Source organism: Prionailurus bengalensis, chromosome B2 (assembly GCF_016509475.1).
Source record: "Prionailurus bengalensis isolate Pbe53 chromosome B2, Fcat_Pben_1.1_paternal_pri, whole genome shotgun sequence".
Taxonomy (NCBI): domain Eukaryota; kingdom Metazoa; phylum Chordata; class Mammalia; order Carnivora; family Felidae; genus Prionailurus; species Prionailurus bengalensis.
In genome coordinates, this window is record NC_057349.1 from 86716396 (window position 1) to 86788484 (window position 72089).

At 37.0% G+C, this 72089-nt stretch overlaps 1 protein-coding gene across 4 annotated transcripts; it reads left to right on the top strand.

Annotated features, from left to right (window-relative positions):
* Positions 1 to 3003: 3003 nt before the first annotated feature.
* FHL5 (four and a half LIM domains 5) lies at positions 3004 to 44661 on the top strand. Of its 4 annotated transcripts, none has more exons than XM_043591967.1 (7): positions 3004 to 3179; positions 3585 to 3815; positions 32696 to 32866; positions 33922 to 34096; positions 35049 to 35218; positions 39194 to 39380; positions 44428 to 44661. In XM_043591967.1, the coding sequence occupies exons 3-7, from the start codon at positions 32708 to 32710 to the stop codon at positions 44589 to 44591; spliced, it is 855 nt and encodes a 284-aa protein (XP_043447902.1). In that variant the 5' UTR covers positions 3004 to 3179; positions 3585 to 3815; positions 32696 to 32707; the 3' UTR covers positions 44592 to 44661. The 4 variants fall into 4 exon arrangements, with proteins under 4 accessions (XP_043447902.1, XP_043447903.1, XP_043447904.1 ...); XM_043591968.1 differs by having other exon boundaries at positions 3661 to 3815; XM_043591969.1 differs by having other exon boundaries at positions 3795 to 3815.
* Positions 44662 to 72089: the final 27428 nt, after the last annotated feature.

The window sequence follows — 72089 nt, forward strand, 5'->3', positions numbered from 1 at the left end:
AAGTCTTTTTCCCCAGCTTCTAGTCGAAGAGGAGCATGGACAGCCTGCCTTGCCCAGAAAGGAGGCAGTCTCCTTGGCTCTGAAGTACTCTTTTTTATTCAGATGCTAGTCTGCCCCCCAAAAAACCTATATCTGACTAGTCAAGCTAAGACAAAGGTCCTATGGGGTTTCTCATATGTTTCTTGCCATTCAATGTGAAGAAGAAAAAGCACTTGATCAAACTGCTTTCCTACTGATCTTGTCTACTCACCTAAAATATACCTTTCACCTAACTCTACTATGCAGACTTACAGATTGGGTTAATTGCTTGAAGACATGCCACATGGTAAGTATAGAAAATACAGTTGTTTAAATAGTATCTAATAAATGTAAATGAACTTAAAGCGAGTGTTTTATATTTTTCTCCTTCCCCCCTTTCTCACCAAAATCTAAGTCCTTGTGACTCATAACATGATAAACGCTCAGGGTAAGTTTTGGTGTTGAAGAAAACAAATCAGAAAGCAAGAGAGACAGAGAGAAGAGAGACCACTAGTCCATAATATATTTCGTGTGTTTCATTATATTGCAGCCTTTATTCACAACCACCTTAAAGATACTCGATTTGGAAAATTGTTCATGACATATTAGGTTAAAAAAAAGGATGCAGAACTCTATATAATGTGGTCTTGGTTTTCTAATTAAATATACCATATAAACATTTGTATAAATGTCCTTGTATAGTTTCCTGCATGTACATACCTAATATTCTAAAGAGATTTGGGCTAAGATTTGACTTGTGGCTGTCTCTTCGATTGCAAGTCATTTTAAATTTTCTTTATTTTTTCAATTCTTATTCCAGGTTTTCTGCAAGAAGCATTTCTTGCAATTTCTTGTATTTTCTTTTTTTTTATTTTGACATTTATTTTTAAAAATTTTTTTTAACGTTTTATTTTTGAGACAGAGAGAGACAGAGCATGAACGGGGGAGGGGCAGAGAGAGAGGGAGACACAGAATCGGAAGCAGGCTTCAGGCTCTGAGCCATCAGCCCAGAGCCCGATGCGGCCTCGAACTCACGGACCGCGAGATCGTGACCTGAGCTGAAGTCGGACGCTTAACCAACTGAGCCACCCAGGCTCCCCGAACATTTATTTATTTTTTGAGAGACACAGCACAAGCAGGGAAGGGGCAGAGAGACAGAGACAGAGACACAGAATCTGAAGCAGGCTCCAGGCTCTGAGCTGTCAGCACAGAGCCCAACATGGGGCTTGAACCCACGAACTGTGAGATCATTACCTGAGCCGAAGTTGGGGGGTCAACCGACTAAGCCACCCAGGTGCTCCAGAAGCAGGTATTTTCTAATTTGATAAACTGGTATTTTAAAATACTGTTTTATAGTGATGTAGAGAAATGATAGAAGGAGACTGGACTGAGGCAGCTACTGGTCGTTCTACGACTGATCCAGTAATCCAAGTGAGAAAGGTGAGAATCAGAGTGCAGGGAGGATGACAAATTTGAGGGAGAGCCAACAAAGTAGAACCAGCAGAAGTTGGTGATGGGGATGACTGATGGGGATGGTGGAGAATAAGTGAGGACAGTCTAAGGTGACGGCTTGGATGATTGTGCCCATGCCCTTAGAGAGGATTTGAAGTGAGGAGAAGATGAGGAGCTTTATTAGGGACGGTTGAGTTTGAGATGCCTGGGGACCTGTAGAAAAAGATGGCCAACAGACAACAGGGTACAGATCTGGAGGCTCAGAGAGTGATAACAATTGAAAACACAGGTTTGGTAGTCGTATAATTGCTAATGGTTTCCATAGCTCTAGGGAAGGCTGAGATGAATAAAGGGAGAGGAGGCTGATGGTGCTAAAGAAGGAGGAAATCGAGAGAATGTAACTTAGTGAAACCAAATTTAATGAAAGCAAATTTCAAAAAGAAACAGACATGGCAAGAGATGAGAAATCTCAAGTAAGGTTAAAGACGGTGCCCTTTGGAGGGCTAATTAAGACCTTTTATGAGTTTACTGAAGCTTTTTTGGTGGAGTGGTTCAAGTGGAAGACAGATTGCAACTGTGGGAGGATAAAGCAGGAGGGTCAGAAGCTGTATCAGAGAATGTAGACTATCCTCTCAGGAAGCATGGGTGTAAACAAAGACGGTGATGGCCCCATAATTAGAGGGGAACATATACAATTTATATCTCCGAGACTCTACTTCCTCAGCTATAAAAGGATAAAAATAATGCCTGGCTAGCAGTAGGGTCATGCAGATTACAATCTATTACTAGTTGGATGTACTTGTGTCCTTTCACTGAATCGATTTGTTGCTGCTGCTGCTCACCATGTTTTCATTTTCATATCTATTTTTTAAGTTTATTTATTTTGAGACAGATAGAGAGAGCATGAGCAGGGAAGGGGGCAGAGAGAGAGGGAGAGAAAAGTTCAAGCAGGCTCTGCTCTGTCAGTGCAGAACCTGACCCAGGCTCAGTCTCATGAACCTTGAGATCATGACGTGAGCCGAAATCAAGAGTCGGACACTAAACCAACTGAACCACCCAGGTGCCCCTCATTCTCATATCTTAAATCATCAAAGTCAGGTGAATAGCAATGCACACATTTCCCCAACTCAACTTTTTTTGGGTTTTTTTGTTTGGTGTGTGTGTGTGTGTGTGTACCTGAGTTCAATCTCAGAAAATATTAACATATAATTTCTTTAGCACTTAGAACAAGAACAGTTTTTGTCTGGGAACAAATGAAGTTCAGAGAGAACATTTCTTCTCTCGCCCCACTTTATAAAGTGAAGAAATGGCCTCAAGTAGAAATTCTAGGAGCAAATGTCCCTTAGTCCATCTGGTCCATGGAGAATTCCTGTTCTGGATTACGATATTCAAATATAGTTTTAGATACAACTCTCAAAATCTCTATCCACTTTTCATTTTTGAATTGAAGATTTCAAAAGCCCAGATGAGTCTATGTTTAAGTGAAGTCATATAGCCAGGACTGTGACATAACAATTGTTGCCAGCTCATAGGGCAATACGCAGAAAGAAGCAGGGAGTGGTAAGTCTTCAGTGCACGTGCAGGAAGCAGGTAGCTACCTGGAGTTATTCTAGTCAAATCCAAGGCTCAAATTTCCCAAGTTTCCCAAGAAGGCAGTGATAGAAGCCACAACCCAGGATTTATCTCTCAAGCTACCAAAAATTCTTCAGGTAAGAACATGGGGCTTCATCTCTTTCCAGATAGTTCGACAGAAAAGCTCTGTAGTACAGCCATCTCTAACCTAAGAGACAGGTTCAGATAGTCACCAGAAAGCAAGAAAATGAAACAAAATCAAACAAACAAACAAACAAAACAGATTAATCAAGGAAAAGGAAACTACATCATCCTTTTAGAGATTTTTAAAAATTTAAATATGCCCTTAATTTAGCCTAGGCAGTGGAAATTTCTTGAGTGTGTATGTGAGTTGTCTGTGTATACACATTGTACTTTAAAATTCTGGAGCTTATCCAGATATTTCAAATACTAATTTTGGCAGAATTTCCCTTTAAGGATATCCTGCAGAGAATTTGTTACTCCCAATTTTAAGTAAAAATTGACAAGGAGTGCTTTTTCAGCCCAGTAGGAGTCAGCTACATACACATCACAAGACTTGGAGGAAACCCACTCACCCTCCTATTTTCTTCTACAAAGTTGAAAAAGCTGCAATTGGGGGAACCCTCAGATAGCTCTGGTGGTTCATTCTGTTCCTCTTGGAGTTGACATTTGGATGTGTTGGAGGAAAAAAAATCATCATATATTCTTCTTTCCTACTCTTTAAATCACAGGAAGAAGCAACTTAAGAAAAAGTAAGTTCTGTTTCCTTTTCCATGTTTCCTTTGTGGTTTTTATGTGGTATTTCGGCGTTCATTTTTTTTTAAGTATAAGCAAGCGATTCTTATAAAATTTCTAGTAACCTCTTATGAGAACACTTTTACTTGGCAAGTAAGTGTATATCTTGAAGTTTCTTAGAAACTTTAAAAAGCTATTTGAGCCAACAGTTATCAAATGTTATAAGCTGAGCTTTTCAGATTTCTCACTTCAATAATATGTGTGCGGGGGCCACATAGTGGACAGATAACTCTTCAGAGTTGCCTCCTGAGTTGTGAAAATGGCTTTTATACACGTTATAGCTTCATTGCCATAAAACAGAACAACAACAACAAAAAAGGTGGCAGGATTCTGGGGATTTATTTGGCTTCGTTTATTTGAATAACTAACTTTATCACTGCGGTTATTTTATGGCTGGGTTTATGTATCCGGAGCACAATTTGAAGTCATTTACAGATTTGAAGTGAGTTAGTGAGATTCCTGCTATTTTCAAGAAAAATCTGCCTGCTTGTTCCAGAAGCAGGCTTAGAGACCATTCCTTTAATTTTTAAAAAATGTTTTAACATTTATTCATTTTTGAGAGACAGAGTGCAAGCGGGAGAGGGGCAGAGAGAGAGGGAGTCAGAGAATCTGAAGCAGGTTCCAGGCTCTGAGCTGCCAGCACAGGGCCCGATGTGGGGCTCGAACCCATGAACCACAAGATCATGACCTGAGCCGAAGTCAGATGCTTAACTGACTGAGCCACCCAGTCGCCCCAAGATCATTCCTAGTGTTAGGTTTTCTGAGATTGAATTGAAATGTCTGTATGTCTGGCCCACACAAATATATAATCTATTACAGGAATCTTAAGCATTGCTTCTTGAAACAAACAGCGTTTCTTAAGCAAAAGCATACATTCCATATGTGTTTACACTTTCTCCCTCACTAGTTTAGTCAGACCCTCTGTGGTATCTGTCAGCCATTTGAAAACTAAGCTGTTAGTTTGGGTTTCAAACATGTGGAAACTGAAAAGAATCATGAATAAAACGTGTAATCCTTATAAATAAAATGTAAGAAAATCCTCACGTCATTTTAGCTGTCATTTCACATTCACAATATCATCATGTATAAATTCTAGCATTTTCATCAGCAAAGCCTATAGATTAATATTTAATGCAAATATTGCAAGCATGTATCATACAAGATATTTCTTAACATATTTGTTATGATACATGCCTGAAGCCATAATCCAAATTGTTTGATGGGGAAGGTAAACTCTAATGTCTGTTTTCTACACTTCCTTGATTTCCACATGTTACCATTAGTTGCCAATTCTAAGCAAGAGCAGCAGATTTGTGTTTTAATGTCATATCACCTCACTGACAAGTTTACCTCTGATTTTTATTATTCTTGCCAACAACATTTTGAATAAAGGTAGATTCATTTGGGTTCCTTAGGCAAGCCTAGTAACTTTCAACTATAATATTGAAAATAAATGTTCATCTAGAACATGTTGGAAAGGCTTTGATTTGTTTTTTATGTTTTCAATCTAGGAAACATGATTTCTTTAGAATTGAAAACCAAATACTTGGGTTCACATGGGAAATTCTGAGTCAGATGACAGTTAAACCAACTTGTATTTCCATGTTCTTGTAATTGTATTTTTTCCTCTCTGATTGTCATCATTAGTATTGGTTACTTTTTGGTACCCTGGAAATAATCAGCTTGAGCATTTATCTATCTCCACAGACTACAGATGCCCTTAAGACTCTGATAGAATCAATGGACCCTCTTCTCACAAAAAAAAAAAAAAAAAAAAAAAAGCCCATTGCAAATAGATTTTTCAATTACATATCTGGGGTTGATAGATACCTGAAATCTGCTCTTGAGTATTCTCTGGGGTCCTGATTATGAGCCACTGGTTTCTGTGAAACCAGAGACCTCAGCTTCAGACATATTTTGGTACCAGTGGGTTCACCAAATCTTTAAAGGGTTTTGGACAGAAGTATGCCTAAACTGTCTCTTTAAACTGTCCTCACCTGAAGACAGGTAAGGCTAAGGCAAGGATTTTAGTTTAAGGGTTAATTTTTTTTTTTTTTTTTTTTTTTTTTTTTTTTTTTTTTTTAGCGAGAGAGCAAGAGCACACACAGGTTGGGGAGGAACAGAGGGGGAAAGAGTGAAAGAGAGAGGGAGGGAGAATCCCAAGCAGGCTCCACACTCAGCACAGAGCCTGATACAGGTCTTGATTGCACGACCCTGGGATCATAACCTGAGCAGAAATCAAGAATCAGATGCTCAACTTGACTGAGCCACCCAGGGGCCCCAAGTTTAAAGTTTAAATTTTAAAGCAGGTGCTTAGTTAATTCATGGCCATACTTGTCCTGAGAAGTGTGTAATGGAAATAAAAGTGGAGTTTTCAAGGAGCAGAACAGTTCCTTTTGTGGAGAGCAAGACTTAGGATGGAATGCTAAGGACCCCAGAATGTGGAACAGATGACTCTTCCACTCCAGCAGAGGAGTCTTCTCATCTCTCTGACCATCCTCCCATATCTCCATACCTACCTACTGGTACACTAGAACATAAAAGGAAGAGCTATACAAGTGTCCATTACCCTTTCAAGCATCACAGTCTTTAATCTTCCATTCTTTATGGGCTCCTTTTATCAGCACTCAAACATGCTCAAATTTCCCATCTTAAAACATTTCTCCTTCATTACTGAGCTCCTCCAATTCCCCTCTTCCTCAGCTTCATAGATCAATCTCTTGAAAAGTTGTCTACACTCTATTAATCTCCGCTTCCCGAGCCCCACTTCTCAGTCTATTGTAATCTGGCTTTAGTCCTCATCAGTTTTTCCCAGCTCTCATGGAGGTTGTCAATCACTCGTGTATTGCTAAATCCAGCAGACATTTCTCGTTATCTATTCAGTGTCTGGAATCAATTTTACCCTATTCTCCATTTCCCCCACTTTGGGACACGCTTTACCCAGGGCTTCCATGATATCAAACTCTTACTTCTCTCCCACGAAGACCACTTTTTGGTCTGCTTTGCAGATTTCTCTTCTTCTCCCCTGTATCCTGGACTCCTTTTCTCTTTCTGGGAAATCTCACTGCCTCAGTTACCATCTGTTCTATAGGCTTATGAATACAAAATCTGTATCTCTAGCTGAAGTATCTTTTCTGAGCCATAGACCTGTATGTTTAATTGTCTGCTGAATGCAAAACTGCTCGGAGTAGGCTTGGACCCCAATGAATTAAATGGTAGAGGAGGAAGGGATATCAGGGACAAACCAGGACTTGCACAAAGACCCCTTCCAACATACCCAAGTAATTTATATGGTTTCCCTGCCATTTATACGTGGTTTCTGGGGCTTTCTTTGGCCCTGGCTAAACAGCTATACTTGGCTGCCCCAAAGTCTTCCCAAATCTCACCATTTAATCTAAAAGCAAATTATCGTTTCCTACTCCCCACCCAATTTCCCTCAGGTATACTCTTACATAGTAAATGACACCATGGTGAAACCAGTTGCTCAAGCCATAAACTTGGGGGAACTAACTCCTCCCCTCCCTCAATTCAAATACCCAAAGAATCTCTAAGTTCTGGCAAGGCTGTCCTGTGCATTCGCCTACACCTCTCCTTTGTTACTGCCACCACCCAATTTCAGGCTGCCATCTTCTTGTACTTGGCGAACAGTAGCCCTTTCACTGGTCTCTCTGCCTCCAGGATTGCCCTCTGCTACTGAAGGCTCCATATTGAAGCCAGAGCGATTGACCTAAAACAATTGGTGTAAATACACATTGACTTTGCCAACCTTTACTTCAAACTTTTCCCTGACTCTCCACTGGCCTTAAGGTAATGTCCAGATTCCTTCTCAAAGTTAAAGAGAAACAATAATAGATTATAAGGGATTACAACAGATCTCTTCAAACTTTGAAGTGCTCAGATAGGACCTGGTCTTTGTTAAAATGCAGATTCTGGTTCTGTAGGTCTGGGTTGTTTTTACATTTCTAACAAGCTTCCAGGTGAAGCTGATAATACTAGTCCAAGGACCATGTTTCTCATGCTAGATTGGCTGGAACTCAAGTTCCAGTTGTGTTGCTCCCTAGGTCTGGAAACTTGAAGTTGTCACTCAACTTCTGTGTGTCTCCTTTTCCTTGTATATAAAATGGAGATCATGATGGTGTGCCTTTTTCTTGGGTTTTTTATGAGAAATAAACATGTGATATTAAAATTACTTGCAACAGTGCCTGGCCCAGAGTAAGTGTTAAATGGCATTATTATCACCAGTCAATACTTTGAATAACTTAGCCTCTACATTCCTCTCCAAACCAATTCCTACTATGGCACTGGTGGGCACACATGCACACACACACACACACACACACTACTGCTCAGACATGCCGAATGACCTTCAGCACATTAAGAACAGAGCAAATGCCTGCTTTCTGCCAAACTTTCAAAGGCGCTTCTTGGCAGAGCCTCTGCCTACAAAGTTAACCCAACTCAGTCACCCCCATATTTTGGATCTCAGCTCAGGTGTGCATCCTCTGGGAAGTATTTACAGAACACCCTCCACCCAAGTCCACATTTCATACCACTTTGAGTATTCTCATATTACCAATGTGCCTTCTGGTCTCACATAATAATCTCATTTATTTACCTGTCTCGCCTATAAGACTATCTGCCCCTTTAGAGTGAAGGACTGTGGCAATACTAAATTTCTAATACCTCAAACACTCTTTCGCAGGTTGCAGGTGATCAGTAAAGAGTGAATGCATTTTATAGACACATTTCCAAAGACCTGTAAAATGAGAAATGGAGACAGGGAACAGAAAGCTTTAAGTTCTGGTTTGAGTAAAAGGAAATATGAGATGTAGTCCTCCAAATGCTGCTTCTGAGTTGGACTATTAACACACTAGAAAGGGACAAAGATCTTCAAATTCATTAAATAAATAAACAAGGCTAAAAAGTCAATGCAATGGTGATAGTGTGACACAGAGAAGAGAATCAAGGCTTTGAAGTCTGGTCCATGTTGAGTCTTCTGCAACCTCAGGCAAATTAGTTTGCCTCCCTGTCTTAAAGATGGAATAAAAACACCCATTTTGTAGAATTTTGTATTAGCGTAATAGCAACATTTTTATTTTTATTTCTTTTGTTTCAAATTTTTATTTAAATTCTAGTTGGTTAACATACACTACACTATTGGTTTCAGGAGTAGAATTTAGTGACTCATCACTTACCTATAACACGCAGTGCTCATCATAGCAAGTGCCGTCCTTAATACCCATCACTCATCTAGCCTATCACCCACCCACCTCCCTCCATCAACCCTCAGTTTGTTCTCTATTGCTGAGTCTCTTATGGTTATTTTTATTTCTTCTCAAATTCTTCTGTTATAATACTGTTGCTACTAACATAGATTTGAGATATTCTTTTGTTTGTTCATTTGCCAGAGCAGTAAACACCAAATGGATTCTGAGTTTTATTTTTCAGTAGATCATTTTGATACATCAGATTCTCCCCTCACATTATTTAAGAATACACCTTTTTGTTTTATTCACAATTTAATCACAATTACAGAACTGAAGACGGTGGGGAATGGGCTTCTGGGCTCCTTGTATCCCAGCTTGATTTTATTCTCTTCAATGATTCCTCACAACTCTTCATAAGACAATTTAATTAATGTGGTCATGTTACCCCCAATATGTTTTAAAAGAGTATTAAGAGTTGTCCTGATCAAGATATCAAACTATGTATTTTTTTCAGAGCCAGAAAGTCATACAAGGTAATTTATTCATTTATATATTCATTCAAATATTCACCAAGTAGATCAAGCCAGTATAGTAGCTACAGAAAAAAATGGTCAAATTGTTTAATTTTCTTTACATCATGAATCTATGCATTATGTTGATGACCATTTCATGAGTCTCCTATGAACAAGGAATAATCTATCATAAATTTTGACCAAATGCCTCTCAGTATAGAACTAACAATGCTTCGGTTTTGTGGAAAATTGTTTCTTAACACAAAGATCAACATTTCTTTAGCAGATTCATGGGTATAAATTTGCATGCAGGAAAGAAAAGAAAAAGCATCTGATACCAAGCTGTCATGCTACCTAAATGAAGTAAAATTTAATTTTTCAAAATGATTTCTGGTCCTATAATTACATTCAGTCTATCAACTCATTCTCTTGAACATATTTATAGTTATACTACCACAGAAGATTCTAATCTTTGAGAGTTTAACTGTACTCTAATTTAGTTCAGTATTTTGTTTTTCCTTATTGTCAAAGAGATACATTGTATAATTTATGAAGTCCTGAATAGTAAACATGTTTTTAAAAATGCATAACTTCAATCAAGAGGTCTATCATTTGAGCATATTTTCTTCTAAACTTGATTTCTACTCTTTAATAGTATTTATGTAGTTGAGATCACACTGATTGTTCACGTCAGACTCCTTTTTTCCCTTAAAGCAATATCAGAACCATTTTGCCATGCCCTTACATTCCAAACACCACATTAATGATTTCTAGCATTATTTTACATGTCATTTAGTCAATAATTTTATATTCTTTTAAGCAGTGTGTAGAGGTCCCTTTCAAATCCTAAACTTAAGCATAATTAAACACTCAACATAATATAACTAAAAACCACAAAATATACTCTGAAACTTTAGATCAGGGATCAGTAAACATTTTTTGTAAAGGGCCAGATAGTAAATATTTTAGGCCTGGAAACTACTCAACTCTGCTATGATAGTTCAAAGGCAGCCACAAGGGCACCTAGCTGGCTCAGGCAGTGGAGCATGTGATTCTTGATCTCAGGGTTGTGAGTTTGAGTCTCATGTTGGATGTAGCGATTACTTAAAAATAAGTTGTTTTAAAAAAAAAAAGCAGGGGCGCCTGGGTGGCGCAGTCGGTTAGGCGTCCGACTTCAGCCAGGTCACGATCTCGCGGTCCGTGAGTTCGAGCCCCGCGTCGGGCTCTGGGCTGATGGCTCAGAGCCTGGAGCCTGTTTCCGATTCTGTGTCTCCCTCTCTCTCTCTGCCCCTCCCCCGTTCATGCTCTGTCTCTCTCTGTCCCAAAAATAAATAAACGTTGAAAAAAAAAATTAAAAAAAAAAAAAAAGCAGCCACAGACCATATGTAAATTAAAGAGTATGGCCATGTTCCAATAAAACTTTATTTAAGGACACTGAAATTTAAATTTTATATCATTTCACATGTTGAAATATTGTATTCTTCATTTGTGTGTGTGTGTGTGTGTGTTTTGATCATTTAAAAATGTAAAACCTATGTTTAGGTCTCAGGCCATTCAAACACAGGCTGTGGCTAGGTTTTGGCCCTTGGGCTAGAGTTGGCAACCTCTAATCTAAAGCCTGGTTCCAAGAATCCTGGTTTCCTCAGTTTTGAGAAGCATCTGTGAACACATGCATATGTATATATTCTTAAGTGATAGTTTTCATTAGATGCTAAATAAATTCTTAAACTAAAATGTTTAAAAATCACTGTTTCAGATAATATACATGAAAGTACTTTGTAAACCATAAATCATTATTAAAACACATATTGGTACTTTACTTTTGATGTTAGCTAAACCACAAATGATTTGAAAAAAATTAATAGAAATGAACGTATGCCATTATGAAAATTGCACCTGGGAAACTAATATTTGAAATCCAAAAACCTTACACGCTATAACCTAAAGAGAAAACAGTTAAGTCAAATTCCAAAATTCTTTAAGAATTAACAGCTATTGTAATCAAGATAATTAGAATATTTATTGTTTTGCTTGTTTTTCTAAGAGCTTGAAAATAATGCTATTCACTCCTTCATTTTGTTTTTAAGTGTTAAACTACAAAGCTAGCATAATCAGAGAATCCTAATTTAACATCCTGGTTAATAAAAGCTGGTATGTATATTACTCACTCACCTCCTCTTTCCCCACATATCCATACACATAATACAACAAACAATACTTAAGAATAAACCACCTTTATTGTAACATATGTATGGATTAGAAAGTTCCACTTAATCACGTATCTCTACTTTTAGAGTTCTAAGAATTGCAAAGTAGACGCAGGTGTCATATGTGAATCAACTTATTTTCAATTGATTATTACTGAAACGGAATTGGAAAACAAGGTTTTTCAAAAGACTGCCCCTTCCAGCCTGAATTGAGTTCACTCCCAGAAGAGAGAGAATGTGGGCCCTGCAGGTGACAGTGCTCTTTCCTGGGGCCAGGTGGCTGCAGCGAATTCCCTGGAGGGAGAGGAGCAGAGTTGCAGCCTGTGAGCACGCAATTTCCATCTGAGTGTTGAGGGAGAATGGGTTACACTAGAGAGGACCCTTTTGCCCAGTTATTTATCGGTTAAGTCATTCCACAAGTATAAGAGAATCAAAGATCCAAGAGAGGAACGTTTTATCCCCAATAATTTCAAAAGAGAAATGACAAGTATAGAAACTTGGGGAAATGAGAGCTTCTCTTATATGATTTTTAATTCAAGAAACCATTCCTGGTTTCTTATAAATTTAAGTCATCGATGTAAATTGCAGAAATGTCAATTAAGATTTTTAGTTAACAGCGTATGTCAGCGTATGTCACACGTATGACCTGCTTTTATAGTGTGGTCTTCCATTGACCAAGAAGCAAACAGTAGGCTAAATATATCTGCAGCAATGTATAGCTGGGTTTTTAAAGCTCTGACATGTAAAAATATTTAGTTTCATAAGTGACGTTTCTTTTGCTCAACTATGGATGAAATGCTGCCTTCCAGGTCTGGTCCTTCGAGCAGCTCTTACTGTGCTCACTGGGCTTGTCATCCACATCCCTTGGCATGGTATGTCACCACCTCCACAACCATGTGGACTCCCCACTGCTTAGGAACTTTCCCCTGCTTTTCCTACAGACTAGCTTTATTCAAACTTTAGGACACTGCTCTAGAAGAAGCTTCACTTGAAGCTTTCTAGAAATTTCCTGAAATCTCCAGAGGGCCCCACGCATTTATCCCAAGTATTTCCGCATGTCCTCTCTCCTTTCTGCCCTCATTTCTTCCATCCACAATGTTTACTGAGTACTCAGCATATGCGGGTGATACTGCTAGACATCAGAAGTCTGGTGGGAACGTAGCGTCTGTCCCACCTCAAGCTTACTGTTGAGCAGTAAACATGACTAACTAGAGCCAAGATGAACTGTGTGTGGGGAAGTGCCGAGAGCTGTGCATGAGAACTTAGAGCCAAGGTCCTCATCTGGTGGAAGAGTCATGGAGTAAAGAATTATTTGTGAGTCTCTCTCCCAGAGCATGGAAGCTTTTCAAAGGAGAAACCTGGTTTCACCTTCACTGCCAAGCACTGTGGATGGCCTGGACTTGGCACTCCAGAGCTCTTTGTGAAACCCATAGAACTAAAAGTACACTGTTGGATAATGTTGGGTTGAAAGAGCCAGATCATGAAAGGTCTGAAATGCTATACTAAAGAGCTTGGATTTTGAAGGTCGCAGAAAATGTGATTCAAACACAAGTCATCTAAAGACTCTGGGTTGGCTTCTATTTATAAAACGGGAGAAGAGTGGCTGTTTGGCTCTAAACCTTTAAAATTCTGTGGCCAAACATCTGACTTCTTTCTTCCTGCATTCATTTAACACATATTTGTGCCAAGTTCTGCTTTAGGTGCCAGGGACACAGCCCTGAGCAAGGCAAGGAGAGATCTCTGCTCCTGTGTGTGTGACACATCCGCATGACTTAAAAATTCACACACTGAGTGATGCTTCGGGTGAAAATGAAAACAACACTAACTCGTAACCAGTATTTGTCAGCTAATACTGTGAACATTTGGTTTCCAAGGGAATGAACACAGATTTTGCTGTTTACTCTCAAAATTAGCATGAACAACCTGAGATCAACACATTGTGTTTCCAAAGGTGTAAACCACAACTGATGAGTGAGGCTGTGAGCACTTTGACTACAAGCATTTTCCTTCAACAGATGCTGAGAACCAACCTTGTCTACAACTCAAGACCAAGAATAGATAAAAATTAAGTTAAAGCTGGTTTTCAATATCACCATGCAGCTGTTCAAATGGTCACCCCCTCCATCACCAACAAATTTTAAACTGTCAAGGGAATTATTGAATTTATTGATTAATGCTATCACCAAAGCACAGGATACAGTCCTGCCTGGTATCTTTGTAAATCACATTCGGGTAGGAAGATTATTTTGCTTCATGCAGAAATACTGGAAAAACTAGTTAACATCAACTTCCAGCACTCACCACACATCCCCAGCCCCAACACCCCCCACCCCCACTCCACACACACACACCACAGCACACATATTCACATACACACAAATATACAAACCACATATACACACATGCATCACTACCTCATATTTTTGGTGAGGATTCAGAAAATCAAGCCAAATGTGGTTTGGGTTTTTCTTCCCAACCAGTAACAACTATAATAAACGAAAACCAATAGAAATTGAATTGGCCTTGAATGTTGGAGGGGACATGTACTTGCTGTTGAAGATAATTGGTTTGTTTTGTATAGCTAGTGGTGGCTTGGCTTGAGCTCCAGAATGAACCTCTCTATGCATGTGAGGTTGTTACCTGGTCAGTAATTCAAACCTGGAGAGCCAGATACAAATACGTTTTTTTCTCTTTTGGAAAAAAATCACAGCAGTAACCAAAGCTGTCACTCCATACAAGCTTTTTGCCCATCTATATATGAAAACAATGACAAATGGCTTCCATGAGGAGTTGGAGATCCGGACTCTGGTGGAAACCTTTGCACTAACCACTTTTTCAGCTTTAAAAAACAAACAATTTGCCTTCCTGGCCTTCAGTTTTTCTCATTTGTTAGATGAGAGGCACAAACTAGAGAATTTCAAAAACCCCTCCCTGCTCCTAGATTTAGGGGTTCCGTAAAAATGGAATTGGATCAGAAGCATGCTTTTATAGGGAAGGAAAAACATCAAAATGACTGCAGCACTAAGAGGCTTTATCTCTAAATATCTTACTATACCCAGAGGGGTTCCTCTTCCTGAGTTTCCGAAATTTCTCTTCTGGGCTCCCTCTCCTCCCTCCTTCATCCTTCTCCTTATTTCTCTTCCTCCTCACCCTCCTAGATCTAATGGTAGACATTTTTTTAAAACTATTGCAGAAAACTATTGCAGAGAAGACTGGTTGTGCAGCTAATTTGTTGGAAAATGGAAGTTAATTCTTTCTTTCTCTTTGAGAAAACAAGGTCACACAGAGCAGAGCTGAGAAACAAATTGTGAAAAATTACCAAAATGGTGGTAAATGTAAGATTCTTTAAGTGGGTCACTAACTTGGCATCCAGTTTTGGACAATCTTAAAGAAAATTGTTCATGTTTATTTAACAACCTGGTCACTCATTACAAAGTAGTAATCTAGTCTAAAAAGGAGCTTGTTAAAATTCATGCAAATGACAGATGTGGTAATAAAGCAAAGTAATGAGTGATATTTTAAAATTTCATGTTTATTAGCAATTTGGGTGTTTTCTATTAAGTGCTTACACAGTTTTATTTGGAAGATATATTCCATTTTTCCTAATCTTTCTGGAAAGTAACTATGAATACTATCTTCAGAATTTAGTTTTCATATCTGTAAAATGAGTTGAAACTGATCTATCTCGTCTAGTTCTTACATTTTATGATCAGGAACAAGAGAGTCAAGTGAAATAAACTTAATCTTTTGATTTGTGTTAAGATTTTATTTAAGATAGTCCATGCATGCATTTGGAACAAAATTCAAAAAGTACAAAAGGCTACCCAGTGAAAAGTAAATCCCTCTACCTTCCCTGTCTATTCCATCATATTGTATCTTGTGGTTTCCTCAAGGGTTACTCTAAGTATTTTTAAGTGAAATGTCAGTTGATGAGATGCCAAGATTGGTTTTGATCAATATCAAGTATTACAACACTATTAGCATAACAACTTGTAAATGTTCTTAAAATTTTGTCATTTTCCATCTATAATTACTCTAATTCCTACATACTTTCCTTCTCAGCAATGTTTATATTTGCATAACTCATAATTTTTAAGGTATTTTGATACATATTATCTCATTTGCTCTAAAGCACCACTTATGGATACCATTTACAATTTTCTACCTTGCAAGGAAGAATATAAATGCCATTTTTTTAAACCACATAAATATTTAGGTGTTGACAAAATGCCAAATAGGATACTGATAACTGAGTGGTTTTATAAATAATGCTACTGTTACCTGTCCCAGAAAATCAACTGAAAGTTAAGAATTTGGTGATAGATTGTAAATGTCATGTATATGACAAGGGGTACATATGCCTTATGACCAGCCCTTAGTAGCAGGCTGCTGGCCTTCAATAAGTGCCTGGCATTGCATCCTCCCCATGTCTGTGAAGGGCCAGGAAGAGCTCCTCCCATCAAAGGTCCAGCCCTCCCCTCCCCAGCCTTCAACAGGCTTAATAAGAGCCTAAAGCTGCAGGAACCACTAATTTTGAAAACAGAATAGAAAGATCCAAAGAGACAGCAAATACCTACTCGATGCATAAAATCATCTGGAAAACTGCTGGTAGACTTGCAAAGATATAGGACACTTTGTTATCCTCTGATTAGGCCTATTAGTTCAGAGGAAGAGAAAGAGTATCTGGAGCCTCCAGAAATCAAGAAGAGAATGCTGCTTGAAGAGTGCTTCTAGTCACTAGGGAATCATATGATGCCCCAGCAGAAGATTCCAAGACTGGAGGAGCCACAGCTTATTTTCCTGGTCTTGAGCCATCATCACTTTTAATAAAATAGAAATCATTTTTAATTACCAACAGTTTTATCCAAGACATTTTTGAAGATCACCCACAAAATATGTGGCACTGCTCGTCTTCCAGTAGAGCACAGAAATGAGTAAAACAGGGTAGCTGCTCTCAGTGAGTCTACATGATGGTTATAAGAAATACAACAAAGCTCCAAATCATTTATAATACAGGGTAGAATATAAATAATATCTAAGAAAAACACAAAGGGCATTCATTAAACATATCACAATACGTAATACATAATATAATACAATTTATAAATGTACCTTCATATACCTTAAAATTCAGTAATGTCTGAAGCTTTAAGTCCAAGGTGAAACAGAACTTGTTGACAGGCTCTCTTAATTTCAGAAGGTCCAAAAATGGACTCTTCTTCCATCATTGTGTTTTATGAATTTGAAGATCATAAACCAACAGAAGCTGTAATACACATTAATGCCAGGATATATGAAAGCCAATATATTGTATGGTTAGACTTGGCATATTCTCAGGAAGGAATTATGTGATCAATGGTGAAATCTTATTTATTGCTCGTAGTTGAATGGCTGAAAGTTCTTCCTAACTAATTTGTTTGACTGGAGTTGTCATTTAGGTAAGTTGGGGATTTAAAAAATTACCTTGTAGGATCTATTAGTTAAAGAATACATCTATCATTTTATATTGGCCACCTTCCAAATGAAGAGCAATTCATTTTCTTGGACAGTTTCTAATACTATTTTATCAGAATAGAAATGGTTTATTTCTTATACTTAAAAACATACTTGTTTAAAAGAAAATCATAGAAAGTGTTTTTTGCTTGATTCTCCTATATTATAAAGGAGCATGTACTTTTAGTTTTTCAAGATTGTATAGGGTTCAGATGAACCGACTGTCTTGTGATTGGACCACTTGGCATCATAGTGCCTGGATCCACAGTTATTAACCTGACCTGCTCTCAAGCCATTGTTTAAATTGAATATGTTTGTCACCATTTAAAGGTGAGTTAATTGAGCAAGATTTGAGCTTTCTCATCACTAGTTATGGAAGGGAATTAGAATTTATTTAAAAACATTCAGGAAAATAAAATAGCCATCTTGGCTTTACAGTGATCAGTTCACAATCTCTTTATAACACATGATATTGAACTCAAACATGGAAAGATGAAAAAGGTACAAAAGATATTGTATTTCCTCTCTGGTGAAGTATATTCCCCAGATCATAGCAAATTTTTCATGTGATCTTGTGCAAATACCTGGCCCTGTGGGGGTGATGGAGCTGATTAGTGTGTGTTACAAACATGGTCATGGTTACAGATTCAGTCTTTCCTCAGTGGACTTAGGTAGACTTCCTTTTTACAACGACACATCATGCTTATTGCTAAGTAAGGTTGTAATTGTCATGAGATGCAAGGGGAAGCAGGTAGAAAGTGTTAAATAGATGAATCAATGGAGCTCCCTCCTCAGTGCTCAGAAAACAGCTACTAGTGTTTACATACTGTTAGTAATTAATGAGTGTAATGAAGGCGATCTTGAAATAAAAGGAAGACCAACAAAACAAAACAAAACAAACTGATACAATTACTACCCTTAAGGAATTCCATAGAAGATTTGTTGAGTTTTCCAAAAAGCATAGAGAGGAAGCAGGAAAAATACTCTCTAATATTTACATTAGATCTGCAGTATCCTCATAGATTCCATGTGTAGGAAATAAGGTTGATCCAGGGGAATTCATATGCAAGAAACACTCACTCTGCCCCTCTACCACGTGTTGACCCTATGCTAAATACTTTTAGATAAATCATCTCTTTTAATTCAGTATTTATGTTTATTAAACCCTTCACTTAATCAGAACTTCAAAACAAGGCTTGCAAGAGAGACCCTAAGTCAACCCAGGAACCAGATCTGCTCTTCCAGAAGACTTTTTACAGAAATAGCAGCAATTTTGCAGGAAGTAGAAGAGAAAACTCAACTTACACATAATTTGAAATGCTTGTGGTTCCTTTGTGATCAAAATTGTAGAGGCAAACTTAATGACAAATTTAAAAGCAGAAAACTGGGATCCGAATAGACAGAGATTTAGATAATACAGTTTCATCTCTAAAGGAGTATTCTTTTGGTCTTGAAAATTTCCCAGTGAGAGAAAACTCAAGGATGGTATTAAACCTACATATTTTATAAGAGTTCTACTTCTTTTATTTTTAAAGAATATAATGTTTGATAAAATATAGTTGTGTATTACCATGATATATTTTACCATTTCAATAATAGCTGCTATAATTACATGATTCTGAATGTAAATCTCCAAGAAAATCATCACTTTTTTTTTCCTTGTTAGTATCCACAGAACAAATTAACCAGATGGAAAGCTCTAGTCAGCTGTTTTGTTTCATGGGAGAGTAGTTCATCAGCCCTCAGGAGAATTACTATTTGACCTCTCTACACAAGACATTCAGCGTCCAACAAACTGGACTTGCAAATATGTCCCTAGAGACTAATATCAAACATTCCACCACCATTCTATGATGCTTGTTTTAGGTTATTTTTGATTGATGGCCTGAAGTTATGGCTTTAGTTATTTTTAAATTGTTTGTTGAGTTTTTAAAAAGTAGTGCATGAGGGGGGAAGAAAATAGCCTCCTTCTTCAAAATGGGAGCTACAGTTATAACTGCACATTTTCCACCAAGTCAAGTACACCTACAGATGACTTAGCCATGACTTTTCCACTCCTACATCCCACTCGATTCTTGAGTGGGATCATGGACAGCTATTACTGTTCTCATTTACAGTTAAGGAACATAAGGGCCAGAAAGGTTAAATGGTTTCCACAACAGTGGATAAGTTATATGCTAGTGCTAAAGCAACAGGTGCCACAATCTCCAGCTTCTGATTTCTAACCTAATTCTTCTCAATATGCCTTGTCTTGGGTGACAAGCAAAAACAGATAAGGAAGTACACACAGACCTGCTGAACTCAACCCTCAGAACCAAGAAAAGAAAAAAAACCAAAAGAACTTTTTTTTACTAGTTATCCTAACTCCTTCATATTTTTAAATATGTGCATTTTAATTTCTTCTGCTGTAGAACATATATTTATCCCATCTGGCCTAGTTTACCCAGACTTTGGAAGATTTATTTTTTCATATAGCTCATTTAACTCCCCTAAACTTCGTCAAATTCAGTCACTCGATCAAACAACATTTCAGCTAACATCATAGATCTCAGAAGACAAAGATCTTGTGATCTGGGTAAAGACATGGTTCATCTCAAAATGTTATGTGCACAAATCCAAAAAGTCTGGTGTAACGTCCAACAGAGAATTGAAGAATCTGAGCCAACACCTCCAAAACTGTTAATAGAAGCATATCAGTCCCCCTAGTTGAGAGAAAAAAAGGCTTTATTAATATCCACAGATAAGCCACCTACTTCTGCTGCTTCTCTGACACATTCCTCAGTTGGTAATGAAGGAACCCACCAGGTGTCTTCCTCAGCTGCCCTCACAGGGAAAGTGAAAGAACTCTCCTTGCCACAGACAGGTCTTTAGGGCTTTACCTTCTGTTCCCTAACCTTCATTTTCAGTCCTTGGACATATTTGCCACAGATGTAATAGATACAATTAATTCACTAGTCAAGTGGATATACAAATTCTTAACTCTTTACTAATTGAAACTTTATCCCTTATTCTGTTGATAGAATCCTCTTTGCATATATGTTTTCATCAATACTTGCCTTGGGCTCCACGCCCTTAGAGAACAGGAAGTTTCCCAGTCATTTCTTTAGTCATAAACCATGTTCTGAGGTCCTGCTATACTCAGACTTGATATACACAAATGAAGTAAGCAACATTCTTCCTCTCTGAGGAGCTCACAAGTGAGACACACATGGACAGAAAAAACTGTTACAAAATGTGGCAAAAGAAAAAATAGACATATGTATGAACTAATGAGAGCAGCTACTCTTTCCTGAGGGATATGAGAAAGCTACCGAGAAAAGGAGTTTTAACTGGACCTTGATGGATGAGGAGAATCATCAGGCAGACAAGGTCAGTGAGACGAGAAAGAGGGTATTAGATTTAGAAGAAAAGCCACAGGTGAAGACTCAATGCCATTAAAGGATGTAGCATGTGTGAAGAATAGGCAGTCACTGGAAGTGGCTAAAGCATACGTGGGAGATGTGTGTATGTTGGGCGGTGCGGAGTCTGGAAAGGGCTAGAGGAGGGGAAAGCAGACAGGATAGTAAAGGGTCTCTATGCTAATGCAGTTTAGACTTTCTTTCAGAGTCAAAAATAAGCTGTTGGAGACTTTTCCAGTGAAGGGAGATGATCAGATGAGTCTGAGAAAAGATTCTTCTTGAGCACATGGAGGATGTTGTGGAACTTCCTGGGGGAAATTGAGCTTATCATTAGAGAACAAAAGTCATGTAGTAGCAATGTGCTTGGTTCCACTCAATAGAGGAAGAAATCTTGAATAATATCCCCAGATAGATGTAAACCACTATGGCCCATCAGAGATAGGCAGAGGGCCCAAAATAAGATTTAAGGGATGCTTCTGAAATAGAATCAATGGGATATAGTACCCAATAAACATATGTAGGGAGTGCATGAAGGGAGGGAGGAGAGAATGATGGAAACAGTTGCCTCAAGAGACTAGGTGATTATACAACTATGCACTATAGATGGTTTCTATAACCATAGAGCACAGAGAAATATACTTTGTTCGGTGAGGTTTCCAAAAAATGCTCCTGCCTGGCCATCAGAGAAACAATTCAAAATAAAATCCTAAATGGAAAAAGGGCCACAGGTAAATTAAGTTAAATATAGTGTGAATTAGGATTCTTCATCCAGTTTCTGTTTCCATTCAAGTCTGGTATATCAATCACACACTTCAAAGACTTAAACATTTTGCACTAACACTTCCCAAGAGGATTTTAATATTCCTTACACCATTTAGATTTGAATTCTCCCCAAGTTCATCCCTTAAAAAAAGCAGAAACAAATCTACTTTACTGAATCAATGAAAGCCTGAACGGGCAGTCGAAATAGTCCTGCAGTACTCTCATAGGAACACAGATATATTTACACAGGCTGAGTGAAGGTGCTTTGAATAGCCAGATGGAAATTAGGCCAGGTATCCCAGCAAACTTTGAATTAAAGAACAGTGCACTTCGACTTATGTGCAAAAGTAGTGGGTATGGCATTATTTGCATCTATTTAGCAAAATTTACACATCATGTATTGGAGACAGAAGTAACCATATATACCATTTATTGTATGTCCTCTATTTTAGGAAACATAATGTGTTGATTTATATAGTATTACCTGTCTCTATGTGGAACAAAAAGCTGTAATCAAAACTATGTAAGTTATAATTGCTATTTAGAATAACATATTGACAGTAATTCAACTGCCTCAAGTAAGTAAAATTCCTCAAAAACACATCGGCAATAGAGACATTATTGGAAACCAGAAGGCTCAAATTGTATCCTTGTATATTTCAAGTCCACCATAAGAAGGAAAATCCCTCTCAGTTTTCAAAAGTGTAATCCATGACAGGAAAGTAATAAGACATAGACAGGTTGTCCTTGATTTGCACAATGTTCATGCACAAAGCTCATGCATATTGCAACCATGTTCCCACTTTGCACACTTCCATGGTACTGTGAGAGAGACAGAGAGAGAGAGAGATTTATTGCTTCCCTCTCCTCTCTTGCATCTAAAATGTTCCTGCTCAGTTCCCTTTGATTCAGCCCACATGCATCCCAGATCTTCCCAGTTTGGACAACTTCCATGACCACCATTAGCAGTCAAACCCTTCTTAGATATTGCTACCCCCATCTAGATTATGTCTAGATTATGAATCTAGATTATGTCTCTTTTGACAAACATAAGAAAAAATAATTTAATAATACCACTCTACTTATCATCTACTCATTTTTTGAAATCTTTAAAAAATAAAGCATTTCATATATAGGAAGGAATATTTCTAATATATCTGCAAGGTAAAGAAATAGCAATTTAGTCAAGATATCAAAACATTCCCTAAATACTTTTTTTGTAGTTTCAAGTTTTTATTTAAATTGCAGTTAGTTAATATACAATGTAATATTAATTTCATGAGTAGAATTCAGTGATTCATCACTTACACATAACACTCAGTGCTCATCACAAGTGCCCTCCTTAATACCCATCATCCACTTAATCCATCTCCCTGCCCACCTTCCCTCCAGCAACCCTCAGTTTTTTCTCTATAGTTGAGTCTGTTTCTTGGTTTGCCTCTCACCTTTTCCTCCCCAAGTTCATTGTTTCATAAATTCTGCATATGAGTGAAATCATATGGTATTTGTCTTTCTCTGACTGACTTATTTCACTTGTCATACACTCAAGTTCCATCCATGTCATTGCAAATGGTAAAATTTCATTCTTTTTAATGGCCAAGTAATATTCCATTGTATATATATACCACATCTTCTTTATCCATTCATCAGTTGATGGACATTTGGGCTCTTTCCAAAATTTGGCTATTGTTGATAATGCTGCTATAAACATCAGGGTGCATGTATCCCTTTGGATTAGTATTTTTGTATCATTTGGGTAAATACCTAGATCCTATATATTTGAAATCCTCTTTGCAACTTCTCAATACCCAGTCTAATTCTAGAAGTTAGGTAACTTTAATTGCATCCTGATTTTTGTGTTTATAATCATCATGATTTTTAAAATAGCTTGACTAAAATTTATTGTGTTTAATAACATGTTAACTAACATACTAACATATTTTAACATGTGAATAACCTATCTATTATAATTCTCCTAATAATCCATTTTGAATGTTTTTGAACTTTATAAAAGTGTATTTACTTTTATAGCCTAATTGCTTCATTCAATATTGTGAAGTTCATCTATACTGAGGATGAATTACCTGTAATTCATCTGTTTTTATTGCCATATGTTAGTATGTTGTATGACCACACACCTACTTATGTATCCATTTTTCCCTTCGAGAGATATTCAGTTTCCTGTTATGGCTACTATTAACTATGCTGCTGTGCGTTCTTGCACATGATCTCTGCAAGATTTTCTGACTTAAGACACTTAACGGGTGCATTTGCTGAGTCATACAAAAGGTTTTTGTTCAACTTTACAATATTATGAAATATTGTTTTTCAGAGTGGTTTTATCCTTTCCATGTTTTACTTTTATTTTTAGTGAGTGAGTTTCCATTGGTCCTTATCCTCAACAATATTTGATATTGTCAGACTTGTTCATTTTTTCTGACTCTGTGAATGTAAATATATAGTTTATTATGGTTTGCTAAACAGATCGATTCAAATTCCATGGAGTAGATTCAGCTTTCTTTAAAATATCTGTCATTTAGAAAAGAAACATGTGTTTGTATCTTTTTCCCATTTTTATGTTAATTTTTAATTCTTATTTACTCATGGGAGTGTTTTATATATTCTTTACTCTAATCCTTTGTCCATTATATGTGTGGCAAATATCATCTGTTAACCTGTTATTCTGTGATTGTCTTTTCATTTAAGAGTGTCTTTCAATGACCAATTTTTTTTGATTGCCAATCTGCTCATTTATGGTTTGTGTTTTGCATCTTTTCAAAAAACTTTTACTAACATGAAAGTGTAGACATTTACTCCTATATTTCAAATTTTGCTTTTCATATTGATGACTGAATTATTTTGAGTATAGTATAAGGTAGGGATCCAGCTTAGTTTTTTGCCATGTAAGTAACCAATTATTCCAGGACCATTTATTGAATAATTTCTTACTCTTACTAAACTTAAATTTCATTCTTTATATAATAGATCAATATTTATAAATGTAAATATATCAAAAATAAATATATAATTTTTGTCTGATATTATCTGGTTCTGATTTGATTCATACTTGATTTGGTGTTCTCCATGCTGTTCCACTGGTCTCTTAGTTTATCCAGTTCTAATACTATATTTCCTTAATGACTTTAAGTTTTGAGATTTCATATGACAAGTCTTCCCAATATCATAAGGTTTAGATATACTGTGTTACATTTAACACAATATTATTTTTATTGCTTTCAAATATGATAGTTTTTAACATTATATTTCTGTTGTATAGGAATTCTGTTGATTTTTGTATATTGATTTTGTATCAAGAAACTTGCTAACCTCTCTTTCACTGATAATGAGCTTGAGTACAATCTCATGTTTATTAGTATTTGGACATCCTCTTTTGAGTAATGTCTATTCAAGTCCTTTGCCCCTTTATTGTATTGTCCGTTTTTTTCTTATTGACTTTTAGAATTTCTTTATGTATTCTGGATATGATTCCTTTGTTGGTTCATGAGTTACAATATTTTCTTTGACTCTGTGGTTTTTATTTTCACTCTCTTACCTAGAATCTTTTTAAAATAGTGGCCTTAATTTTAATGTAGTCCAATTTATCAAATTCTCCCTATATGGCTGCATTGCTTAAGAAATTTTTCCCTATTACAAGTTAATGAAGACATTTTCTTATATTCTAAAAGGATTAGAAGAGAAATAGCACCTTCAAAATAGTGAGTCTCCAAGTCTATGAACATGGTCTATCTTTCTACTTATGTATTTGTGTTTTCTTTATATTCTTTCAAAGTGTTCTGTGTAGGGGTTTCATACATGCTATTACATTTATTACAAGGTATATGAGGGTTTGGTAATGGTATATAGCTTTTATTTCATTTTGTTTGCTGTTATGTAAGAATACAATAGATTTTTGTATATAGATATTTTATCTAGCAACTCTGTTAACTCACTTACAAATTCTAATTGCTTATTATAGAATCATTTAGATTCTCTTCACACAAAATCAGTCATCAGAAAATAATTACAGTTATTTGTTTCTTTTATTTCTGATATTTTTTTTCTCATCTTAGTGCACAGGTTATGACTTCTGGTATAGAACTGAATAAACGTGATCACGGGCATTCTTTTTCTGTTTCTGATCTCAGCGTAAAAGCTATCAGCATTCACCATTATATATGTTTGCTATATATTTTTAAATTACATTGAGGAAATTCCTTTTATTCTTAGGTTGCTAAGTTTTTGATTTTGAATTGAAGTCAAATTTCATCAAAAGCCTTTTCTGCATCTGCTGAGATAATTATATGGCTTTCTCTTTTATTTGATAAATGTGGTGAAATACAGTGATTCTCTTTTTAATTTTAAACCAAAATTTCATTCTTAGGATAAATGCAATTTATCATGACATGATTAACATTTTTATATATTACTAGAGATAATTGGTTATTATTTGAGTAAAGATTGTATGTACTGCAAAATGTATTATTTATTATAAGTGTAATTGGCCTATAAATTTTTTCTCTAATGTTTTCAGATTTTGGTATCACCTTAATGGGTTCAAAGCTAACATGTTTCCTGCTTATAATATTTGGCATAATTTATTAAGATTAGTATTATCTCTTGAGGCTTGGTAAGATTCACAAGTGAAGCCATTTTGGGCTTGCATTTTACTGTGTAAATAGGCTTTTAATAATAAATTTAGTTTCTCTGATAGTTACCAACTAGTTGAAATGTTATATTCTTGTACCAGTTTTAATATTTACTTATTTTAGAAGTTTCCTGTTTTATCCAATTTTTCTAATTCCTTAGCTAAAGTTATTCCATATAGTCAATATTTATTTAGATACACCTATTTATAGTTTTTATTGTTTTTCACTGCTTGCTTCCTCTCTGAGCTTCAATCTGAGATCAATGATTTTTTCCCTGAAAAACAGTCTTTGGTATTTATTTTAATACGAGTGTGCTATTGATATATTTAGTTTCTGATTGTCTGAAAAATATCTTTTTTCGCCTTCATTATTGAAAGCTATTTTATCTGAGTATAGATATCTAGGTTGGCTTCTAATTTCTTTCAGCAATTTTACCTTGTCTTTCTATTGTCCAGCTTCCATTTTTTTCTGTTGAGAAGTAGGTAACTTCTTAATTTGTTGTTACACCAAAAGTAATATTTTTACCCCATGTGTTAGATGTCATTTGTCTTTGGTTTTTAGTGGTTTTACCCCGAGATGACTCAGTGTGTGTGTTTTTAGGCTGGTTGAGGTTCTTGGTTTTTGCTTTCTTTTTTAAATTTGTAGCATGATGTCATTTGTCAGTTTTGGAGGACTGGCCATTATTTTTTCAATAAGAATTCTCCTCATATTCCCCCATAAAACATGTAAAACACACTTTTTTACATAGGAAGAAAAATAATATTTCTTGACCAAATGGCATATTGAAAAATGGAATCCAGGGACACTTGGGTGGCTCAGTCAGTTGGGTGTCTGACTTCAGCTCAGGTCATGATCTCACAGAGTGTGAGTTCGAGCCCCACTTCAGGCTCTGTGCTTACAGCTCAGAGCCTGGAGCCTGCTTCAGATTCTGTGTCTCCCTCTCTTTCTCTGCCCCTCCCACACTCATGCTCTGTCTCTCTCTGTCTCAAAAATAAACATTAAAAAATTAAAAAAAAAAAAGAAAAATGGAATCCTAATTGATTTGCCTATTTGTGGTATGTCTATCATGCAATCCTTTCTATCGTTATTTTTAAATTAATTTTTATAAGTCTCAGCTCAAAACATTTCACGTACCTATTCCCAGTCATCAGTGGTCACTTCCTTTTCTATAGAAAAAAAATATATATGTTCAACTCCCGCTTGAAACTTAAACCACTGATGATCTCTCCCAGTCTACCTTTCTAATTTGCCCTCCAATATTTGCCTCCTTGTGCCCTGAAAGCCACTGAATAAATTACTTGCTGCTTCCCGTGCCTACCTCGCATATCCAAGTATGAATGTCTATCCTAATTCTGCTGCTCTATCTTAATGCCCTTCCCCACATCTCCAGGGAAAGAGAGGTCTGCATAGGCTAAGATCCTAGGCTTCAGTTTCTGACAAGTGTCGTTTTGAATCTAGCATTTTTATGAGCCAGGTGATCTTGGCCTCAATAAGCTTTGGTTTCTTCTTTAAGGGGATAATATTATTCATGAGGATAATAATAGACTTCACCTAGAGGGCCATTGTGAGGACTAGAGGAAACAGTCCACATAAAGTGGTTAATACAGTGCTTGACACTCAGAAACAGGAATATGAGAGATCACTGGTAGTATTTTTATTATAAAATACCAAGGGATAGGAGAGACTGCTCTTTTCCCACCGCTACATCGATTCTGCTCTGTAATACAGAGGTCAGAAACCCGCTGCAGCTGCCACAATGATATGATTACCACAATATCTCATAGCCAAAAATCTAGTCACTGAACCCTGGACAACCTGAGCCCAGGCATTTCAAAATAGTAGAAAGCACCCACATAGGTCTGACACAGTCTGCCAGCATCGGCAGCAGCAGGAACATGTCTTCCGTTTCCCTTCCATCTTCCAGTTTATACACATGGTTTGTGTTAGCAGAGCCGAATCTGCATCCTGAACACTTCTGTAGAGGGGCCAGGAATTATTTTTAGCTTCCTGACCTCTCCAATTAGAAGGGTAAAGCCAAGGTTGAGAGAAGAAATCCATAACATCTACTGCATGATTCATTTAAAGGCCACCTTCTACAACTTGTTCCCCGATTTTTCCTAGCTAAAAGTGACTGTGTGTCCGCTTCCTATGAATTGGTAGTTTTCAAACCTCATTGGACATTAGAACCACCCAGGAAATGAAAAATACTTATTCTTATCCGTTATTTCCAGAAATTTCTGGTTTAATTGGTTTGGGGTAGGGGTGCACTTTGGAAAATTTTAAACTCTAATGTGCACTCTGTGTTTAGGACTGCTCTAAATTCTTAAAACCTTTCATTTCTCCTCATCACTTCTTAACTTTTGTTTATTTATAAAATATCCTTACTTTTCCTACTATATTATAAATTCTCTGAGGATAGGATTTGAATCTACTATTTTATGTCTTTTACAACTTCTGGCAGATTATTTTGGAAGTAAAAAGATACTTTATGTTTATTGACTGCATGATTAAACGAATGATGTATTATGCCTTGCAAACAAAGGCATATTAACGATACCAGGCATGGTATCAGGTCCCTGCCTTGCTCTTGTTTGACATTCTCTCAAGTACACTTCTTGTGAATCTATTAATTGTGCTCAGCCTAGTAAAAATATAAGTGGATATATTGCGCACAGCATTAGCCATCTAATCAATAATTCACCATAAAATATAACTTGACACAAAATTATTCCTGGTTTAAAAAATAACATCTAGGGGCGCCTGGGTGGCGCAGTCGGTTGAGTGCCCGACTTCAGCCAGTCACGATCTCGCGATCCATGAGTTCGAGCCCTGCTTCCGGCTCTGTGCTGACTGCTCAGAGCCTGGAGCCTGTTTCCGATTCTGTGTCTCCCTCTCTCTCTGCCCCTCGCCCGTTCATGCTCTGTCTCTCTCTGTCCCAAAAATAAATAAACATTGAAAAAAAAATAAAATCTAAGAGACATCATTCTCAGCTATGGAAACTATTGCCAATGAACACACATCCTTTTAGGTAGAAATCTAAAATAAAGGTGGGAACTGGAAAATGAAAGCCAAGTCCATTCAAGGCATTGGATTTCTGAGGTATTTATTTTTATAGGTTCTTTGATATATCAGTGTATCTCTAAATCAATCTTCTAAAACCCCCAGTATGCAATGATAAAAATTCTTCACTTAAACTATTGTATAATTGCAGAATGACTTTGAAATAAGTTTGATTAGAATATATTTAATTGATATATATAACCTCTTTGAAAGAAGTTTGACAAGAATGTGTAATTGATATTGATACTAGCATTTCTGAGTTTGTATCTAAAAAAGTCAAATGCTAACTAATTGGGTTACATTGTTAGTATTAAGATTTCTTATGCTTCATAATTATAGATGAGCTTTACTCAATGATTTTAAATATTTATTTGAAAGAAAAACTTTTCCCAATATCTCTGGCAAATTAATCCTCAGATGAGGGCTTCTGAAGAATCGCATGGTTCTCATCCTCTTTCCTACAGCTTTACCTATTCGGGAATGATTAAAAAAGCAAGTTGTGGTCTGCTCTCCTAGACACAGAGTTATTCCCCGAGTATTTAAAAATATTAATGTTAGGGATAAAGAAAAGGAAAAGGACAGAATGATGTTTAGAATAGAATAATGTTAGATAAAAGGTGATATGACTGGAGAATTTTTTTGCCTCTTTTGCCTGCCCCCACCCCATCTAGCACTGCTTCTATTAAAAGTTCAAATAGTTTTAGGGTCACCTGGGCGGCTCAGTCCGTTAAGCGTCTGACTTTGGCTCAGGTCATGATCTTGGGGTCTGTGAGTTCAGGCCTCACATAAGGCTCTGTGCTGACAGCTTGGAGCCTGCTTTGGATTTTGTGTCTCCCTCCCTCTCTCTCTCTGCCCCTCCCCTGCTTGTGCTCTGCCTCTCTCTCTCTCTCTCTCTCTCTCTCTCTCTCTCTCTCCCCCCCTCTCTCCCTCTCTCTCTCTCTCAAAAATAAATAAACATTAAACAATTAAAAAAATTCAAATAGCTTTAAAAAGCTTTAGCTTCAAAGTCTTCTTTAATCCTGAATGTACCAAGGTGAAAATCTGTTCACAAGACTCACCATTTCCCAACATCAGAAGAGAACCCAAACCATTCCCCCATTTGTCTTTTCCTCTTACTTTCCTGCCAAATCGAGATCAATCCTCCCTCCCTCCCTCCCTTCCTTCCCTCCTTCCTTCTTTCCTGTGTTCCAACAGCTTAACTTCCTTAAAGTCTTTCTGAGAAGGTTTCCTGACACTGTATCTCCTCACCCTCTTTCTATTAGTTCCCTAAAAACTCCGTGGTTCTAGTAGAATATGCATCATTTATATGGTTATAACACCTCTATTTAAGAAACTCTATTTGGATGTGTTCATACATCCATAGTTAAATGAGAGACTTCATGAAAATGAGGGCTGAATTTCTCAGTGTATCTTTCCCAACCAAGAATAAGAAAGTGAACATTTAGTTTGTTCTCTTACCCCAAATTATATTCACCATTACCAAGTAAGAGTTAAGCTAGAAGAATCCAGACTTCAGGAGGACAGGGAGTTCAAATGTTACTGAGTATATATTCAATACATATTGACCTAGACTAAATCTCACTGTATAGTTCTATAAAATGCAAAATCACAAGGTTTTGAGGTGTTGAAATGACTGTTCTCAACCTACCCAACCCTCTGATGTCGCCATAAAGAAAAGATGAGATAAGAAGTAAGTTTCTTCTTTAAAAAAAATTTTAAGTATGGTTCATTTTGTTAAGAATTCTCTATGGAGTAAGGCCTATTATGTGGTTAGGATGGGGATACTTATTTAGAGAAATATTTATATTTATTGATATACATGGTGGTATCAATATTTATATATTTATAAAATATATAAAATGATATTGTGATGAAAGTTAAAGGTATATAACTTATTTCACTATTAAGAGATAAACACATGATCATTGTAAATGTGATTAAAACTCGCATTTGAAAATCTTTCAAGGGAATCACATCTATTTTCCTCCTGTTTCCAAGTCCTCACTAACTCTCTGAGTGTGTTTGTACTCACTTGGAAGGGACAGTTCTATGGAATTAATCAAATAGGGAATTCAATGTTCCTTGCAGATAATTTTGGCATGTTCCATTGGGAACTTTCTAGTAGGAGTTTTCATCTTTCCTGGGAAAAACTCCACATGTTCCAAATCCTCAGTCTCTTCTCTGTTAGTGAGGAACAATATAACAAAACTGCTACATATAGAAATAATGACAATATATATTCAGCAAGACAGTCTGCTGGAAAAAACCATTAAAATAGAAGAAGGCAAAAACGTATGGGAATACAATTTAAATATATTAAATAAAAACTAGCGTTAAAAAATGCTGTAAAGAGCATCACAATAACTAATTTTCTGATTTTGCTAAAATTAAAAAAACAAATTTCTGAGGTGGAGAATTAGAAAATATTCATAGCTCCTAATATATTCTAGTAAGTCCAGAGGTAACGAGTCTCATTTTCCAAGAAAATCAGTGGTACTACCTTGGGGGACAATGAAACATTTGTGTTCAATGCCCAGTTAAACTTTTTGAAATCCATATGTTTTGTTCTTTCATGCTTTCCTATTATAGAATAACTCAAGTTCTTATCCTTGCCTTGGCTTTATGTTTCACACCAGGTTTTTGTTCTGTAAGATGCTGCTATTATTAACCATTCTATATCCATACTCGTTTAGTCCTAAACCTTGAAGAAGCCTGGAGTTCTTTTCTACCACTGATGGTTTGGCTGCACTTTTACATCTGGGCAATGGTTCAACAACAGTCATAAAGACCTAGCACTTGGGCCAAATCCTACCGGCTCAGAAATTTTATTTGCCAACTTAGTGTGGGCCATCTAAATGGAGATGCCCAGGAGGCAAGTGTAGCTTTAGCTACAGATTTTGGAGTCAACATCATATTTGGGGAGGTTGAAGCCACAAGTAAGGAGGATGTCCCAACAGAAAGTATGTAGCACGGAATATCTTAGGACTAACGTGCAGAAACCTCATTAGGTGCCCAATAAAGATTTGAGAAATAAAAGAATGGCCTAGAAAATGACAATGTACTTGATTATCAACTTCCATTGCAGTTAGAGTAAAAGAGACTGTTGTGATTTCCAAGGAACTCTCCTCCAGAACTCTCCAGCAAGTTAGTAAGTGATGACAGTTAGTGAAAGCCCTATCAACAGTTCGTATTTATATCCTTGGGGTGAAACCATCCTCTTTCAACACCTATCACATTCTTATTGAAGTTCACATTAGTGAATGATGAATAAAAGATGTTTCTCACAATCTGGCTGCAGGCTTAATGCATTTTGTTAACAAAACACATAGGAACTGCCAAAATAGGAGAGTAGCCTTTCCTAAATCACTCCCAAATGTCATCATGACTACAGCATATTTTCCTAATTGGTGGGGTTTTTGTTTGTTTGTTTGTTTGTTTGTTTGTTTTGTGTAAGACACAAATTCATTCAAGTGCTTGACTCCTATTGAGGCTTTATAATTTATCTTAGAAAAAAATTGTTTTTATGAACATGAATCATTTTCTTATTCACAGGACTGAACCAAAATGACAACTGGTCAATTCGATTGTCAATACTGTGCAACATCACTTCTTGGGAAGAAGTACATACTGAAGAATGACAATCCATACTGTGTTTCCTGTTACGATCGTATTTTTTCTAACTATTGTGAGGAATGCAAAGAACCAATTGAATCAGATTCCAAGGTAGGTCTCACTTCAATTCCCAGAATTATTGCATGCAAACAAGCAGACAAATGCTTTGGAATGCCTTGTTTCCTTTAGTACTGACTATTAATACCACATTGCTCTATTGCTGGGTATAAGCATCTTCAAAGTTACCATCAGTCACCAGATACTATGCTCAGCACTATGAAATATGACATATACTTTAATCTTCACTGTGATCTTAGAAGATAGTTTAAGATGCTAAAGATTAAAGAGGTTCAGTTATTTGCCCAAAGCTACACAGCTAAAATGTTGATTTATTTCTGGAATGACAAGAGTATAAATGAATAAATACATAAATAATTGAAAATTTAAAGTTTCAAAAATCTAGGGGCGCCTGGGTGGCGCAGTCGGTTAAGCGTCCGACTTCAGCCAGGTCACGATCTCGCAGTCCGTGAGTTCGAGCCCCGCGTCGGGCTCTGGGCTGATGGCTCAGAGCTTGGAGCCTGTTTCCGATTCTGTGTCTCCCTCTCTCTCTGCCCCTCCCCCGTTCATGCTCTGTCTCTCTCTGTCCCAAAAATAAATAAACGTTGAAAAAAAAATTAAAAAAAAAATCTATATCTTCTGACTTCAAATCAGCCTCATCTCCACTAAGTCCATTGTGCCCTGACACGGTCCATTCCTCTCACAATGAACATTATTGTATTTTTTTCCTTTTTCTTTTTTGTCTTTGTGTTGGGATTTTGTTTAATCTCAGACAATAATAGGATATCACAACGTAAAAATAAGAATCATTCCATGAAAAGCCCCTCTTATAGCTTATGAAAAGGAGTGAGAGGAAATTTGAAAAAAATAGGAAAAAGTTCACTTATTTTCCATCTGTCTCTACTGACCAACTAAGAAAGCCCAGGCTCTAGCTCTTAATTGCCCCAGAGAGTCTCCTCTCTATGGGTAATACTATCAATGACAACTTTTCCTCAAGCTACCAGCACAAACTACTGGTACCAGAGTCCCAGGAGTGTTCAGTTTAGTCTTATAAAATGACCTGTTTTGTCACAAGCACATTTAATTAACTCGTATTTACTGTCTCGAAGGATCTTTGTTACAAAGGCCGACACTGGCATGAACAATGCTTCAGTTGCGCCAAATGCAATCACTCTCTGGTGGAAAAGCCTTTTGCTGCCAAGGATGAGCGACTGCTGTGCTCAGAATGTTATTCTAATGAGTGCTCCTCCAAGTGCTTCCACTGCAAGAAGACCATCATGCCTGGTGAGATCACAAGGGAGTTCAGGTCTCTAACGGAAGCTGTAACACTTTGAATTATGCCCAAGTATAGGAAGAGTATAGTAGCTAAGAAAACCCTACTTTTGAGAAAGACATCTATCTTGCTATCTCTTGATTTCACTTAGTGTATTTCAGAAATAAAAAGACCATTTTGTTCTGTTTTGAATGGGTAAAATACAGCATTCTATGTATTTTTGTAAAGTTAATTCATACAGGCATTTTCAACCACAATCTGAGCCATAAAGATGAAATCTAAACCAATAACACTAACAGTGCATTAAGCAGCGGTTCCTAGGCATAAACAATGGCATCAGGAAGCATAATCCATCATAGGAGAATGGGGCCAACCATCATTTTGTAGCAGGACAAAATATAGTTTGAGGGTCAGTCATCTTTATTCCTTCTAGGGAAGACAAGGATTCATGTACATGATTATACTTTCAGGCAAGCACTTTTGCAGTTTTGATTCTGTACTAAATCCCTCTGGACATCAGCATAACAACACGGTTCTCTCTCATTTTCTTATTATGAATTCAAAAGAGTTTCTAGAAGACCATAACTGCACAACATCCATCCTGAGAGTTGGTGCCCCAGGCATTCCTAATATCCCAATACTGATAATTATGGCCCAATCTATCTAACCCACATGCAGCCTTTCAGAGTCTCCACTAGTTGTACTTTCAAATCTCAAAATTGTAGCTTACACAGCATAAGAGTTTTCAGTAAAAGAGCGATTCATCATCATCATGGCTGAACTCTACCTTTTCTTTTTCTTTTTCAGATAAATGTTTTAGAAACCAACAAAACACTATTTTTCTATAAAGACAATTAGCTTATCATCTTAACGTTAAAATATATATTCTAAATAACTTGACATATCTTTACTTAAAAAATGATGTTTCATTTGTACTAACAGGTTCTTATTTGTGGGGTACAGGTTCCCGTAAAATGGAATTTAAGGGAAACTACTGGCATGAAACCTGCTTTGTGTGTGAGCATTGCCGACAGCCAATAGGAACTAAACCTTTGATTTCCAAAGAGAGTGGCAATTACTGTGTACCGTGTTTTGAGAAGGAGTTTGCTCACTACTGCAGCTTTTGTAAGAAGGTAATTATCTACAGGGGATGAAGCTTGTGGATCCTTCCGGACCATTGCTTTTTAACTTCATTCTATATTCGGAATGAACTGATACTATCATGTTATGTCTGTCTTTACACATTCATGTTACTTTTAAATTCCAGCATGTCCAAGAGCACACTGCCTGCCACAGTGAAGATGGCCACCTATTTTTATTATCATAAAATTCTACCCAGAACATGACTTTAGTTCCAAAAGCTATAGATATTCCAATTCCATTTGCTGCTGTTACATAAGATTTCATGTATTCTGGTAGAGGACACACATCTCTTGTTGAATACAAGACACTTCTTAGAAAATAATTGTTGATCCCTTTCCTTTCATAGGAATATGAATTTGTCTCACAGAATCATTAAGGGAACCAATTTAAACAGAATGTTTAACTTCTCACATTATGTCCCAGCAACACAAATGTCTTCTTGGCTTGAAGCTTTTATATTTCTAATGAGTAGACAGGTAGACTCAGGAGAGTGACAAGACCACTAGAGAAATTCATTAGACATACAGACAGAAAAAGGAATAAGGGTGGCAAGTGGTTTCCTTTGCTTCAGTTCCAGAGTGTCATTTACAGCCTTTTGACTTGGATACCCATTGAAAACATATCTTCCAATAAGAAAAAAAGTCAAGCTTTTCAAGTAAACTTTCTCCAATTCTTTTTTTATGTGAAAAAGTCACTCCTCTCTATCACTTTGATAAAACCTGTTTGTATTTCATAAAATAGGTATAGATGTACTTGAAGAAATCCTTGACCCATGAGACATCATAAGTTTAAAATAACACTATAAATTGTGATGAGCATGCAGTGTTGTCTAAACATTTTTGATCTATGAGCTGCTTTGGCAGATCTCAAGACTATTTGTATAATTGCATCTGGACAGCTAGAAGTCTCATTACCTCTTTCTATGGGAACATATGCACACAGTAACTTTCTACATATGTTTAAAATACGAGTACTGCATTTGCAGAGGCATCAATAAACTCCTAAATTATAATAATTGGATTATAATCTTGATTATACTATAATGATGGCCGAAGTTACAATTGATATTAACATAATGTAAAACCATCTTAAACCCGGAGACTTCCTTCACTCTACCAGAAACACTGACTTTAAAAATGGCTTTATAAGCAACCCTCAGATGCTATGAACCTGCGATATATGAAACTCAGAAGACTCACCAGGGTCAATGGCAAGCATTTTAGAAACAGATTCTTGGAATAAAATGGTAGGTTGATCTCACTGTTTTGAGGGACAATAAATTGGCCATGTTCAGGTCATTTTTCTTAAATACTTAAGCTGAAATATTAGTGCAACCTGTAGGAATTACCTCAAAACCATTTATTGGGAATGCAATATAAACTTTCTTTCAATGCTATAAAGATTCAGAGGGGGAATTTCTCCAGTACATCAGTGCTAAGTACTATTAGAGAGTAAAGCACTGGCATTTCCCAGGTTATAGGAGCCTGTCCTATATTTAGGACATGATCTGAAGTCATGAAAACTTTGTGAAATATTTATATTGGGTAGTAGACAGACCACAACATGCCAGATTGTTTTCTATTTAATTTTTAAAACCACAAGCCATGCAAGGAAAGCTGGATATAAATGTTTCTGATCAAGATGACCCAAGCTGAAGAAAAACAATTTGTTTCAACTCAAACCAGAGACCAAATATAACACAAACAAAATAGGCAAAAAATACTTAAAAATCAGGCCCTTAGAACTTTTTTCATAGATTTTATTTTGTGAAACTAAAACTTGTTTTCTACCAAAAACAAGTAACCTCAAACTACAAGTGCTTTAAATTCAAACTCCTTGAGCTTCCCAGAGTGTCCTGTGATTCATTGGCTCTTGTCTACTGAGCACAAAACCAATACTGCGTCCACTTTGCCAGAGAAGAAACTTGTTCCAAATCCTGGGATCAGTCAGTGGCAAACACCAAACCTAGATGTTAGACTTCATCTTAGCCCGCGTGGCTCTTCAAAAGGAACATAATCACAAGCAAACTATTTTTAATGTTCCAGAGTTTCTTCTTCCTAATTAAATAGTCTTTGGTCTATATATCAAGTTTTATTTTGCTGTGAATACATTTTTCAAGTGTTGAGTCTTTTAAGCATTGCCTGCTAATAATTTGACTGAACAAATGAAAGGAATCTTCAATTCTGCTGTGCCTGCGGTAAGGCATTTGAAATCAGTAGGGGGTATTTTAAATTGCTTCAGTTCACACATGCCATTATGTTTCCCATTTACTTATTTAGAATAGTATACATTTTTTTCCTTTAGGAAAAATAACTTTTCTATTAAATATCTTTAATTTTTAAGAGATTTGTTGTAAGGCTTAAAAATATCTTTAGCATAATCTTTTCTTTTTTTAATATTTTTTTAACCTTTATTTAATATTGAAAGACAGAGAGAGACAGAGTGTGAGCAGGGGAGGGGCAGAGAGAGAGGGAGACAGAATCTGAAGCAGGCTCCAGGCTCTGAGCTGTCAACACAGAGCCCGACGCAGGGCTCAAACTCACAAACCGCGAGATCATGACCTGAGCCGAAGTTGGACGCTTAACGGACTGAGCCACCCAGGCACCCCTAGAATAATCTTTTCAAAAGCTTGTGTCATAGACAACATTTTTAAATTTTTTCAGCAATGAGATGGCTTTGCATAGGTTCCACATTTTCTGTATCTAGTGAATTTGGATACAACGATCACAGAAATCATCTCAGATACCACATGAGCACATTCCAGTTTCCACAGCTACTCCAGGAGCTCAATAGCCACGGATTCGAAAGATGCTAGGACTACAAAACTGCTATCCAAGAAGAGTTGTTCAATATTTACCCATCTGATTCTAAATAAAGATATCTCAGCCTTTTAAAAAGTACTATTCGTGGATTGAAAGATATATAAGCCAGTTTAATCCATGGGGATATATATATATATATATATATACACACACACATACACACACATATGTATGTATGTATGGTTATGGAGGAATAATAAGCTTCTCTGACACAACCCTAGCACATCACACATTAAGGTTCAACATACAAGCTGTGTTCATTACTTAGAGTTCCAAAGCTGAAAACCCATGCAGTTGCCACAGCACCCCATTTGTACTAGAGATAATACTGGAACTTCTATCCAAATGTTTTTCCCTTTGGTGTTTATTCATTAATTCAGCAAGGACTAACCAACTGCCATTAGTGGAAAGTAACCTTGTCTCAATATTATATTACTGGTTAAGTATAGAGGCTATGGAGTCAGCTTAGGTTTGCATGCTAGTTGTGTGACCTGACAAGTGACCTGGCCACTGTAACCCTCAATACTTTCTCACCTTTTAAAGGAGGAAAAAATAAGAGTCTTGGTTATGTCGGGATGTTAGGAACATAAGAAAAGGCCATCCCTTAGCACAGGACTAAGGACTGAAAACACACTTCAGAAATATTAGTCATTATTAGTGGATGATGGTGCTTATCAATAATAGTCAGGGTTGCTTCTGCTGGAAGAAAGGTTTCAGGGAAAAGTAGCTTTTTTCAATATCCTTTAAAGCTAGACATGGAAGTAAGAACATGGTATAGAAAATATCTTCGTTCTAATGGTAGACCTTTGAAGACCAACATGAAAGTTAAAGATGAGAAAAGGAATCAGGGCTCTACTTCTTTTTCATTTTCCTGAGTCTGTTATGGCCCTAATTCTTTTCTATTCCACAATAGGAGAGAAATTAGGATATATACATATATATATATTTTTTGCCAGTTCTACTTAATCCTTATAGCCTTTTGATTCTCATATTGATTCAAAAAAAAAAAAAACCACAGGGAAAGGACATCCTGACACAAGGGGATGGAGTAACCCAAAGTACACTCATGGGCACAGAAGAGGATCATGACAGGTCTGAACTGTAATAGCTTCCATGGTCACTGCCTTTGTGGTCCTTTGGCAGGTGGTGACTTCAGGTGGGATAACATTTCGTGACCAGCCATGGCATAAAGAGTGTTTTCTATGCAGTGGCTGTAGGAAAGAGCTCTGTGAAGAGGAGTGTATGTCCAGAGATGATTATCCATTCTGTGTGGACTGCTACAACCATCTTTATGCCAAAAGGTGTGAAGCCTGCACCAAACCCATTACTGGTGAGTTCTTCAGTTTGATATGGTCCGTTAATGGGACAGCTGTGGCTATGTAGATGCTTTATAGTTAATTTAGAAAAGGCAAGTAAAATATATATATAATCTTATATATATATATGTATAAAATCTTTCCCATATATATATAATCTTTCCCTTATATATATTATCTTATATATATATATGTATAATCTTTCCCTTATGTTTCTTTTTGAGATACACACACATGGGTATCCATATATAAATAGAAACATTACACAGACCCCTCAAGACAAATGTATAGCGTAATTAGGGTAGCCATGTTCTATAGAGGGTAATTAATACTAAACCTTATGGAGGAGCGCCTGGGTGACTCAGTCAGTTAAGCATCTGACTTCGGTTCAGATTACGATCTCAAAGTTAGTGCCTTCGAGCCCTGGTTAGTGAGTTCAAGCATCAGGCTCTCTGCTGTCAGCACAGAGCCTGCTTTGGATACTCTGTCTCCCTCTCTCTGCCTCTCCCCTACTCACTCCCTATCTCTCTCTCTCTCTCTCTCTCTCTCAAAAATAAATATTTTAAAAATAAATAAATAAACGTAATGGTAATGACTGTAAGTAATAGTTCAGGGAAAAAGAAGAACAGGATATGCTGAGAGCTCAGAGAAGAACTTCACAAGGAGGCCTGACATTTAAAGATTTGAATGGGAGGAAGGGATACTTATAAATACAAATCCTACTTAATTTCCAACAAGGGCAAAGGAACCCTAAAATAGAAAAGGTTTTAATTAAATGCAAGGATTGTACAAATCTGAAGCTGTAATAATTAGGGTAGCCAAGGTCAGGAATTAATTAAACTTCATTTTAAGATGCTTCTAACAAGTGTATCATTCTGTTTTCTCTCTATTCATTTGTGAGACATTTCAATTATGAATAGATGAAATAAAACAAGATAGCATTCTGATGAAAGAACAGAACACATGTGACATGATTTGAAAATATCACAAAATGATAAATTGATCCAATTACATAGATTTTTCAAGGTAAAATAGTGCATTATATTTTCCTCAGAGATACTTCTGAAGAATGCTATCCTATAGTAAAATTTGAAGTTGGCATAACCTGAGAAAACCAGCAGCTTTTCTTTTAGGCATTTATAGTCACCTAATAATGTGGCAGAACTGTACTTCTCTTCCCCATTCCTTGTATTCTTAGATCATATTTCATTTCTTTTAGTTCAGTTTGTGTAACACAGTATTAAAGATCATTTTATCCTTTTCCTCCTCCTCCATCTTCAAATATATCACAAAATAAAAGTTAACTCTTCAAAGAAAGAAAAAGCGTTTCACTGCAAACCCAGCTTGGCAGGTTTTCACTGACTTACAAGGGGAAGGAGAGAGTTACCCAGACAAACAGACAAGGTCCCGTTTGCCTGCACAGGGCACCATGTTTTCCAGAATCTCACACGGTTCATGGCTATATCTGGCTGGCAGGTGTGTTTTGTTTGGCTTGCACATGTTTGGAAACAACTCATGTAAAACTCCTCTCTGCGGTCAAAAGTAAATGAAGAGCCTGCCGGGGATGAGCAGACTACCTTCACATTCCCCTGCCAGGTCTCTGTCATAGGCTCAGCGGCTGCCCCATTGCTCTGTTCCTCACACCTTGTCCCCATCACTCAGCCATGTCACCTTCCCAGTCCTTGCATTGGATTGCATTGGCAATCCCAGACTATCAGGCTCTAAAGCTTGAACTCTTAACCACTGTGCTCTCCTGCCTCTACACATCTGGCAATCCCTTAGTCAAAAGACTAAGCCACTATATCCACCAGTTTTGGTTAGAAAATGGGGCTTCCAGAAATGTATCAGTACTGAGAGCTCAAAAATCTCCTTAGTAGAATCTGCGATTACTGCCCAATGGATGCATTTGATTTATTCCATGACACTTTTCTTGAACTATCCAGAAAAAAGGGAGGACTTCCATGAGGAAATGCGAAAATTAAATAATTCAAAATGGGTTGAAATTTTCCTGGGTACTCAGTGGCTAATGCTGACCTGCAAAGAGCCTACCACGAGCCCTGAACTTGAGTTTCAATTCTGATCTATCACAGATTCACGTATCTAAGTGATTTTTTTTTTCTGTTGGATTGTTTCACATCAGTATCTGAGCCTAGCTCTTTCAGGCTCAGACCAAAAAAAACCCCACATTGTTCTGCATGTAACATAAGGATGATCAGGAACCACAGATTTGACCCAAAAGTAATCCAAATACAGGATTATGTATTTAATTTAGAATAATCAGTCTTATGATAATTATCTTAATCATAAGCTTTGCAATAAGTAGTGCTTCTTGAAAATTGAGCACTTGAATTAACGTGCCATAGGGATTTCTTATACAGCCATAAATTTATCTGTTGGAAGTTGCACATTCATGCAAACAATGTGCCAACCTAAGAAACTATATTAGAATATTTCAAAATACATTTTTTTCAAAATACTTTTTTATATTAACTAAATCTGTGAGTCTCCAGATGTGATTTTTTTAAATCTTATCAGAATAAATCCGATTCATTTGAACAAACCCAAGGTATAACTACAAACCTTTCTTTTTTTTTCTCTCGCCCTCTAAGATAGGATTAAACTTTCAAAGTTTCTGGGTTAAGTGAAGCAGCTTGATGTAGTGGGAAGTGCTCTGGACTAGGGAGTAAAAGACTTGGTCTTGCCTCTGGCCCTGACTACTGTGTGGCCATGGGTAAGTGACTCACCACTGAGGTTCTCATTTGCCTTACTTGCAAATGAGGAGTTGAAGAGGATCACTTCTTACCCTTCTTCCATGTTTATTTTGAGTAAAAGGAGTTTCAAATGTTATTTCTTGAGAAAAGAATGCTAATGTTCCTGGTTATGGTCTTTACAATAGATCAATTCAGACTTACTCTGGTGAAGTTAAGAGCATAGGCTCTGAAGCCAGATGGCCTAGGATTGAATCCCAGATCTGCCATAAACCAGCTGGCTGATTTGGGCAAGTGCTTGAACCTTTCTGTTCATCAATTTTTCTCTGCCAAGTAGGGTTGATGATAATATCTTTTCATAAAGGTAAGGTCAGAGTTGTGAAGCAATATAAGTAAAGGGCTTAGAATAGTGACTGACTTGTGGGGCACCTGGGTGGCTCAGTCGGTTGAGCTTCTGAATTCGGCTCAGGTCGTGATCTCACGGTCTGTGAGTTCAAGCCCTGCGTCAAGCTCTGTGCTGACAGCTCAGAGCATGGAGCCTGCTTCCATTTCTGTGTCTCCCTCTCTCTCTGCCCCTCCCCCTCTCATGCTCTGTCTCTCTCTGTCTCAGAAATAAACATTAAAGAAAAAAAAACAATAGTGACTGCCTCGTTTTCAAGTGCTCAACAAATGCTAGCTCTTATTCTACAAAATCTTCAGTAATAAATGAAGCCAAATAAAACAGGTGCCAGAGACTTATTTCCTGGGGGACTTCCTTACTGCAAATGACCCTCATGACCTGAGGGAGTAAATGCATCCAAAGTTGAAACAGTTTGTAAACATCTCACATACTGAGTCAGGCCTTCCTTAAATTCCTACTACCAGACGCTTCTATTTCTCTCTTTGTAAAATTCTAGAAGAATTATTTTTACATTTACCACTTGTACAGGCTTACCTAATAAAATCAAGAAAAACTCATGAGCATCAAAATTCAAGATGTGTAATAATTAGTTTTATGAACAAAGATGATTCATGCAAATATAGAACATGATTCTTGCAGTCAGCTTATTAATGTTTTGAATAACATTCAGGGAATTAATTGGTTCATTACTGATTTACTCTTATTAGCAAGTAATGATAGCATCATAAATAAGTGAGCAATAAATTTAATCAAGGAAAGAAGAGAAATTTGATGTACATTTATTTATGAACTAGTAAGTTATATGTAAAGACATCAAATAACACTTCTAGTATGAAAATAAAAGTTCATCATCATATTTAAGGAGAGTTTATCTGAAATAGAATGCTTATTCACCTTTTTTGCTTCCCCAAATGTAGTATTTGGAAACTGTATGTGAATCAACACACGAACTATTTTAGCCTCACTCTATGGGTAAGGAGCAAATCACAGGAAGTTCATAGCACTATGATCACTTGGAAAAACCTTGGCAAATAAAGAAAGGCCCAAGGCATCCCAACTCCTTCCCAATCCCTACACCCTTCTCCTTTTCAACGCCTCAAAATCAATTATTTAAATTGTAACCTGGATCCATATTAGGGGTATAGAAAGAGATTCTCACTGAAGACTCAAATTCTTCTACCTTTCATAGAAATGTTACAGCTAAAGAAGCCCAGATTGAAATGGTGGAGGCTGATAAAGTACTTCTTAGAGACTAACCATTGGATAGCATGGCCTCAGTGGCCAGAGTGATCAGATTCACAAATCTTTGTTGCAAGCCTGGGCTAAAGTTGTCTCTGGGCAAGGTAGTAAGGTTGTCATGTTAGGTTAACTCCATGATAGTCTGGATGAAATTTTCTATTTGGGGCTTTTGGAAAATTGTGCCCCACACCACAATATGACCATGGAACTTTATCTGAAGCAAAATTGACCATAGGAATAGAGGTAACAGAACTAAAAGTCATTGAAACATCAGGCACTAGGCTAGAAAGTATACATTTATTTTATTTTATCTTCACTTTGATTCTAAGAAAGCAGAAAGAAGATATTCATACTTAAGTATCTCTGACTTCGAAATTCATTCCCTCTTCCCACAGCATTCTACTGTGCTTCCTTATCTGTCTTAGGCAATCTTCATCTGTTTCCAAAAATACCTGGTTTGTATATTCAGATTATACCTACTTGTGTAGATTACAGAAAAATTTGACTGGGAATCAGGCTGGATCTCAAGGGGGAACTTGCCCACGGCGACATTCCCAGATGGACACAGGGGCATGGGAGGCAGCATTCTCTTCTAGGTTACTTGCCTCTACATAGACTTGCTCATTGGTGTTATCTCCAGTTCCTAGAAGAGTACCTGATGAAATGCTTAATCTCTTCATTGAAAGAATATTCTTTTCCGCAATTCCTTTACAGGTCTCAAAGGTGCCAAGTTTATCTGCTTTCAAGACCGGCAGTGGCACAGCGAATGCTTCAACTGTGGGAAGTGCTCAGTCTCCTTGGTGGGGGAAGGCTTCCTGACCCAGAACAAGGAAATCTTTTGCCGCAAGTGTGGTTCTGGAATGGACACTGACATCTAGAGGGAGACAGTCTGTCCTCACCTGAAATCCACCTTGTTTTTGTTCTCACTAAATCCAGAACTTGCTTGAAGTTGCATTTATGACTTACGTTTTACCAATATTAGAGTTTATAGCAGAAGGGTTTTTGCACACATTCTGATTGAACTGTGTCATAAAAGCTCAGAAAAAGCATAGTCTAACAGAAATGAATATATCTATCCTAACTCACAAAGGCATCTCTCCTTGCAAAATACTGCACTCTGCTGTTAAAAACATAAGAAAATATCTCTTTATTGTAACCAACGATATGACCTATACCTAGAAGTCATGGATGCTATTACTGAAGACTGCTGTTTTTAAAACCACAGGGGGAAAAAGGAAATTAAGAGATCAAAGTGAAAGGCATACAATGAGGCTAATGTTTGCATTCTTAGATAGCTAGCTATAAATAATATGATAGCTTGGCTATTAATGGTGGAAGAACAAAACTGATCAGGGAAAACTGATTAACAATCATCCTACTTGAGAACTGTGTCATTTTATTATTCTTTTATTCACACACACTGACTTTGGACTTGCAAAGCTGCAAATTTGCCCTCATCCACACTGCTTCCACAGCTGGTTGGTTTCATGCTTAACAAATAGAATTGAGAATTTGGACACAATGGCTCTCATACTCTGCATGGATATAAAGGGGTCCCCTCTCCCTAGGGATAGTCAAAGCATAGGTTTCAACACATTTTGTATCAATTGCATTTTCAAAGCTCCCAATGATTTTTCTAAATACTTACAGATTCCATGAAAGAGAAGTCTATTCTTTCAAATGAGCTAACCAGGAAAATCATTGTCCCCAAAGGCAAACCTTTAAAGTAAATAGATCATTAAGTCATCAGTCGTGGAAATGAGTTTTAGGGAAGGGATTGAGCGTCGGAACATGACTTTCATCCAGATATCTAAAGGCATAATAGAATGCATAATTAGCTCTGAGCTTCATGCATTTTGCCTTCCAAAATTACATAGATGACTAATGGGAAGACATAAAAGTGGGCTTTAACAAAATCTAGTAATAATAAGAACTGAAAAAGATTAATTCACTGCTGATAATTCAGGACCTGCAAAGCAGTACAATAGAGTAATATGGGTTGTAGATGAGCCCTCCCCACCGTTCCTCCACACCCATGCCATCCACCTCACCCCATGCCAACCATGCCCCAGAGTTCCAATCTTCTGCATGGCCCAGAGGTACACTCCCAACCTTAGTGGCCATTCTACAAGTAAGTCAGTGTTTATCGGTCACAAGAGAAGCAACAGCCTTAGTGAAAAGCCTATCACTATATGTGTATCTTTCTACTAGACATCGACTGATCATGGCCCTACCTACCCGTTCCTGGGCAATATTTTCCACATTATGTGGGACAAATGGAAAGCAAACTTTTTTCTCCATGGTCAATTGTTATAGTGCCACATGGTTGGGGTAGGAGGGGGTCAGGAGAAGAAACCCACACAGACATAACATTTTTATAAGTGTCTACTCTCAGATTACTGTTAAAGGTCCTGATTAAAATCTAATTATATGATGTGGCTGATTACAATGATTAAAATCGTTTCACAGGAGATTCCATTAAAATTGTTATGGAAACACAATTTTTGAAATAGCTTAAAATGCAAGGACATTTGGAGATGCTAACAATTTAGAGCCACTAATAAAAGGTCAGGCTACAAAGGCTATTTGAAAGATATAATTGTCTTTGTTTTGTAGTAACAATGCCAAGATAACCGATTATAGATAAGCATGCAAAACGTACTGCTTTCTGAGTCAAACAATTAGTAATGTTTAAGCATTTTGCCTTGTGTGTGGGCTGAGCTTGCATATGATCAGGCTTGCATTGTATCTGTACAACTAAAATTCACAGAATCATTTCTGAGATAGAGATTCTGTTATCCTTTGATACGTATACTTAAGTATATATTTTTCACATATAAATAATTCCATATATAGAATAAAGCTTCGTTATCACATATGTATTAAACACATACTGTGCTCAGAGTTAAGAGTTTGAGCTGTTGTGGTTCTGGGGTGGTGGGCGGGTAGACCAGGGTATGGAAATGCAAAATTGCCAGATGTAGAGATCTTTCCCCACAGCTGATAAACAGCGCCACTGTGGACATAATATACATACACAAAACAATTAAGAAAGAAGACCTCATTAGACTGCCATACACACAAAGATAAAAATGAAAACCTTATACTGTATACTGTAATTGATTTGGGGTCAGTAAAGAGAAAAGCTCTCTAACTGACCTATCCAAAGATGGAACGGACTGCCTCAGGAAGCAGTGGGCACCCAGTGATTCAAGGAGTGACATCTGCACAGGCAGGAAAGCAGTTAGAAGCAAATCCTGTGTGCTAATAACAACCAGATGGCTTGGAAGTAGCAGAGAGACTGTGCCAAAGAGCAAGAAGAAATGAGATAGCTAAAAGAGAAAAGGTCAGATGAAGACAGATATTAACTCTTAGCATAAAAGCTTTATATTTGATATAACAGGCAATAGAAAGTTACTAACTGCTCTTAAATAGAGGAGAAAAGCATTATGACAGTGTTTGAGGAACATTATACTAATGATTCTGTGTGGCCTAGAACTGAAGAGGGCAAGGTTCCAAAGGCTAAGTCTCTTAATGCAGTAACACATTTGGTTCCTGGCTACAGAAAAGAGAGAAGAAGCAATAGCTAATGGAGGCAAAGAGCTATATTTGTTGATACAGCTGAAAATACAAGTCAACAAATCAAAATGTTTTATGTTGTCATGTTAGGATTAAAGATGACAAAGAAAAAGGCAGAAAGGAATTTCTGTTTCTATAATAACAGATGGGGTGGCCAAGGTTTCAATTTTCACCTAACAAAATCATAAACATGTTATATTGGAACAATCTAGGTCCATTGGTTACCTAAAGTATGATAGGGGTACCATGATAGATTCAAAACTTACAGTCACTATAACTTTAAAAGAAACATTAAGAAAAAAAAGAAACATTGAGTTGTACATTGGAGTGAAAGATTGGCCAACCACTGTGAAAATGTAAAATATTGTCACAAATGGCCTTGGTTAAAAATCGTTGCAAAATACAGAACCACAAATGAAAAATTAACTCAAAAACATTTGTCTGATGTTAGTAATACCACTTTTGAATTTAATAAAAAAGTATTTTTAATTTGTTTGATGTATTGATAATTCATATTTTAAATAAAATGATTGTTACACTATGTTTTAGATCTATTTATTGAGCACATAAATTATTATCAAATACATTTATAGATAGATGTTTGTTATTGGATAATACAGTTTTTACTTGTTTTACAAATTGTCATTTTCAGAAGTTTCTTATACTGAATAAATTTGCATAGTACAAATTTCTCAAATTGTTTTTAGAGACTTATTTTTTACATTAACTGTACCAATATGGAGCAGCTTTGTGGTGCTTCTACTTCTATTACATAAGGTAGCATGATGACTTTTACCTTCTTGTCCCAACCATTTTTACAACACTCAAATTAACTATATATTCAGATATCATTTCAGGGCATTAATATAAAAATAGCATAACTGAATTCTGTCTGATCCAAACAGTAATGTCTCTCCTGTTAAACTAAGGGAAACACATCTGTGCTCTTTTTTACAGTGATACAATTTTTAAATATTTAAACTAAGAGTTATTTTATTTCTAATTATCATTTCTGTGATTCTAAAAATATTCTATCAGAAGAAGTTCATTTTAATTTGATTTTCCTGTTTTGACTAAGATACTCTTTAGCTAATTTCTTATTATTTTTATATCGGAGGAAATGCTGGTATTCTTAGTAGTTTTAAAGCTCCTAGGTACCCAAAGGATACAAAATTACTGATGCCAAGGGAAACATGCACTCTGATGTTTGTAGCAGCATTATCTACAATAGTAAAATTATGGAAAGAGCCCAAGTGCCCATCAACTGATGAATGGATAAAGAGAAAGGGGTGTGTGTGTGTGTGTGTGTGTGTATACATATATATATATATATACATACATATACATATACATATATGTACACACATACAGATATACATATACATATGTATATATACATATACACACACATTGGAATATTATTTGGCCATGAAAAAGAATGAAATCTTGTCATTTGCAATGACATGGATGGAGTTAAAGAGTATAATGCTAAGTGAAATAAGTCTGTCAGAGAAAGACAAATACTATATTATTTCACTCATATGTGGAATTTAAGAAACAAAACAAATTTGTGGAGGGAGAAAAAAGAGAGGCAAACCAAGAAACAGACTCTTAACTATAGTGAACAAACTGAAGGTTTCTGGAAGGGAGGAGGTGGGGGAAGGAGTTAAATAGGTGATGGGTATTAAGTAGAGCATTTGTGATGAGCACTGGGTGTTGTATATAAGTGATGAATTACTAAATCTTATAGGTGAAACTAATATTACACTGTATGTTAACTAACTGGAATTTAAATAAAAATTTGGAGAAGAAAAATTAATAAAGTTCATGGGTACAAAGAACAGACTGCTTGTTGCCAGGGATGGGGGTGGGGGAGTGTAAAATTGGTGAAGGGGGTCAAAGGTACAAACTTCCAGTTACAAATAAGTCCTGGGATGTAATGTACAGAACGATGACTATAGTTAAATAATACTGTATTGCATATTTGAAAGTTGCTAAGAGCAGATCTTAAGTCTCATCCCATAACTATGCGTGATGACTTGTGGGTGATCATTTTGCAATATATACAAATACTGAATCGTTATGTTATACACCCAAAACTAATATAATATTATATGTCAATTAGACTTCAAAAAAAATCATAGTGGTTTCAAACTCTTATTTTATCTAAAGCAAAGTTTGTGTCTATAACACAAGCCCTTAAGAAACTAGCTAATTCACACTATTAGCATTAGTTAGGTTCTCTTCAGAATTTTGTCAGATTATGAGTTCTTCTAATGTCAAAGTGTGTTCCACAAAGAAATATTTGGAAAAACATGTCTTACCAAACATTTTTTTAAAATTCAAGTTAGTTAACATATAGTGTAGTATTGGTTTCAGGAGTAGAATGTAGTGATTCATCACTTAATGTAAAACACCCAGTGCTCATCCCAACAAGTGCTGTCCTTAATGCCCATTACCCATTTAGCCCATCCCCCTACCCTTCCAGGAACCCTCAGTTTGCTCTCTATATTTAAGAGTTTCTTATTCTTACCAAACATTTCTAATTCATTTTTGAAAATCACGTGGCCTTCAAATATAATGAACTTTGGATGGGTACACAAAAGACAAACTGTATGCCTTAGAATAGTGTTTCTTCAACAAAAGAGTCAAAATATCACTAGAAATTATAATTGGTAGGATATTACTTTTATCCTGAACCTCTTTTCCCCAAAGCATCAAACCTTTAGATCTTCATTATTTGACCAGAAACATTTTAAGAGTTAGCTGGGATAACTGTAAAGAAATGATTGGGGAATGTGATGACCTCTTTTTAGAGAGAGGCAAAGAATATCTATCAAAACTTGGGAAAATATGTCATAATATAGTATGACCTTCCAACTTCTCAGAAATTACTGTATCTGGATTTTTTCTTTATGCCAACATAACAAAGGGACACCAAGGAGCAAGGATCCCAAGAGTCTTCCCTTAAACCACCCAACTCAAGAGGAATTAGAAATGAGTCCATTCACTGAGACATCTGCATAGCTTCCTAGATGGTACTAAATGTGAATCATCCAGAGAGAATCAGAGAAGTTCTTTTCAGAATTCTGACCATTCTGAATTTTCCCAAATGCCCAGCTTTAGGACCAGCTACCTTGTTGAATATGAAGGTGGGGGAGATATTTCTCAAACTGGGAACCAGAAAGGAGTGAAAAGAAATGAGATTTGTGCTCAAGATTGAGTCTATAAAAGAAATAACAGGATTTATGTGTATCTGGAATGACTGGATTGTATATCTCTGGGTTGGAAAGGAAACAGCTCACTGTGATAGAATTATGATCCATGTCACAGAGGAGCACAGAGTATTTGGGTCAAATATTTTCCCACAAATGGTAATAAACTTATGGAGTGGATGTCCATAAAGGGTTCTCTGAACAAGAAACAGTAATGAGCTCAACAGACATCCATTCAATGACTCAAACAGTGACATTAAATGCTATTCCCATACACACAAAAACAAAAATCAAGTTTGATATTTATGGTAGTCCACATACTGAATCCCAAGGGCTTATTCTTTCTTTGTACAAATGACAGCCTCTCCCTGGTTTGTCTCTTCACGGATGAAGCTGTTGATCTGAGAATCCCAACCCAAGTCCTCAAAGAGGAAATCGATGGAATACGGATAAAGGAAAAAATGGAGAAAAAAGAGTGGTGATAAAAGTTGACAGTCCTGAAAAAATAGAAAATTAATTTGAATTTTTAAACTGTTTTCCCTATCATATAATAAAAAATTTCCAAAACTACAAGGCATTCATGGGAAACAAAATTAATGGACCAAAAATTGCAATAAAATTTTGTTCTTGAGAACTGCAATATGGTGTGTGTCTCCTCCCTGCAAGGGAAATTACTCTCTCAGATGCCACCAATGGTTATGTAGTTGCCAAAGTCAATAATCATTTTCTCTTCAGCTTTCTATGTTGTTGTGAGGTATTTGCTATTGTTGACCTTTCCTTGTTTTTTTCAAAATCTGATTATAGTCCTCACTTCACGATGTATAACAAATGATCATGGTGTATGTGTTAAATATATATAATGTTTATTTTTTAAAAATTAAATAATTTCAAAAACTTAAAAAAAACCCACAAATGCTCGGAGGCATTCCCATCAGTAGATGCTCATAGAAGTCTTGGAAACAGATCCTCTAAAATTGTAATGATATTAAATATTCTCCTTACATTTATGAGATATTTGTTCACGTTCAATACATTTGTCTCATTACTTTCATACACTGCTGAGGAGAGAAAAACACTTTTGGAAAACAATTTGGCAATGCATCTAAAAAGAGCCTTTAAGATGTTTTCAATAAGCTTTGACCAAGATATTCTGAAACCTAGGAAGTTATGCTGGGGAAGTCACATAAGAGCCATAGAAATATTTCTACACTAGAATGTTTATTGCAGTGTTGTTAAAATAGCCTCCCCTCCCAAGAAAACAACCTAAAAGTCCAAATAAAGGGGATTTTTAAATATGTACAATAAAAGGGAAAAATTAATTATGGTACATAACTGCAATGAAATGCTTTTAAAACAGCGATTAAAAAATAACTTTAAGACTACTTAATGACATGGGAAAATGTTCATGATGTAGGGTTAGGTGGAAAAAGAATGTTGTAACAGGTATGATATGATCCAATGTTATTTATTTATGTGTGAAGGAAAAGTCTGCAAAGAAGGAAAATAAAATGTTAATATTAGCAAAAAACACTTTTATTCCAATGGCATTTATGGCACCAGTTTTCCTATATCTCCTAAAACTTTGCACACCATTCATCTCTTCCTTAAAAACAGATATTTCTACATATTCTCTCAAGCTCCTTGAGCTCATTTTCTATGCTGATGAACTTCTCTAGCTTCATGATTTCAACTGCCTTTTCTGTGCAGCTGAGTCCCAAGTCTATGTCCTTGGCCTTAAATTCTGAGTTCCACTCAAATTTTTCGCTGTCTTCTGGGATAGATGGAACTCAGTGTTGTGCAGATAGTTCACTGCAACTCTATTATCCTTCCTGCAAATTCCACCTAACCTTATATCATGAGACAGTGTGCCTCTCTCAATTGGCATTCATTTGGGTGTCTTGAGACACTTATTTTTCAGGTGCTCTGAAGAAGAACTGCATCTGAAGTTTTCCTTTATGCATCTGAAGTAGATTCTGTATACACTGCACAGCTTTAGGTTAAGCCAGACCATCCCATGCCTGCCAACTTTGGAGTCAATCTGTCCCCCAAGTTTTGTATCATGTACTTGCAGACAGTTAGAAATGTAATTGCACTTGCTTTGCTTAAACTGCAAAATGCATTCTCTGTGTCTCTCAAAAGTACAGAGGATTTTACTTTAACTGATTGTTGACTATGTGTAGCTTTGGGCATTTGAAATTCTCTTATCGTGCCAGAACAGCATGCATGGGCTGCCTCAGTCCTATCAGGGTACAGCATTCCTCTTGTTCCTGCTTATTAAGCTTCCCCTTTTCTTGACAGATTCACTTCCCCTGTTTCAGTGTCCTCTTTCTCTTAATGTGCATTAATTCCCTCCAGACTTAGATTCCAACTATTCACAGAATTATTTTGGGTGGAAACCCAGAAAATAAGCACCTAGGCACTTTTGGGATCTGCATTGCCTGGTCTTTTTTTTTTTAACCTTCTTTTTAATGTTTATTTATTTTTGAGAGACAGAGCATGAGTGGGGGAGGGGCAGAGAGAGAGAGGGAGAGAGAAAGCAGCAGAGGGGCAGTGAGAGAGGGAGATACAGAATCCTAGCAGGCTCCAGGCTCTGAGCTGTCAGCACAGAGCCCAACGCGGGGCTTGAAGTCACCAACTGCGAGATCATGACCTGAGCTGAAGTTGGCGCTCAACTGACTGAGCCACCCAGGCACCCCTGTATTGCCTGATCTTTAACCAGCACCCACACTTCTGCTGCCTCATGCTTCTATATTAAGCTTTGTGTGTAGCTTCGAAGGATGGGATAATAGAGGTCTGCAGCCAACAAGTGTTCAGAGACAGGCCCTGAGGTTGGGGAGAAGAAAACATTCTGGGGATCGAAACTTTAGTCTCATTCTCACTCAGATTTTTCATGAAATATCTATTTGTCCCTCATGTTTACAGCTACTGAAATGAGCAGAATAATATCAAAACTCACAACTATTTTGATTCCCAAAGGCAAAATAAGATCCTTCGATTTGTGGTTCATTTTCTAATGTGGAGTAATTGTGAAAAATTCTCAGCTAATTATCTTCTTTGTGAATAACTGTAATATCAAGGTGAGAGCAAATACCCCTTCAAATACATCTGATGCCAATGCAAGCAGGTGTAGGTGGCTCTGTGTTACTTCTTTACTCCCCCAGTTCCAGACTCCAGGGTCAAGTGTTCACCATATCCCCAGTAATGTGGAAGTAGTTGTCGTTGTTTTCCACAACGATCTGATAAAATGATACTTTTAATTATTCCTACTGTACAGATGAGGACACTGAGGTTTAAATAGATAAAATAATTTCCTTGACTGATTGCAACATAGGCAGGTCTGCCTCCAGAGTCTACACTGCCAGTTCTGCAAATGATACACTGGATACATGGTTTAGGCTGCCTCCTCTCTGCAACAAACCTAGAATCGTCATTTCACGTCATTGCGCACATGCCCACTTCCTGCTGGTACCAATCTTCCACCTGCTGGATATCTTTGTAGTTTGTCCTTTTCACTTCCTTCACTTCAGCTTCTTTAAATCTCACCTGGACTCTTCAAATTGCCTCCTATTGAGTTATCCTTCGGGGCACCTGGGTGGCTCAGGAGGTTAAGCATCTCACTTAGGCTCAGGTAATGATTTCACAGCTCGTGAGTTCTTGACCCACATAGGGTTCTCTGCTGTCATCTCAGAGCCTGCTTGGGAACCTCTGTCACCCTCTCTTTCTGCCCTACCCCCACTCACGTGCACTCTCGCTCAAAAATAAATAAATATTTAAAAAAAAGAAATAAGTTTCCGTGCCTTGATGGCCTCATTCTTTTGTCTATCTTACACATTGCCTCCAACAGATAAATATTTCTTAAGTAATGCTTGATCATGGTTTCATCTTGTTTAGTAGCCTTTGTTGGCTCTCCATTAGATCCCCTCCAAAATCTAGCCCCCCACCTCTTCTCAGGTTTCTGTCCCAGTATATCTTCCACACTAGAATACACATGCTTGAGGATGGAGTCTTTTTCTATTCTATTCACAAACATATATGTACCATCTAGAACAGAGCCTGGCAGAGTAGGAGCTCAAATAAGAATGAAGAAATCTTGCGGTTTAGCCAGATCATATTACTCATTGCTCCCAAAATAAATAAATCCTAGATTTTTTCCAACTTGGTTCCTTTGCTTAAAATAGTCTCCTACCTAGGGAGTCTTCCCTACCATTCCTATTTACACAATTTAATTTCCATTACAATTTACCCATTACTTAAGTTACAGCTCATAAGTCAAGTTCTCCAGCTGAAAACATCCTCCCTCTCCCCCATACTTTGGTTATGATAACTCTGGTCTCACACTCACTGCATTTGCTTTGAATTATAGTTAAGTCTCCTCCATTAGCTTATGAAAACATTGACTCACGAACAGGGCAATGTCTTATTCAGCTTTGCATCCCCCATAATGTTGAATATAATATAAGCCTAAACAAATGTTTGTTGATTATTTAAATTGAATTGAGTCTCAGTACAAGCCAGTTCTGAACTTCTTCCTCATATTAGTAAATATGAGGTACATGGGTACATGTACCTCATGTATGGGTAAATATGGGTACATGTAAACAAATAACAATGGTAAAAACAGTAATGACATTGAACACTAAGCGCTTTGCATGGATTTAATCCCTCTAGCAGCCCTATGAGTCAGGTACTATCATTATCAGATAGGAAAGCTGGGGAACAAATAGATTAAGTTCTCCAAATTCCCATAGTTAGCCCAAGGGAGATCCTCAATTTTAAATCAGGAGGTTTGACTTTAGAGCCCATGCTTTTAACCTTGGATATGGCTGCCTCTTCCAATATTGGAGAAAGGAGAAATTTTAAGAGTCAAATATAGATATTTTTTAAAAGAGCCAAATATGGAGCCACATTCATCTATGCCACAGACCTGTAACTATTCAAACACTTAGAAATTCAGCATACAGTGGCCACCATCCCCCCTTATCTGCAGAGGACACATCCAAGACCCCCAGTGGAGGCTGCAGATAATACCAAACCCTGTATATACTATGTTTTTTTCCTTTACATAAATACCTGTGATAAAGTTTAATTTATAAATTAGTTGAACTAAGAGGTTAACAATGATATTAATAATATCATAGAATAATTGTGACAATATACTGCAATAATAGTTATGTGGATGTGGTGCATCTCTCAAAATATCTAACTGTACTGTATTCACCCTTACTCTGGTAATGATGCGGGATGATAAAATGTCTACATGATATGAAGTGAGGTAAGTGACATAGCATTAGGCTACTATTGACCTTCCCCCTGCAGAACTGAAGCCACAGAAAGCAAAACCGTGGATAAGGAGGACTAGACTGTATTTGGATTTATATTTTATGAGTGTCCACAATTGTGTTTAGCAACACTAAAAGAAGTAACAAGACATCATGCATTTTTTACATTAAAAAAAAAGAAGTCAACAAATCAATAAAAATGCAAGAATAGATTTGAGGTGCAATTCGTGGAGAACTGTTTGTTTTGTTGACACGAAAATATTCCTTTCCATCAGCAGGAGGCTTGGAATTCATAGCTTTGTGATCTTAAAATAAAGACATACTTTATTCTTTGAACTATCCACTAGATGGCAGAAAACTGTCACTGTCTAAAGCAACTTTACTGGCTTAGTCCCAACTCCTTTCTTAGCTTCAGATTTATGCCAAATGCTTTTACCTCTACCCCTAGCAATGCTGGCCTTTTCACATATGGCATTTTAAAGCAAACAACTATTTTTAAGCTGGGAAAAATCAGAGGTTTTCACAGGAATAAATATTAGGCATGAGCATGCTAATTATATGTTTGTGTTGCTCTGCTTTAACATAGTACGAACAGATGCAGAGGCTTGTGGAAGAAGGGCTGGTATCCCACATAAAATGTTCCATCCAGATGTTAGATATTAGAGCTGAGCAGAAAAGCCTCCAATAGGATGGTTTTCTGTAACTTTCAAGCCCAAGTTCTCATCCCTGTTACATGGTAGACTCACCCTAGGGGCCCTACCCCAGACCCCAAATCTCTGATGATGGAGCCTGGGCATTGGTATTTTTTACAGCCTCCTCATATACAATAAGAGGATACAAGTAGACATTCCAGTCTTTTTTCCAGCATTAAATTCTAGAATTGATGCCTAACAACATACTCCATGAGTGTGAGAGCTACTTCTGCTCTAGATCCTTCACGATTATTAACTTGGTCGATTCACACAACTATGACAAAGCTGGGGAAAAGTGAGACAGAAAAGTTTCACAATGTGCCCAACACCACATGAGATATGACCAGGCAGCCTGGTTCTAGAGTCTGATCATATAATGTCATGTCATAATTCCCTCATAAATAGTTGATTAATGAATAAACTATATCCATCTCTATTTTTCTACCTATTGTACCTGCACTAACAACTATGGTTCCTACATTGTTATTTAAGCCATAACTGCCATAATATACCTGGGAACTGTGTATGGCAAAGGCCAACTGTAAAAAAAAATCAGTATATTTGAAAGTGCTGTTTTTCTGGATTAAATTGTAACTTAACTCAGTCATCTCTGGTATTTTGCAAAAGATGAGCATTTGAAATGCACTTATTGAAATTTTCTAGAAAATTCTAGTTAAATTAATCATATAAACATTTATTGGCAGGGGTTTCACTCCAGGACTCATAAGAGATTAACAAAACTAAATTCTGTCCACATTCTGTGCTCCTTTTTTAGAATCTCACTTTTTTGGAGCATTGAACATGTAAGTCTCTTGACCCAGCAGGGAGAACTTCCTTAGAAGCACAGGTGAATGTGGTATAGATTCTTCCCCACTTGACTTAACAAGCTGAATTCCCTGGAGCCTTGAAAAGAAAATACGTTTTGTCAACATTGCTTGCTAAATGAAGACCTAGGAGACAGAGGTAAGTAGTAAATATGATGTACAGTTGCTATGAACTTTTGGATGATCTTTGAGGAGAATAATGATGTTCACAAGAACTAAATGGTCCTAAGTGTGACCATCATGTGATATTTTTTTTTACTTTTTATAATGGAAAAAATATGAAAAAGTAGAATGAGTGATGTAATAAATACTCATGTACCCATCACCTAAATTCAACAATTATTAACACCCTGTCAATTCCTTATCTGTACCTCTATTCCCTTGCCCTCACACATGGGTTATTTTGAAGCCAACCCCAGACATGATATTATTTCATCTGTAAGAAATTTAGGATCACATTCCAAAAGAAAAGGGCTCTTCTTAAGAGACCATAATCATTACATGATACTTAAATTAATAATTACATTTTTAGGGGTGCCTGGGTGGCTCAGTCGGTTAAACATCCAACTTTGGCTCAGGTCATGATCTTGTGGTTTGTGGGTTTGAGCCCTATGTCAGGCTCTGTGCTGACAGCTCAGAGCCTAGAGCCTGCTTCAGATTCTGTGTCTCCCTCTCTCTCTGCCCTTTCCCCAATCATGCTCTGCCTCTCCCTCAAAAATAAATAAACATTTAAAAAATTTAAACAAAAAATAATAATTACATTTTTAGAACCCATTTATCCAGATCCCATTCATTATTGGAGGCCCTGGCCCTGAGGAATGTAGGTTAGCATTGAGTATCTGATTTTTAATTTCAGAAAGTGTTTTATCTGATGAGTTTTAACCAGGAAGAATATAAACTTCCTCAGTACCGCACCAAAGTTTACCTTATTTTCTCTTACCACTTTGTTTAAACTTTAGACTATGTCTGATTCTTGCTAAGTAGTTGTAATCTCCTTAGTAACCATTTCGCTATAGAAAAAAAATTTAATTTTTTAATTTTATTTAAATCCAAGTTAGTTAACAGATAGTATAATAATGATTTCAGGAGTAGAATTTAATGATTCATCACTTACATGTAACACCCAGTGCTCATCCCAACAAGTGCCCTCCTTAATGTCCATTATCCATTTAGCCCATCCCCCCACCCAACACCCTTTCGCAACCCTCAGTTTGTTATCTATATTTAAAAGTCTCTTATATTTTGCCTCCCTCTCTCTTTTTATCTTATTTTTCCTTCCCTTCCCTATGTTCATCTGTTCTGTTTCTTAAATTCCACATGAGTGAGGTTATATATTATTTTCCTCTAGCTGACTTATTTCATTTAGCATAATACACTATAGTTCCATCCACATTGTTGCAAATGGCAAGATTTCATTCTTTTTATGGCTGAGTAATATTCCATTACCACATCTTCTTTATCCATTTGTCAGTCAGTAGACATTTGGGCTCCTTCTATAATTTGGCTATTGTTGATAGTGCTGCTATAAACAATGGGGTGTATGTGACCCTTCAAATTAGCATTTTTGTATCCTTTGGATAAACTGAGGAACTTCCACACTGTTTTCCAGAGTGGCAGCATAAGTTTGCATTCGCACCAGCAGTGCAAAGTGTTCCCCTGTCTCCACATCTTCACCAAAATCTGTGTTTTCTGAGTTAATTTTAGCCATTCTAACAGGTGTGAGGTGGTATCTCATTGTGGTTTTGATTTGTATTTCCCTGATGATGAGTGATGCTGAGCATCTTTTCATGTGTCTGTTAGCAGTCTGGGTGTCATGTTTCTTCTGGGTTAAATGTCAGTGGCATATACTGTGCTAGATACTGGAACACAGTGATTTAACATATCACAGAAGTCTACTATACATCCCCTAAACTGTGGATTGGGTGATAATTTTTAAGTCATGAAGAGACTTTCATTGCAATCGGACAGTGCAATGGAGGGATGCTGACTTTGGAGGAAGGACTCTCAACAAGGAGATGACCTTGACAACAGCCTTTTGGGCTCAGAATTTCTCTCTTGAAGACATAGGATTAACACGGAGGCTGTCTCCCCAGGCAGAGCTCCCTTGTGTGCAGTTAGTACTTGGTCCATTAAGTCCCGGAGGTGTGGACCACAGCAAGGGGTATTTCTCCCTTGTTTTGTGCAAATTCCCCAAGGTCAATGAGAGGCTTTTTCTAAACCATTGTCCCAGTCAGGTCTGGCAGCCACCCAATATTTATCTGGGAAAGCCAGGCATTAATTCTGGCCTCATAAAGTGAAGAGGTGTGGAAAGGAAAAGAGGCAATTTATAATTGAAGACTATCTTTGAGGTTCCCAAAAGGCCATGATGGCCAGTTTTAGAGTTGGAATGGGACTTGGCACGGTGTTATGGCTCTGGTCCCTGAGTGCACTTTCAGTGGCAGAAACCCAAACATGAGAAGTGAGATACAGCAGGCTACATGAAAGTGATGTTTCTATCAGCCTAAAACTAACTGAAGATTATGCATGGACATAATTCAGCACAGTGAACCATCCTATCTTAAACAGTTATACAAAAACACATCTGATAGTTTCTTTCAAAGACCTATTTCAATTTTCTCAAGCTGTCATTGAACTGATTCATAGTCAACTCTCTCTTTCCTCCTCTGTTTCTCTAGGAGTCTGGTTTTCTTAATCTTCATTCTGGCACTGTTCTTTTCTTTCCAAGTATGCTATTTAAACAAGTTCAGCCATTCTAATAATCTTAATCACCTTCCACATATACTTTACATCACCAGCCTCTCCCTTTCTGTCATGTAGCCACTCCTCGTATCTTCCTCATTCTCTATCTGGACAAGATCCTAACACACCTAGCAGAACCAGGCAATAGAAGTATCTCTCTTTTTCTCTTCTCTCTCTCTCTCTCTCTCTCTCTCTGTCTCTCTCTGTCTCTCTCTCTCTCTCTCTCTCTCTCTCTCTCTCTCTCTCATTAACCAAGATACCTCTACTACAAATTATCCCTGGTAAGAGTCACAACCATGTCTTTCACCCCAATGCAGAACCTCAAACACTTTGTTCTTTTTTCTCACATTCAATTTTTTTTACATAATGGTTTTCATTATTTCTATCAAGAATGCATTTCCTTCATGATGACCCAAGCATTTATGATAACCCAGGCACTTCACATACAAACTACTCTAATCTGGTCAGTGTATTACCCATTTCTCACCTTTCTCCAGATGAAGTCTTCAGGAGATGTGTTACGTGTCATTTGTCAAGGCATCACCTCTATTTTCCTAAAGTTCATGCAATAACCCCTCTATTGGATAAGCAGAACAGCAAAGAGCATACACTTTGGTGTCAGAAACACTTGAATTTAAATCCTTGTTCCATCCCATATAGCTAGATGACATTGGGAAAGTTGTTTACCCCACTTAGCTTTATTTTTCTCATCCATAAAATGGGTATGACAATAAAAAGCAACTTTCTTCATAGCACTGTTACAAGAATTAAGTTAACTAATGTTTAAAGTACTTACATGGTGACCAGCATGTAAGTGTTTAATATATGTGGGCTTTGGGGATGGAAAATGAATTGAGAAATGACTAGAAACCCAAAAACTAAACTGTAGGATATGCCATTTCTCCTTCTCCCTTAGTCCCCTTTCACCTAACACACACACACACACACACACACACACACACACACCACGCATAACAAGAGATAAAGTTGAATCAATGAAGTCGGCAGATGAAATCGACACTGATCAAGAGTTGGGAAGTTTTGTGACCCAACAGGCAGAGCCAACAAAAGAGAGTTTCTAGGATGTTAATATCAAATGAAGAAAAAGAGGATGGAAAAAATTAATGTAAATTAGATAAGAGTTCACAAGTATGTTTATTTATCATATTTCTTACTACATTCTATGTTACCACTCAAATTCCAGCTTTATTTAATCCATTCTCCATGTTCTGAATTTTGTTCAACTAGATTTGTCCTCTTGGCAAATCTTCTCACATTCATAAACCAGTTAGCAAGCATTAAACAAATTGTTACATAACTAGTTGCATGGAGACCTGTGCAGGTCTGTGTCAAAAGAATATCTATATAGATAGATGATAGATGATAGATAGATAGATAGATAGCCTACCTGAGATTATCACCTAAAACAGAAACATACACAAATTGGAAAATTAAAAGAGTATAAATGAAGTCTCCTTTCTATTCTTGTCCCCATTTCCCCTCCCTCCCTCCCTCCATTGGTGACAAGATTTTTAAGTTTCTTAGTGGATCTTTCTAGCATTCCATTATTCACTTAAAACAAAGAGTACAGATTGTTCCTCACAATTTTTACATATAACGTAGCATATCAGACAGATTATTCTGCACATTGACTCTTTTAAATTACACTTTTTATTTTGAGATAATTCACATGCAGTTGTAAGAAATAATGCAGAGCAAACCCATGCATCCTTTACCCATTTTCCCCACATGGTAACATCCTGCAAAACTATAGTACAATATCACAATCCAGATACTGAGATTGATGCAGTCTAGATACAGAACAGTTCCATCATCACAAAGATCCTTCCCCCTGTCCTTTGGATATCCACACCCACTTCCTACCACAAATAAGTTCTTCATTTCTGTAATTTTGTCATTTCAAGAACATTATATAAATGAGGGGCACCTGGGTGGCTTAGTGGGCTAGGCGCAACCAACTCTTGGTTTCAGCTCAGGTCATGATCTCACCATTTCGTGGGTTCGAGCCCTGCTTTGGGCTCTGTGCTGACAGCATGGAGCCTACTTGGGATTCTCTCTCTCCCTCTCTTTGACCCTCCCCTGCTCACACTGTCTCTGTGTCTCTCAAAAATAAATAAAATTTTAAAAAAGAACATTATATAAATGAAATAATGTAGTATGTAACCTCTAGGAATTTAATTTCTTCATGCAACACAATTCTGTAAAGATTCTTTCAGGTTGTTGCATATATCAATGGCTCATTCCTTTTTCTCACAGAGTAGTATTCCATGGTAAAGATAAACCACAGTTTCTTTAAGTTTTCACTCATTGGGATATTTCTAACTTTTGTCTATTATAAATAAAACCAATATAAGCATTCATGTACAGGTTTCTGTGTGAACATAAGTTTGCATTTCTTTAAAATTTTTTAATGTTTTATTTTTTATTTTTGAGAAGGAGACACAGCACAAGTAGGGGAGGGCCAGAGAGAGGGAGACACAGAATCTGAAGCAGGCTCCATGCTCTGAGCTGTCAGCACAGAGCCTGATGCGGGGCTCAAACTCAGGAACTGCAAGATTATGACCTGAGCAGAAGTCAGATGTTCAACCGACTGAGTAACCCAGGTGCCCTGAATTTTAATTTCTTTAGAATAAATTCCCAGGAGTAAAACTTAGGGATGACAAAGTAATTGCATGTTTAGTTTTATGAGAGACTATCAAACTGTTTTCCAGAATGGCTGTACCATTTAACATTCCCTCCAGCAATACATGAGTGATCCAGTTTCTCCAAATCCTCACCAGCATTTGGTATTGTCACTAGTTTTTATTTTGGTCATTTTGGAAGGTGGGTAGTAACATCTCATTATGGCTTTAATTTGCACTGCCCTGGTGGCTAATGATGTTGAACATATTTTTTATGTGTTTATTTGCCATATGTATATCCTTTTCAGTAAAATGATTCACGTTTTGCCTGTTTGGTATTTGAAATTTTTTTTACTGTTGAGTTTTAAGAGTTCTTCATATATTTTACTTACTAGTCCTTTGTTGGATATGTGGTTTGCAAATATTTTCTCCCAATCTAGGCTTGTCTTTTCCTCCTCCAATGGTGTCATTCAAAAACAAATTTAATTTTTTATTAAGTCAAATTTATCCCCAGCATAGATGAAAGTTCAGGCTCCCTGCTTGATACACATTCTCTGACACCACCCTGAAAAAAGGGGTGTGAAGAAAGTGGGATGGAAATCTAGTCTCCCTACTCAGCCTTTGCTTGTATGTCTGGGGGTGGGGCCATAGTTTTTCTTCTGTGGGGTTTGACTGGAGTGGTTATTTTCTAAAAGTTTTCTGTTCTGCTAGCCTTCCCATTTCCTAATCTTTTGGCTAGAGAGAGTAAGCTTTTTTTGAGGCATTTTTTTTTTAATTTTTTTTTCAACGTTTATTTATTTCTGGGACAGAGAGAGACAGAGCATGAACGGGGGAGGGGCAGAGAGAGAGGGAGACACAGAATCAGAAACAGGCTCCAGGCTCCGAGCCATCAGCCCAGAGCCCGACGCGGGGCTCGAACTCCCGGACCGCGAGATCGTGACCTGGCTGAAGTCGGACGCTTAAGCGACCGCGCCACCCAGGCGCCCCTTTTTGAGGCATTTTTGTCTTCTCCCATTAGTATTTCCAAGTTGCCACTTTTTCAGCAGCAAGTCTGGAATATATGAGGCAAAAAGAAAACCCAGGGCACTCACCACCACCGTGGTTTTCTTGGGTTCTGAGATTCCTATCTCTTGTGCCTTCTCTCCATCTTTCAGAGTTTTCTTATGTTTTTGTTTCTTTGTTTACACATATAATGTCCAGAATTTTTATTTGTGCTTAGGGAAAGAAATAGGGAAGATTGCATCCACTCTATCTTCCTGGAAAGTGTAACTTGTCATTTCACTTCATTATCAAGAGTTATCTGTACCAGAACATAAAGACTGTCTCATTTTTATGACTACACATATTTCATTGCATGGATAAGCCATACATAACTCACTTAGCCAGTCCCCTATTTTGGAACATTTGAACCATCAACTGAAATTATTAACAATTCTATAAGTAATGTGTTATACATATGTTATTTTTCATGAATGCAATTATACCTGTTGGACAAGTTCCCCCAAAATGAAATGATTGGTTCAAAAGTTATATGCACTCGCAATTTTGTTAGTTAATGCCAAACTACCCTCCATAGGAATGGTACCAATCTATACTTCAACCAGTTAAGTATGAGAGTGTCTATTTTTCTGCACTGTGTGTTTGTTATCAATAATTTCCCCCAAACTTACAGGTGAAAAAGAATATTTCATGTTATTTTCATTTGTTTTTCCTTTATTTTGAGAGGATTATAGCCTCAACATATATTTTCTAATTTGTATTTCCTTTTCTGTGAATTGATAGCTCATATACTTTGAAGAACATTCTATCAGTTAGTCTGGCTTTACATTAACGTCTAAAATTGCTTTATAAACTAGAAGCAAGGTATGATTTAAATACATTAAAATTCATCCACTTTCAATATGTAGTTTGATGTGTTTTGACAAATGTATTCACTCATGTAGCCACAAGCACAATCAACATGGGACATTTCCATCATCCAAAAAGTTCCCTTGGGCGCACTTGTAATCAATTACCCCTCCCCAAAACATTCTCAAATATCTTCTACTGAACCAACAGCTGACTTAATTAAGAATGTCTAGAGAAGGTATTGTTTCACTCACAGACTAATTGCTACTCTCCTTTGGAACTAATGGGTAAGTAAGGCAGAAGGGTGAATATATGACTATCTTATTATCTTAGATAATGAGCCGTTAGATGACAGGAAACATGGCTTTCATATGTTTTATACTACATTTAGTACTGGCAAGCATTTAATAAATATTACCATCAATCAACATTTGCTTCTAACTTGCAACTAGTCATCAGTTGGTCATAAAAATGAGGAAATAATGAACTCACAGTCTAAAATATAAAAACAGTCCCCCACTTAACTGACTAAATGATGGTAAATACATTCTTGTAAGAAAAAAGGATAACAGCAATAGCATATAGGCAAAGGCCCTCTCATTAAAATGAGTGTGAGCAATACTCTGTTGAATTTGGGTGGATTCATCACCCTCATGTTGAAGCTCTCTGCTGCAGAGCTGATGTGCAATCACTGAGCCGCAGCCAGCTTTGCAAGGCTGAACTGGAAAGCCATTGTGCACCCACACAATAGAGTGGCAGCGTTCAGTTTCTGCAACTGGACTTATTTTTTAGGTTGTTTGAATCAACCTACCATCTGGAGGTAGATAGAGGTCATCTGAACTCATTTTCTATATACTACTGCAGGCAGCATAGAGATATTTAACTTTTTTATCATCTATTCCAGCAAATAAATGTAAACCTACTAGAGAGTGCTGTGTTTCCAGCACCAACAACATTTCAGAGAGGTTGAGTTGAGGCCATTGTGAAATAGCACATAGCATTTCCCTAAAATTAAATGCAAACAAACAGAAACTCTTTCTCCATGAAAGTATCTAAATATGATTAAGAGTAGGTGCCACTTAAGACCATATTTATGGTGAAGTTTTACATCAGTGTGGTTTTCACCTTGTAAAATAACAACTTGCAAACTCAAGTAAACCTCCCTCTAATGGAGAACCAAGGCTGTTTGCTAAAAATACCACAGAACATAATAAGGACTTAGAGTATCTTAGGGAAAATACTTCCCCAAGCAACAGAATGCCTTATTTGGGCTGGGCACAAAACTAGCACAAGCCCTAAATAACCTGCCGAATGGATGGTCAATCTTATTTCAATGCCTTTGCCCCAGTAGACTCCTTCCTTCACTCCTAATAACCCCACCTGTTTTCCTAAGTCCAAAAAGAGGCCTGTCAAAAAGGCACAATATGTATGTTTTCCATACTTCTGATCTATATTTGAAATCTTTCCAAACTAATTTTCCTTCAAGAAATTTTCCCCTAGGAAGTTTCACAATTCATAGATTCCTTGTTCTTTAGCCTTTGAACTACCATACAGAGTTTTGTGGGTACAACATCAATGAAATATATCCATGCCTCCCTTGTTCAATGACAATATGAAAAGCAATGGTAATCAATAGGTTCACACTGAAGTTTATTCCCACAGTTTTACTTTAGGGTCCAAGACTATAGATTTATACCTAGGCAAATAAAGTCCAATTATGGAAACACTACTATGTAGGGTTTTCAAAGAGAAAGTGACCAGAAGGTATCCCAAACAAAACAGACCTATTAAAAGCCAGAATGAATAACACTTACTGAATTAAACCACACAGAAGAAATGAATCAATAATAATTAAATAATTAGGAGCAATTATTTATTATTAATCTATTTCAATCCATTCCTGACCTTTGTCCTTTGAGGTGATGAGGGTGTACAAGCAAACAGGAAAAACTTACAGGAGGTTTGATTAATGTGACTGTACAAGCACCTAAAATCTAAAAGATAAAATCATGCCACTGATGGTGGTGAGCTTCATAGCATATTTTTTTTAAAAAAAGAAATAGTAGATTATTAAGGAAGTTGCAGGCTAATTAAAACAAAACTAGCACTCTTCAAAATCATTAATTATTGTATATATTAAGTAAAGTCAAATTCCATGGTCTGAGAATGTACTTTTCCAGCTTTACTGATGTATCGACAAATAAAATTGTAAGATATCTAAAGTGTATGTGGTGATTTCACACACATGTACATTGTGAAGGGGTTTCCCCCATGGAGTTCCTTAATACATCCATTACCTCACATAATGATAATAAAATATTGTACCCTTTGACTACAATAAAAATCCACAAATCCAAATTATGAAAATACATACATAAATAAATACATAATGGGAGAGAAAAAGTTCTTTGATATAGAAGGAGTCAGAAAAATCACCATTTTGCAACATCATGGTAGTAAATGATTCAGATAAAAATCATCAATGAATGCCACCTTAAGCTATTTATTAATTACAAAAAAAACCTGTTACTTTACAGCGGAGAATCTCACTTAGAGATTTAAGAAGATTTAAGAAGATTTAAGAAGCACTTAAACTGACTGGTGAAAGTTAAGATCACTAGTAATGGGAGTAAGCTAATCTTTGTGCTACCTGCTATGAAGCACCAAGGAGGATACATCATCATTCCTTTGTATTCTCACGAAAGATACATGATCTAATGTCTAATCATGAGTTAATATCAAACAAACCCAAATGGAGGGGCATTCTGTCAAATAACAAGCCTATACATTTTTAAAATGTCAAGATCATGAATGACCAAAGAAATACAGGAATAGTTCCAGAATAAAGAGACATGATAACTACATCAAAGCACACACTTGGGTTAAAACTTGGACTAGAAAAAAAAAATAACTATACAAAACACCCTGGAAAATTGATAAAATTTGACTATGAACCATGGATTACATAATAGTAATATATCAGTGTTAAGTTTGTTTTTTTATGCTTGCAGTTATGCAGATTATGTAATAGAATATCTTTTGTTCCTAGTAAATACACACTGAAGTCATCAAGACAAAGGGGAATGATATCTAAGACTTATTCTCAAGTGTTTCAGAAAAAAAAAACACAAATAAATATTTATAAAGAGTAAAGAAAATGATAGAGCAATGGGGTGAAATGTAAGCAAGTGTTGTGTCTGGGTAAGGGTTGTACTTTGTACTATTCGTCTCACATCACTATACGTTTAAAATAACATAACAATCACAAGAAATAAAGGAGCACAAGGTAATACTTTCTTAGGAGACTACAGGAAACTTACAAAAACATTCTATAACAGATTTGTAACTATGGAAACATAGAAAGAATCATACACATCTATGATAGATGACCCTTAGAGGGCGTGAGATTGTGTGCCACTAGGCTACACATAATCCCAGGCCCAATCTGGCTCAGTCCTCTTGGTGGAGAGGGCTCCATCTCTAGTGGCCACCATGTGCCATGCTACTCAATTTACAACGAGTCCATATCTTAGCTACATGATGTGAAGCATTCAGATCCCCATGTGTGCAGCTAGTTAGAAAGTGTGCTTATTTGGAAGATAACCATGTATACTGTTTAATAATATATAACTATTCTTTACCCAGTGTCCACAGTGGGACCCCTTTCAAACTGAGCTGTAGACATTTAGAAGAGAGAGAGAGAGAGAAAGAGAGAGAGAAAGAGAAAGAGAGAGAAGAGAGAGAGAAGAAGAAGAAGAAGAAGAAGAAGAAGAAGAAGAAGAAAAAAGAAAGAAAGAAAGAAAGAAAGAAAGAAAGAAAGAAAGAAAGAAAAGAAAAGAATGAGGGAAGAAATAAAGGAAAAGAAAAGAGGGAAAGAGAGAGAGGAGGGAGGGATGAAGGAAGGAAGGAAGGAAGGAAGGAAGGAAGGAAGGAAAGAAAAGATAAAAGAAAAGATAAAAGAAAAAGAAAGAAAGAGGGAGAAAGAGAGGTAAGGAAGAAAAAGAAAAGAAAGAAAGAAAGAAAGAAAGAAAGAAAGAAAGAAAGAAAGAAAGAAAGAAAGAAAGAAAAAGAAAGAAAAGAAAGAAAGAAAGAAACCCATAATTTTTGAGGAGTACACCAATTCCATAAAATAAGGGACCCTGAAAAGTAGCAATAGACTTTAGTCATATAACAGATATGAACACAGGACTGAATATACCAATCAGAAGAATAGGACTTTGCAGAGTTTTTCAGGTAAGCTGAAAATTTCTTAGACAGGGCTCCAGGGTGACTCAGTCAGATAAGCATCAGACTTCAGCTCAGGTCATGATCTGAGTTCATGAGTTTAAGCCCATCCTCGGGCTCTCTGCCATTAGCACAGAGCCCACTTTGGATCCTCTGTCCCCCTTCTCTCCACCCTTTCCCCACTTGCGTGGCTGTCTCTCTCTCTCTCTCTCTCTCTCTCTCTCTCTCTCTCTCTCTCTCTCCCTCTCAAAAATAAATAAACATTAAAAAGAAAAGGAAGGGGCGCCTGGGTGGCGCAGTCGGTTAGGCGTCCGACTTCAGCTCAGGTCACGATCTGGCGGTCTGAGAGTTCGAGCCCCACGTCAGGCTCTGGGCTGATGGCTCGGAGCCTGGAGCCTGCTTCCGATTCTGTGTCTCCCTCTCTCTCTGCCCCTCCTCCGTTCATGCTCTGTCTCTCTCTGTCCCAAAAATAAATAAACATTGAAAAAAAAATTTTTTTTTAAAAAGAAAGAAAAGGAAAACTTCTTAGACATAAAGATTCTCTTTTGATAAATGGCTGGTGCCCCTAAATAAGGATAATGCCTTCATATCTTAGTTGTTTAGCCCCAAAATACTACTGCTGGGAAGACTGGCCTCCCTGCTAATAGCTTTAAATCTCACACACCAAGTCTCAAACTGTAGGAAAGTCTTTTGACTCTCAAATTCATCTTCTGCTACATTAGGTACTACTAGTGTTTATGACCTAGGATTGTAATTAATACAATTTTTAATTGCTTTTCAAGTATGTAGCACAGTGCCTGGCAAACAATCAGGCCTCACACAAGGAACCCAAATCACAGTATTTTTGCCTAGAAGGACATGTGCGTGGCAATCATGAAGGCCATTTCTTATGGAACTTTCATCAGCTCTCTCAAAATGATACGTGTAAATAACCTTTCCCTTACAAGTCAAGCAGCATATGCATTGAAAGCCTAGTCAGAATAGCAAACATCCAGTTCTTCAACTTTAAGAGTAGTTCATTTCCTGGGTCAATCCAACGCTTGTGCAGAAGAGTTTATCTATTCCTGTTTATGGCGACTCTAAAACAGCTGCGGGAGCACAGAGCTCAGCACAGGAGCCACCCTCCAGAGGCTGCATGCATGTACTGCTTGTTACTGGAAATGCGTTTGTCACACCCTGAGATCAAATACATTTTATTCTGTTTGTCATTGTTTTCATTGAACGGTTTAAAAATATCTCTTTAATTATATTAAGAGTTCTATTTCAACTCCCAAGTCTCTTTTAAATACACACACACACACACACACACACACACACACACACCTGCTACCATTATAGACAGATCAGTCAGTTACCTTTTTGGAGAAGTTGAAAGAGAAAAGTTTAGGCACAGAGATAATCCCTAGGCATGTGACGTCATTTAGGATTGATTCCCCTCTCAGTGTTCCTTTGCATATATTGTTATTTATTTTAAGAAAACATACAGAGAAAGGATATATAACAGGAAAAACACACTCTCCCATGAGGGCTTTAAAACAGCTCTTATGTAAGAAAGTTCCAAGAACAATAATTCATCTTTTTTGTATTTACAAATCTCACTTATCTAAGAAGGCAAAATAGAAAAATCAGAAGAGAACAGATCCTCAGGGACCCTACCACTCATGTGCAGTCTTTCTCCTGTTTTCTCTCTCCCTTGTTCTGAAGTCTTAACCTTCATGTGTAAACATCCTCAAATCTCTCCTGGTTCTCTATTTCCCAGACAGACTTCTAGAAATAACAGTCCTCAACCAGGGGCTCCATTTGGTTCTCTCATGTTTGCAGCACCTCTGCCCTCTGGCTCCTGTGCTCCATGGACCACCAAGTTTGGCATCAGTCCCTTAGGTGCTGAGCCAACGGACATGTCTAACAACCTCATCATGTTTAAAAACTCCAAGGCACTCTGAAATCATTTCCCATTGTTCCCCCCTAGTCCTCCACCCATATCTCTGATTTCTCATTCTTCATTTCTTTGAAGTCTCCCTTTCCCTTCAGTGTTGGTGCTCCTGCTATCTTCCTCCCCTCCTCGCTCTTAGATGTAGAACTAATTTTTCCCAGAGCTGCAAATTCCACCCAGATACCCGTGACTCCTATGTAAGCCTAACTTCTCTCCTATAAATCCTCTTTACCGGATGAGTCGCTTGGATATCTAGTACCTCAAACCCCCCATTCCAGAATAGAGTTTAAAGTCTTCCCACTCTGTGGTCTGAACCTTCTGCTGTACTTCTCTCCATGGATGTATCAACTATAGGAGTTAATATATACTATGTATGTTATATTACTATATAAAATATAACATATAACTCTGTGCTCAGTTAACATATACTCAGTGCTCAGTCTGCACTAAGCAGTTTGCTAGGTTTCTCATCTGCACACTTGCATGTCATGTTCACCACAACCCTAAGAAGGATACCACTATTATACCCATTTTACAGATGAGGAAAGGGAAGCACAGCATCATTACAGAAGCTTGCCCAACCAAACAGGGAGTGACCGACTGAGACAGAAGGACTTCAGAGACAGGGGCTTCACTATTTGTACAACCTCTTCTTTTTCCCCACCTTCTCATGGTTGATAATGTAGCTCTGTCAATTCTAGCTCTCTCTGATATTGCTTGACCTGGCCCCCTCTACAGTAGCCTTGGTTTAATCTGGATGATGTCACGCAGTTATATAAAAACTTCTTTCTTTATTGTTTAGTATAGCTACCGACTCTTGCCCCTTCAGCTCTATTCTCCGTATTACTTGTGGGAGTCATCAATCTGATGACTCCCAAAACACCAATCCGATCACATCCAAACTGCAGACTGCTTACCATGATATACAAGATTAGACTCCTGTCTATTTTCCCAGACTCATCTTTCTGTTTCTGTGCTTACAAATGTTTTTATTATACCACCACATGCACCTGGCTTTCAAAAAAATCTATTGGATTGAACTGATTTTTAAAGTAGTATTCTGGGGTTTTTTTTAATAGCTGTAACATATTCTTGCTCATCTTAAAATATGAGAGTCATAAAATTTTATTTGGGAGAAGTTAATTCTGACATCTGTATTGTTTCTGTTTCTTCTGGGTATTTTTTTCTGAATGTTTATTTTGTCTCTCTTTCCCTTGGGGCTTTTGCCTAGGTATAATCTCTTATACCTAGAGATTTTTGGTTGATAATATATATTAAAGATAAAGGTTTAAAAAGCTAACTGGCAGCTTTCTGTGTATGGAAGAGTTGGGTCAACAACTAAGCCTGTTTCACTTTGGGGTGACTGAGTGGGAGCCATATTTGCACTGGAGAATTCTCTGA

Bases quoted from the DNA above. Each gene is read 5' to 3' on its own strand.
- FHL5 (XM_043591967.1), top strand. From the start codon at position 32,708: ATGACAACTGGTCAATTCGATTGTCAATACTGTGCAACATCACTTCTT. The intron at 32,867-33,921 runs GTAGGTCTCACT...ACTGTCTCGAAG, and splicing joins CAATTGAATCAGATTCCAAG to GATCTTTGTTACAAAGGCCG. The intron at 39,381-44,427 runs GTGAGTTCTTCA...ATTCCTTTACAG, and splicing joins CTGCACCAAACCCATTACTG to GTCTCAAAGGTGCCAAGTTT.